General features: G+C 50.8%; 3 protein-coding genes and 1 pseudogene across 5 annotated transcripts; 1 reads left to right on the top strand and 3 right to left on the bottom strand.

The window, feature by feature from the left end:
* Window positions 1-24,480: 24,480 nt before the first annotated feature.
* Window positions 24,481-27,399, bottom strand: LOC119156878 (annotated as a pseudogene).
* Window positions 27,400-32,833: 5,434 nt separating this feature from the next.
* SST (somatostatin) lies at window positions 32,834-34,578 on the bottom strand. The gene is made up of 2 exons (XM_037407182.1): window positions 34,375-34,578; window positions 32,834-33,351 (listed from the first exon to the last, which is right to left on the bottom strand). The coding sequence occupies exons 1-2, from the start codon at window positions 34,510-34,512 to the stop codon at window positions 33,139-33,141; spliced, it is 351 nt and encodes a 116-aa protein (XP_037263079.1). The 5' UTR covers window positions 34,513-34,578; the 3' UTR covers window positions 32,834-33,138.
* An 8,560-nt stretch (window positions 34,579-43,138) lies between these two features.
* Window positions 43,139-62,230, bottom strand: BCL6 (BCL6 transcription repressor). Of its 3 annotated transcripts, none has more exons than XM_037407134.1 (10): window positions 62,117-62,230; window positions 53,264-53,302; window positions 52,085-52,252; window positions 50,770-50,991; window positions 49,648-50,631; window positions 48,842-49,023; window positions 47,594-47,761; window positions 45,955-46,085; window positions 45,413-45,550; window positions 43,139-44,462 (listed from the first exon to the last, which is right to left on the bottom strand). In XM_037407134.1, exons 3-10 carry the CDS (start codon window positions 52,243-52,245, stop codon window positions 44,319-44,321), a joined length of 2,130 nt encoding a protein of 709 aa, XP_037263031.1. In that variant the 5' UTR covers window positions 52,246-52,252; window positions 53,264-53,302; window positions 62,117-62,230; the 3' UTR covers window positions 43,139-44,318. The 3 variants fall into 3 exon arrangements, with proteins under 3 accessions (XP_037263031.1, XP_037263033.1, XP_037263032.1); XM_037407136.1 differs by lacking the exon at window positions 62,117-62,230 and adding an exon at window positions 55,340-55,454 and having other exon boundaries at window positions 44,231-44,462; XM_037407135.1 differs by lacking the exon at window positions 62,117-62,230 and adding an exon at window positions 53,425-54,703 and having other exon boundaries at window positions 44,231-44,462.
* Window positions 62,231-62,490: 260 nt separating this feature from the next.
* On the top strand, window positions 62,491-68,333 carry LOC119156833. Its single transcript, XM_037407209.1, has 2 exons — window positions 62,491-63,842; window positions 64,357-68,333. Exons 1-2 carry the CDS (start codon window positions 63,254-63,256, stop codon window positions 64,836-64,838), a joined length of 1,071 nt encoding a protein of 356 aa, XP_037263106.1. The 5' UTR covers window positions 62,491-63,253; the 3' UTR covers window positions 64,839-68,333.
* The last annotated feature ends 850 nt before the right edge of the window (window positions 68,334-69,183 follow it).

Here is a 69,183-nt window from a genome sequence, read left to right as displayed (position 1 = left end):
GCATCTGCAGATACTTCTGCTCTCTAACTGAGCAAATTCTTGCTGGGATGGAAATTTTAAAATGAGAATCAGATTGTTTCCACATCATAGGGCACAGCCAGGCTTTAAATACAACAAAATTCCTGATATCCGTTATCCTGTCACCTAAGCATTTAAATAATTAACTACAGAAACATCCCACAGGCCTGGCTAGGAAGGTAAGAGTGTTTGCATTCTAATTGATCACTAAATGCAAAGCAAACAGCTCATGGATCTGTCAATAATTGCTTTAGAAGAGGCAGCCGTGGTCACTAAAATGAACTTAATCTACTCAAAGACTCAGCAGCACTTACCAGGTGTAAGCACCAGCTCTGGCTGTTCACCGTAATGACTTTATTATTCCAATGTCATTAGTCCTGTTCCTCTCTAAGTTTTGCTAATGGGCACGCACATAACCAGCCTTTGCTACTGAATCATTCTCCCACTCCTTTATTTATTCCTTTCACTCTGTGGGGGCTGCAATTGCTTTCTATATCTATGCATATACACATATGGATCTTTTCCTTTTTTTAATTAGAATGGAAAGGACAATTTTCCTGCTGAAGGTGGCAATTAGAGGGGACCATGGTTCATTTCCGAGGGGCTCCCACCTCCAGATCCCCAGCACATGCTGTGCATCCCAGGCTTTCTTACGTAAAGACACAAGGAAATGAGCCTGGCTGCTGTTTAACTGTTGGCGTACTATCCCAGCTCTTCTGTAGGAGCTGGGATGCTGAAGCAAAGCCAGGGCACCCTCTGAGTGTGTCACTTCCTGAATCCATCATGCCATGGCTCCTGGTGTCTCCCTGCACCTCTCTCCAGGAGCTTGGCGGAACCAGCCCCAAGCATACATGTTCTCTCTGCCCAGCCTCTCTTCACTGTCCCCTTCCTTCCCTGCTGCCCCCAAAGTCCCCACACCATCTTGGCTTCATAATGCTGTCCTGCCTGTATAGAAAACCGTGGGTTTGCTCAGGGGAGGCACCTGCCTCCACTCTGCTTCCCACGGGTCCCCCCAACAGAGCCTGCCGCTGCGTCGGGGGGCTTGGTGGAGCCTCCGTTAATGAGGACCAGTGCAGGGGACTCTGAAGCTCCTTTAGTAAAAATCTCCCTGGGACTGACCCAAATCCATCTCAGAACTCCAGGGACGCTTGTTTTTCAGGATTTTCCATGAAATGACGTGTCAGCAGCTGTATTCCCACCGGTCCTAGGCGGGAGATAGCTGTGGGGGGCAGTGACTGCAGGGAGAGAGATAATTTTTCAGTTGCTGTATGGTCCTTGAGTAAAAGGAGGATGGAGGTGAGTAAAAGGAGGCTCTGGAGGACAGGGAGCTTTACAGACTCACTGAGCTCTGCTGTGCACCAGTAATGCCCCTCACTGTACACCCTGCAACTGCATTTGGAGCAGCACTGATGAAGCCTTATTTAACAGGCCATCACCATCACTAAGAGTACGAAGCCCAGCTCTGCCTCTCTTCAGAGGCCATTTTCATCCTGTTCTTCCCTTTCCTGGGGAGAGCCAGGCGGCTGATCCATGATCGCAATCTTCCTGTTAGCTGATACACCACCAACCTGTCCCTGTCTGCAGTGACAGCCCTTAGAAAAGCTCCTTTGGAGAAGTTAGGCTAGGGAAGCAGCAATCACTCCCCATCACAATGTATATTTGCACTGGAAAGCTTCCCCAGCCTGGGCTTTCTGCAGATTGCCACCCTTCAGAAGGATAAATGCAAATATGTGCTGCTGCACGTCCCAGGCAGTGGGTTTCAAGAGGAGAAGCTCTGCCTCCTGCCCACAAACACCCCAGAGGAGGCACAAACCAAAGGTGCAGGGGATGGTGGTGTCACCCCAGGACAGGGCAGAGCCGTGGGACATCACTGCACACCGGTTTGCACACCTGTGCTCTGGAGCAGCAGGCAGCCCTGGCGATGCCCAGGGTTGGGCTTCAGTGCTCTCCTCTGCCTTGGGCTTTCTGTGGGACCCAGAGGCAGGACACTATGGCTTGAGGAATGCTGAATTCCCAACAGGTTTAGCCAGAAATGGCCTTAGAGGCTCAGAGACTTGGTCTTCCTCAGTTTCTTAGCAGGGTAGCATGGATGGGACAGCATTCCCTCTCTCTCTCTGGGTGTATCCCAGAGTGAGGAGTACAGGGACCCCCCCTGCTGCTTCCAGTCCAGGATTCTCTGCACCCCATGGCCAGGTGGATGTGTCCTTTTTGTCTGCTCTTTCAGCCCCTGGGACAGGGGCTCTTTCAAACAGCCACCACTGCATTTGTGCAGCGCATAAGACTCCCCAGGCCATGCAAGGCAGAGAAGGGAAGGCTGTTTCCTGATCCCTTTAAAAAGCATTAGTGTTTTTTCATTCAGCAATGGGCCAAAACTGCCTATTTTCAACTCAAACCCCTTGTTTAGTCCAAACTTTAGCAGGACAGAGGCCCAAACTCTCCCTTTTCAAAGCCAGTCAGCTAAAAGATGGGAGGAAAGTTTCCCTGCAGGCATCTCAGCATTGCTTGGAGGTGGTGGCGAGGTTTCTTTGAAGCATTAGAAGTCATCCAGCTCTGAGTGCAGGGCACCCATGGCAGCCAGCTCTGACTCTGCCATCCCCAGCCCTCCCAAGGATGAAGCAGTGATGGGGGCTGCTGCTTTTAACCTGGAGCACAGAGCTTCTTGCTAGGAGTGTGAAAAAGTGCCTCGTAGGTGGGTTATTTGCCTTGGCATTAAGCTTGAATAAACAGGCAGAGGACACTAGTTGAGGGATGGAGGGCACTGAGCACAGAAACACCCTAATGAATGTAGCATCCTTGAGTATGCGAAGGAAGGGAAGGCAGACAGAGCTGTCTGTGTGGGAGGTCTCAGCACTGACAATACACTAATCAGTACAGCTTCTGCCGCAGCCCTGCTATTGCTCATGCATTAGTTGAGCTGTTATTATAAAGCTTTCCCTTAACCCACCCCCTAGGTGGTTCTGGCTCACAACAAAAAGTGACCTTTAGTCTTCTCTGGAGCATCCAGCTTGTGAGATGGCTTGTGACCAATGAGGGGCTGGGGAGCCCCATACTGCTCCCACATCCACCAGCTGCTTCCTACACCCCGCTCTCCAAACTGCAGCCTGCCTGAGCCAGTCTCCTTTTCCCGAGTCATGTGGTGCAAATATTTATTCAGCCACCCTGCTCAGTGGATCTTCCTTCATGAGAGAGAGAATTAAAAAGATCAGATGCTCTTTCCTTATTTTGCAGGGTGGAAGGATGATGCTCAGATGGTGTTTGTGCCGCTGTCACAAGCTCCACCGTTGTCTGTGGTCACCAATGTCCCAGCCCCACTGTCTGTTGTGCCCATGGTCCCGTGGTCCCCTGTGCTGTGTGCACTGGTTGCAGCCTTTTTTCCCACTTGGTTGCATTAATCAGTGAGGTAGGAACCAGCATGGGCTATTTGGCTGTGTCTTCCCTGAAGTAACACAGAATAAATAACTCCCTTGGGCAGTCTTTGGGAGAGCTCCCTGGAAAATGGAAAAGGCTGAAAACAGCCCTTTTAACAATCGCCGCCACAGCTCTGCCACCAGCCTCTTTGACTTCGTGATTTATTTCTTTTCAGGAGTGAGCTAGACCGTGAAATCACTTTGAAGTTTTGCTCCTGAGACGAAACATCAGGAAAGTATTAATACAATCTTTTTTTTTTTTTTTTTTTTTTTTTTTTGTGTGTGTGATAGAAGAAAAAAAGAAAACCAAGGCAGAAATAAGAAGAGCTCCTGCAGAGTTGTTTACTCTAGATTAAACTGTCCCAGACTCTCCGGATCTTAACAGCTTTAGCTGAGGAACAGCCTGAAAGTGATTAATTTATAAGGTGACAAATATCACTTGCAGGCAAGAGGCAATTTGACTGTGTGGCTGAGAGCAAAGAGACTGTAAACAGGTTGTTTCACCATGCGAACAATATCTTTACTTTCAAGTTGGGGGTAAAATTCAGAGCTCGGGATACCTTGGGTTTTGATACCAGACCCAGAGCCTTTTGGCCACCGGTCTCACCAGTGGTCTTTTACCAGCTGATGGCCCTTCATAGCTGTGCCTGGCCTGAAGGTCACGTAACCCTTTACCAAGAGCTGCTGCAATGAGTGACTCCACCAAAACTCTGCTGGGTTGCTCTGGTGAGGCAGGAGGGGGTTTCAGAGGGAAGGGGCGGCTGTGCTGCCTGTCCTGGGGGGACGCAGCACTCTGCAAATGCCAGCAGATGGGTGAGGGCTGGGTGCAGGCAGAGTTACCTGTCTTGCGAGTTATCCCCAGAAAGCCAGATCATCTCTCAGGGCTAATGACATTAATTGTGCCTGGATGAAAGCAGACACACGCCGCTTAATTTATTCTTCCTGTATTGCGGTTGATTGCTTGTTATTCTATTACCCCCCCACTGGATAGATCTTGTACTCAATTATTACACTGATGACCCGCCCTTGCTGCTAATGTGACACTCTTGTTTCCTCTTCACTACAACAACCTCTGAAATAACATAATGCATCAGTTCTGTGCAGCAGCACACGGGGCTGGGTTGTGCGGCTCCCATGAGTGGGTGCCAGGCAATTCTGGCAGCGTGAGACACGATCCTTCTGTGCTATCGGTTTAATGAAACATTTTGCAAGTTGGAGTTGTCTCTGCTGCTGTCCCCAGGCCCTGTGTTTTGACCAGGCACCAGAGGCTTGAGAATTATTGATCTGAGTAAGTCAGGGAGTTGTGAACAAGGTTGTTCTTTCCAACAGAAGGAGTGATGTTGCAGGAGATATATGAAGGCATTGGCTCACTCCTTGTATCTACTGCAGCCTTCCCATATGTCTTCATGATAAAATATGCTCTGGCTCAAGTAAGATAGTAATTTGAGGAAGGCTGAGTGCTGTAGGAAACACAAACAGTTGGCAAGCCCACAGCCAAGATGTGGGTCGCCTTTGTAGCCCAGCAAATCAGACGATGGGTGCAATGTAGACTAAGACTTGAGCTGTCTTCTTGCAGATCATGTTGACTTGGAAAACCACTCCTTCCCTACTGCAGCTGTGACATGATACCGTTTGTGCAGTGAGATGGGAGTATCAGTCTGCCACCCAGAGCCCCAGCTTTAACCTTCTGCATGGTTTGGTGAAGCTCAGCAGGGAAGTGGGTCACAACTATGCAGGCTGAAAGAGACCCTAGAGGAGGCACATCTGCAGAGCAAAGGGTGCTCATCCTGGCGCAGCGATTTGCTCTCAGAAAACATCTGTCTTGAGCTGTATACCGAGCATCTTGGGTCTGGGATGGTATCCTCCCTTCTTGTGCTCTCTGTGGAGGATTGTCTCCAGTGTCTGCAGTGCCTGGAAGCTCCCTTGCACCCTCTGTGTTGGTATGCCCATGCTGCATAAGGAACATGCTGGAAATTGCTTGCTTCCCCCATAACTGTGCCTGGGACTGTTTCGAACAGACAGGTATGGAAGAGTGAGAGGCAAGGCCTCTGCAGAAGGGTGCAGGGTCACTCTGACCATGCTCCAAGAGGACCCACGCTCCCACTCCCCAGTCTGAGTGAAGCCCTCTTGCTTCCTCATGCAGTGTGTGAAGGGCCTTGGTGGTTTTCCCTTCCTCACTGCCTCCTTCAGCACTGATGTGTTTCTAAACAAGAGTTTTCCCAGTTCGTTTCTACAATTTACAAAGAAAACCCCTTCCCCAAGGCAGTGATTCTCTGACTCAGTTGCTTTGCTTGTATCACTGGCTGCAAATAGGCTTTCAGAAGCCAGGCTCCAGCTTGTCTCCTAATAACATCTCAAAAAAGACTGGTTTGAAGGAGGTTCCTGAAGGATAGTGCATCTCCAGGTCTTGGCAATGTTAATTTGCTCTCTGCTAAAGACAATGCTCGGGTTGCTTTTAAGGAGCTGTGACCATCGCAGGGCTATTGGGAACGTCTGCTTCCCTGCGATGGAAAACATAAAAGCAGATTATCCTCAAAACTCAGCCTCTGAATGGGTCTAAAAGCTGTGCTGGGGCAGGTCCTTCCAAACCATGGCCAAAACCCATTAACTGAGTCTCCTTTTGCCACTGGCAGTGTTTTATCAGCTCTGTGAATTCACGGTCAAGGGCTTGATCTTGGCCTTCAGTGATGACCATCTGCCTGGCTGCTCAGCCCCTGGGGGCATCCCTGCTGCTCTTCCAAACTTTCTCCCATGGAACAGCCGATAAAACATCCCTGGCATTAACGACTGATCTCAGAGATGTTTTATTCCCCTTTCACATAATGTCCTAGTTTCTCATAAATGCAGGAAGATGCAGCCTCCAGTTCTGCGTGGTACAGAAGTGCCATTAGGGCAGTCGGCGTGAGCGCAGAGCAGCAGGCAATTTAGGATGATATTGTGCTAAAACAGTTGAGCAACCCACCGTCAATTCAAAAGCTTTCTGGCAGCTCTCTTCATTTTGGAGATTTCTATCTGAACAGACCTATAAAGGAATGGATTAGTAGAGATAAATTGGATAGCAACTTGGCCTAATGTGTCAGCAAGGCTAGATTATGGCTCTCTGATGCTATGTAATGCTGGGTAATGCTGTCGGAGGTTTCTCCCAGGTCCTGAAAGGGGCTTTTGTGGGGCTTTGCCCAGAACATGGGGACCAGAGGGGAACAGGCAATGCCCTGTGCTGAGCTTCATGGTGGTGGTTTGAGGCTGTTTTGTACCCAGGTGCTGCTCTGCCCATGTCCGGCTATGCTGGCTGCCTGGACCCCAACCTTCTCCATGGGCACTGGAAAGAGAAAGGGGATCAATCAGAGCACAAAGAGGACTTCAGGCTTGGTGTCATCTCCAACTGGCTCCCTGGAGATGTTGTTCCTCCTCCCCAGCTGCATGCAAAGCTGAGGGAGGACCCCCTGTGAATTAATCCCATTTGAAGTTCTGAGAGGCAGTGAGTCCTCCAGTGTGGGTGAACCCGCCTCGGTGCTTCTACAATTCCCTGTGATCCCTACCCTCTTCTCTGATCTTGTCCAGATGCCACCACTGCTTGTTAAATACAGCAGATTTTGAATATTTGCATCCAGCTGCTTAGCATCATCCTGCCTGGATACGAAGAGCTTCACAGAGGAGGATAACAGTGAGCACGTTCCTTTCTGCCTGTAAATACAGATTATTTCCTTTTAAATCCTGACTATATGAACTCCGTTCTCTTTACTCCATTACCCACAGGCAAATTGTAAAATGATAGCCCTGTACTTCGACTGGGAGACTGTGCTTTGAGCAGCCGCTGCAGCTCAGAAACTCTGATTAATGCTGTGCTATGAAGGGGAGGGCTGGGGACCAGGGAGCCTCTGATTACTCAGGATAAAAAGGATGGGAAATACTCCAAGAGGAATGTACTGAAAAGGCTCCCCAGTCTATTAACCACTCAGATTGGGGTGTGTACTGAAGCTACTCGGTTTAAAATTTATTTGCCACTCTAGGGGATTTTGCTCACTTTCCTTATTTAATCCACTTACTTTCATAGGCAGACAGACAGATGGACAGGGACTGATTCCTCTCTCACTCCTCACCATGCCATCTGCTGACTTCCCTCTGCCTGACACCATCATTTAGTGGCCTCTGCCTGCATTTCTTCAAGGTGTTCAAAGTTGTTCTTTGAGAGATAAATCCTCCTGCAGCTTAAACTGCCAAATCTGAAATAGTCCTGGCTGGAGCAGGGATTAAGCAGCAAACCCTTATTTATTTTCTTCTTGGTGCTCAAAACAGAGCATTCCTGCTATTCCTATGAGGCATTGCCTGTCCTGCCCCTGCAGGCTCATGCTCTGCACAGGGGCACTTCTGGCACTGCTCTGCCCTGGAAATGGAGAGAGAATCCCCTGGCTGAGTGGGGGGATGCCCTGGGGAATGTCTGGGGACCACAGGGGACCCAGAAGATAAGACAACCTCATCAGTCCACAATATTTCTCATCATTGTACTTTGCATATACTTGCATTAAGAGCATTTGCATATCTGGATGGAAACATCCTTGGGCATAGTTATTTTATTAATATGCTGGGTTTTAACAAAATACGCAAGATCCGAACATTAAGTTGTGTTTGTTGTACCTCTGGAGATGTTTTAGAAACCACCTAACAGTAATATGGCCTCTGACCCTACTCAAAATGGGAATCCCCAGAAAAATCTGTGAAAGATGGTATCTGAAGTCCTAACTGGCAGGTAATGGAGTCTTCAGCACTAATAACTTCATGCCCTTTTGTTGACTGGCAGCTTCAAAATTGAATGTCTCTGGTTGTTGCTCTTGGGAGCAGAGCTTCCTGTAGCTGTTCCTCAGCAAACAGTGATTAAACTGCAGCTTTATGCTGCCAGAAAAAAAAAAAAAACAGAAGGAAAAAAAGTAGCTTTGTAAACAAGCTCTCAGGAGAAGTCCTCCAGCTTGCCCTGCTCACCTTGTGCATTCAAAAAATGAACACCAGCCTCCTTCTTCCAAATTATGAGGTTCACTTAAAAATTGCCACACCGAACTGTTTTTGGGTTTTTTTATTTCAAATATAGCAGGGAAACTCATTTGTTGTTTTGATTTTGCCACTGTTCAGGTTCTTATTTTTCCAGCTTGACTGTGAGCCACATTCACAGAGGAGAGCAGAGACGGGGTACCTGGAGCCCTGGCTGCACAGGACAAAGGCATGGCGATCACTCATCATCCAGGCAAAGCTCTCTGCTGGCTCATTCCTGCACCCTGAATGGGAGCTGCTGTAGGCAGACCTAACAGGGTGCTAAGGTATAGCAGGGCCATGCAGTATCATTGTTACTGCCTGAGTGCAGCCAGTGCTCCACTCCCAGCGCATCATTTCCCTGTATTTGCCTGCTGAGCAACTCTTCTGCAAGAACGTTTGGAAATGAGACACCCATGCATGCCATAAATGAGCAATCGCATTTTTTAGTTTGATATGCTATCCTCTGACTTTTTTCTTCTCTTTTCTCCATTTTCACTTACAGGTACTCAGGACCGGACATAAGTGCTATGGATGTGACACGAGCCACTTACAGCTGCCCCATCTCCATGCTGGGGCTCTGGAGAAGACACTGGCTGCAATGTCAAAGCCGATACTGGTAACGATAAACACTGAAAGTAAACCTGGAAGGATCAGTCATTTTCCTTATGCGCTTCAAATAAAACCCATTCCTGTTGAACAGGGGCTCATTATTGCAGCATCATGAGAAGAGGGATGTTGCCATATAGCTAATGTGATGATTTCAGGTACAGTTGCTGATGCCTGATTAAACATCTCCGGGATCAGGCAGCCTGCTTGGATTGAACAGGCCGTTATTCTATCCCATGAACAGCAAACTCACAGAAGCATTTTATAATTAAAACCTGGATAAATGTAATCACTAAATTTTGATGAGAAGAGCTTCTGGCTTTGTGCACATCTGAGTGTGTTGGGTGAAATGCAGAGGGCAGATTCTGCAGCATCCTCTGTTTTGGCACATGAAAGCACACTGTAGTTGTGCTGCACTGGGGGAATTGGTGATATAAAATGAAAGGTAATTCCAGAGACTTGGAATAGACTAGATCTATTGATATTGCTCGAACTGATGATAATGCCTGCCATGCCCTGGGTTCAAAGAAGCCGGCACGGGAGGTAGGTGGTGGGCCTCTGAGTCCTAAGCACTGCTGTGGATTTGGGGATGCACATGAGCACTGTGGGCAGCCGGCTCCGGTGTCCGCACTGATGTAGGACATAGAGGGTTAGAGGGGCTACAGGGAATACTGCAGTGATGCAAGGGACGGGAGAGCTGCCTTATGAGAAGAGAATAAAAAAGCTGGGACTCATAGCAGGGAGGCATAGCATAGCATAGAAGGCTTGAGAAGGCTGAAATCATGAAGGCTTTAAGTAAGGTGGCTGCAGACTTGTTCACCACATCCCATAGCACACTGACCAAAACTAGCAGGATACCAATTTAAACCAGATGCAAGATGGCAGGTTTAAACAGAGGTAGGACATTTCTAAAACACACTGCCTGGAGACTGTGGAGACTGGCAATGTTAGCAGGGTCGGTGGTCCTGTTCATGCAAGAGCCAGTGTTATTGTGGCTGTCCTTCAACCGATGGCACAGGGCAGGAACAGCACGGAGCACAGTGCTATCCCGCTGCTCGGTACTCGGCAAACTCTCCTTGTTTCTCAGTGTAAGCTGTTCAAGTAAAGGCTGTAAAATTCCTGGGGCTGCTTTGCAAGTGGGATGTTTGTCATGATCAGCGTGGGGTGTCACTTAAAACCTGATTCATCCGGATCCCCCTGGAATGACATGTTTAATATGAATTATTTTTTATCCTCCAGCAATTTTCTGACTGCTCATCTCTATAGATCTGCAAGATATAGAAAATGACATATATCTCCTTTCATGCAGCCAATGTGGAAATTAAACAACTTGCTTCCTCAAGGGGCATATTTTCCCCTGAGCAGGAGCCCAGGTAGCAGAGCTGACAGACTGGCTCATTGCTTCTGGTGGCAGAGACACAGCCCTGGCCAAAGCCCCCTGAGCACACACACTGCCCAGCAGCTCAGGTAGCATCCCTCCCATTCAGTGCAGCTGGCTTCCACCTCTGTTTCCCTCAGACAAAGTCAGTCAGGGATGCTCCAGTGCAGTTCCTGCATCATGAGATTCCTGAACCTTTCTGTAAAGGCGAAGCCCCCAAAATTGCACAGATGAGGCATAAGAAAAGGGATTCATTGGCTCATGCCATCCACACCTCCCTGCCACCACCAGCATGGGTCATTTCACAGAGCTATTTCTCCTGAAAGTGTTTTCTATAATTTCTCTGGGTTTTCTCCTCCAGCCCGCACCCTGGCTCACTAGTCCTGCTCAGGTTTCTCTCGCTGAGCTGGAGATACTGCCCTAACCCCTGAGCATCAGGGGGGCTTCTGTGCCCCAAGGTCCCAGCAAAGCAGGCAGCCCTAAGGCTGGGGACTCCCTGGCCCATTTGCAGGCTGTAGTAGCCATGCACAGAAACAGCCCTGAGCAGGACCAGGCTTTACATGGTTCTGAGTCTGGACGAGGACCACTGCCTGCTCCACAGGGCTCAGCTCCTGCATGGGCAGCTCAGGTCACACCAAACACGCGTGACAGCAGTGTATAATGAGTGTGTGTGACTCTCTGCATGTGTCCACCCCGTTTGCTTGCCTCTGCAAGTACATATGTTTGCAAGCACACGTGTGAGCCTGTGTGTCCAGACTCCTAACCCCATTTCTCTGGGAAGGAGCCACTCAAGAGCTCTTTCCAAGTAACGTTTCCAATAAATAAACCTGCGTAAATGGTGCGTAAAGCTTTTATGAATCAAACCCTTAATCAGAACTTTGGGTTTCCGAGCACATCCTTCAGGCCTAGCAGCCCTTTAATGCATTCATCACATTAAGAGTTAATTTACAACACGCGGTTTGAGACAAGCTCTCGGCCCTTCGGTAAGGATCCGCCTGAAGTGTGAGCCATGCGTTAACAACCCAAATGTATTCCACTCTCAGGAAAAAAAAATTACCCCTGATATTTTTGCCCTTCAAGGGAGACTGTGGGCTGTGGAACAACATAGCAATGGTGTGACGGGACCACTGCCGCGTTCATGAATTTTAGATGCCTGCGAGAAATTATCTATTTTGCCGGACCCTTGCTGGGCTCAATCAGTTCCTCTGTGGCTGGTGACAATTAAAAGCCAGTATGATGCAAAGAGGATATTTTAGACACTGCTTGACACCAAGACTCCCATCCCACTAGCTTTGGTTTCTTCTCTACCTTCCAGGAGATGTGCCTTCTCTCTCTTTCCCCAAAAAGGGTCAGTATGTTTGATGTGCTCCCGGTTTCCAGGAACTGGGCTTTCATGTCCAAGGGTTTTGTGTTTCTATACAGAAGTTATAATTGTATTGGAAGGAGAGGAGTTCATTGCCTAAAGCCATCTGCCCATGCAGGACATTGGGAAGTCTTGAGACGGGACTGTGGAGCACTGTGGTCCATACAGAGTGGGTATCAGAAGGGCAGATCTTCCTCAGCTTCTCACTTTTCTTCCTCTCTCTGTTTTCTAAGCAGATGACAATATTCAGACCATTTTTCTCTTTTGAGACAGTACTATTCTGGAGCCAAGCCACAAATCTGCTAGTGAAATAAAAAGGCCATGCAAAGCACTTTGTTAAGCAGCATCTTTCCTGGGGAGATCTTGCAGAGCTTTGCAAAGCTTTGCAGATCCAGAAGGTTACAATAGTAACACGTAATGTATTGTTCTCCCCATGTCCTCTTTTGTCTTCTCATAGTAACAGATCAAAAACTGAGGTGCAGGGGACATGAAGGGAGATTACAAAGCCACACTGCCAGCTCTGCAATACTCTTCCCTCCTCCCCCACCCCACTGTCCCCCTTCGCTGCACCTGTAGCGCTGCATGGCACAGCTCCTCGTCTCAGCTGGTCACAGCCCAGCTGCAGGCGTGGGCTGCACTTTGTATTGGATAGAGTCATACCAGGAGAAGGGAGATGATAATCACCTGTAACCCTAAAAGAGGTGGCCAGAAAAGCTTTACAGTTTTTTATGAAAAAAAGAGGCTATTTTAATTTAAATGAAAATCTTTTTCAAAACACAACAATTTCAGCATAATATTGTCTAGGAAAAAAAGGCTCAAATTATCCTGTATTCATATGCTGGCATTGGATGACTTCCGTTTTTCATCTGTTTTAATTCAAAAACAAACCCAGAGTTTGTAAGAGAGAGAGATATATCTATCTCATATAGCATTAAAGGTCAAAGCAAAACAAAGCTTGAATTCACTGAAACTGAACATTTCAATTAAAACAGTTTTTACAAGTTAATAACATTGTACAAGTTTAAAACTTTGGTGTTTTCTACTAGAGAACTGGAGAAAAAGAGAAGGATTTGTCAAATTTTAATGAAAAAACCAAGGGGTTCCCACCCCACTCTGCTACTGAGAAACTGACATGAGGAACGCAGGAAACTTGGGTTCACATCCCTCATCTGCTTGATTTGGACTAGAGACTTGGATGTGACTTTTCTACAAAAAAAGCCTTACTTATCTCTCATGGGCTTCTGTCATTGCCTGCCGCTCAAATTGTTCCACTTTTCCACAAGGTAAATAGAATAGACCTGTTAGGCTTTGCCTGGATTAGGGCAGCATCTCTCCATCAGTTTGTTTGCCTTGGCCTGACTCACTTTAAATACTCTGTGATGAAGATAGCATTGCTTTTTCTAGGTGAAGTTTGCTTGATCTTCCTGAAAAACAAACCCATTCCTTGATAAGTGGTTTCCTTCTCAGCCTCTGATCATTCCTCCTGTTGTGCCTGCCTTGGTGCCCCTTGCTTAGCAGAAAGTCTCTGCTTCCCAGCATTGCAAAGCCTGGCTCACAACTGCAGGCATCTGCTCTTTTCTCTTTTGTACCAAGATCTCAGTTACCTTAATGCCAGCTACTGAGGTTTTCCTGTGTTTATAGAAGATGGTGAAAGCTGTATGGTGTTGTTGAGAAAGCTTCAATTTCTCAGCCCAGGCAAATGCCCCCTTGACTTTTGCAATGGAGCAGAGACAAGTTCTCTGCTGCACAATAAGCAGACAAATAATTCCCATGCAGTTTATTGCAGATCTCTTGATCCAGTCTTTGAGTTTGGGAGCCCTGTATCATGTAAATACATATGAAAGCCTATTAGCTCCTTTGATCATATTAACTTGCTGCTGTGCACAATTAGTTTGAAATCTTTGAAAAGCTCTGTATCAGTGTAAGAAGAGGTGCAGGGGAGGGATTCAGCATGTCAGAAGAAAACTGTTGTTGAGAAGATGAAAATTTTGTACAGTTAGGTGATTCAAACATAGTTCTTTCTAGTCTAACATGAAAACCAAGTCCAGATTTATCATGAAGAGCTCTAGGATGCACTGATCCCTCTGCTAGGCTTGTGTTGGGGCAGACACCATCCCTGGCTGTAGGCGGACACAGCATATGAAATAGTGGGGTGACAAATGGTGACAGCACAGAAGAAAAGATGATATCAGAGCCTTGATATTAAAGAATTTATGATCTAAATAGACACAGTGTTTTGGGGAAACAAGCATAATGTTGTTCCTATTTCAAAGATCTTATCTGTGGCTGGTATATATATATATATATATATATATATATATATATGTAAAAAAAAAAAAAATCCAGATTAAATGCTGAGTTTCCAGTCCAATATATTCTCTTACCCGTGGGGTGATCAGTCCCTCTCTGGAGGGACCCAGTTTTCTGTTCTTTGAAAATGTGTTGATCAGCTCATGAGACAGAAGATTTTGCATCCTGCAGTTTCACCTTGACTGTTGACCGTATCAGTTTCATTCTCTTGAATACTCTTGTCCAGAAGGGATGTCCATCCTGTTTTCTCCAAAAATTGCCTGACATCATCATCCATTGAGTAAGCTGTTCAGGAAACTCGCTATCCTTGTGAGATCAGTCTGGCCTCTGCTGGAACCCATCCATCTCCTCTCTCCTACATGGGCTGTTCACCTGACAATTTGTCATTTTTAGCCTCTCCAATTAGCTGAAAGGATGAAGACAATGACAGCTTTGTTTCTCCTATACAAGGCATGGGAATTACTGCTTCTATTCATAGATTTCTGCCCCTGCCTTGGTCTTACAGCTCAAGGTGGCTGGACCTGCAGCCTCCCAAATGAGATACAACCTCCCTAAAAGCCACTTCTCCACCTGTGCGATAGCAGCAGTGTCTCTTATCTGCAAAGATCACATAAGCAGTAAAACACTCCATCCGAGCCAGGCACAGCCAGGTTTCCAGTGTAATTAAATATAAGGATCAGTTATAGGGGGAAGGGAAGAAATCTAACCCTGTTCAATGAAGGTATTCCAGAGGGAGCTGGTTAAAGTAATCCATGAGGCTAATTAGCCACATTATTTTCTTGTTATTTCTGGGTCCCCTGCATGGTGTCAGATGCTTGATAGTGGCTATTCTCCAATCACCAGCAAAGGGAAACAAAGAGCATCCTCTAAACACTATGCTGGAAGAAAGTTCGCTATATCACGTCTTCATCTGTGCAAGACCCAGTGAGATCAGCATCTCTACCCAGCTCCTTGGTCTGTCAGTGCTACCAAAACACAGCGGTTCTCCTTGTTGCATGTGTCTGGCAGTGCTGGTATGCTCTGGTCTTCCTGGAAAAAGCCCACCCCACACTGCTTGAAAAATCTGCTAAGCTCCTTGCTTTGCAACTCACACTGCTGACATACTCTTTGCTGGAGTCACTCTACACAATTAGAGTTAAGTGCTTTGTTTTTCAAAAGGGAGACGGAGGCAGAGACGAAAGAGCTACACATGCCACATGTTTTATATTTGCACACATGCTGATTTAGCCTCTTGCAAAGGTTTAAGTGGAGCAGCAAAGAGGCTCTTCTGGCCACTGAAGGACCTTGTTGGTGAAGGGACCTGGGTCCTCCCGTTGCCTCACTGTGCCCTCTACGCATTTTGTGCGGCAGGAGTGCACCAAGTTGGTTAGAGGAGAATGTGAGTCCTCTTGCAAACCTAACTAGATTTTGGGAAATGTTCACCTGAATATGGCATCCTGGTTTGTGTCAGACAGCAAACCGTTGGCTTAAAATACCCCAGCCAAATGTTTTGGTGCGCAGAGCTAAACCTTCAGAAGAGGGAGGAACTGGGCATACAAAAGATGGTCATCAGTTACTTGGCATCTGCTCTTTCAGAGGATGTGAGACCTCACCTTAGGCAGAAAACATGCGTATTACAGAATAAGCTCAATTTCAGACCTGTTATTGCCCTCCTAGACACAAATACAGTGTCACACCAGGCAGCGAGCAGCAGCGGGGAGACGGGGATTGCTCCTGTTCATAAAGGTACAGGAGGTGCTTCCCCAGTCGCACCCCCTTTCAACAAAATCATTGCAACTTTGGGTAGGCTGTAGGATAGCTGTATTCCTTGGGCAGTTTGAAGTGGGATGATACCAGGAATAATGATAACATCTAAGCATTGTCATGCTTGTCTTCTGATTGAGCTGGGTGACCCATATGCTTTTTGGCACTGTGGGGGAGTGTTTGCTAAATGAGATGACAGCTAGGCATTTCCAGGCTTGTGATAATTTGGGGAATTGTAAAGAAATAAATTGTTTACCAGTTGGATAGAGAAAAGAGAGGAAAATAGCAGGGAATGCAAATACTTGAGATATCTTTTCTCTGCTCCCCTCTTAGTAATGGTTCTCTGAGCAGTGATAATTCAGGAGCAGCCTTTTACCTCCACAGCCAGCTGAGATGATTTTCCAATTAGCCAAACTTTTAGGTTACCTCCCCTGAGCTCTGTGGAGAACTTGCTGATGCATTATGCAGCCCTGCTTGCCATTTCTACTCTTTCAGCTCACCTACCTACCTACCTACCTGTTCCTCCTTGCAAAAACCATGAAAGCCAGGCACAGGTTCGTACCTGTACATGTCCTTGTATCCAGGAAAATGCCAGAGAGCAGCTTTGCAACAGTTGTGGCAATGAAGAACAAACAAAGGGAGCTCTGCTTTTCTCCTCATCCCTCAGTGGGTTTTGGTTCAAGCCCTGCAGGTCACTTTGATGAAGAGACAGTGCTGCTCTGCAGACCCCAGAGAGTAAGTGGTTTCTCCAATGGACTATTTGCTGTGGTGGCATTTAGCCACATTTCTCACACTGGCAGAACGTTCAGCCTGACCTGATCAGGAACCTGTTTTGAAGAGTATCACTGCATACATACTGTAAATCACATTGTCCCCAGCAATGGGACTTGCATGGACAGGGATGGGTGTATGCTGTGGGAAGGCAGAGTTTGGGAGAAGCATTGGAAAGCCAGGCTGCAGGTACGCTGTAAGTCCCATTACTAAAGACTTTGCCTGAGTTTCTCGGCTGTAATGGCATGCTTCCCAGTCATGATGACTTCTTTCCATGGGTTCCCAGAGCTGTGAGCCATGCCAGGTACCTCAAATGCTCTCAGATCTGCATATTGAAGTTTCTCAGAGACGAATTACCATGTGTAATTGCCATGATGGATAACACGACAAGGTATTGAACGGGGCCCTGGAGTTATTCGGGACCTACATTTGCCCATTTTGTTCAGATGGAAAATTAAATGATTCTTAAAATAATAAATGTGCACCCTGGAGAGAAGTACTCAGCTGCTCCCTCAAGAGGTGCTGTGCTGTTCTTGTGTTGAGCAAGGAATAATGAAGGTAATTGAAAAGTTATTACTTTGGGGGCAAATTTATCTTGGCTTGTATAGCCTTGCAAATACACTTGGCTGGTGAAGCAATCCATGCCCTGCAACAGGGAGAACAGCCGTGTTTCAGGAAACCAGGCCATCAGTTCTGGGGTCAGATTCTGCGCTGCCTTGTTCTTTGTGTGCTCACAAAGGTCTTGAACGAATCCCATGCTAACTGGCTGCATGGTGCTGCCTGATGTGACCCAGGTGGGAGTGTGCAAGTTAATGTGTGTCACCCGGGCTGGGCAGGCTGAGACCTCCACCAGCCAGGCTGTGGTGCAGAACTCCCTAAGCTGCAGGATGCTGGGCAGGGAAACTCTGTGCTTGGATATAAACGGCAGCGTAAGTGCTATATGGGAGAGGTTGGCCCTAGCCCGCCCATCGGCATTACTGAGTCACATCACAGCAGACCGCCAGGATTTGGCCATGATTCCTCTTGCTGGTATCAGCCATTTGGTCTCTTCCATATAATCTTATCTTCTCCATAGCCACATGACGGAGGGGGAAGTGGGATGGGAGAACCAGTGGGTGCAGGGAGGATTGGCTGGACCATCCAGCTTGAAGGACAGTTGGCTGGAGAAAGCCTGTGAGAAGCCACTGGGGTGGCGGGAGTGGATGTATGAGGTGAGGGGGAAGGGTTGGGTTTGTTTGAGCCTGAAGATGAGAAAGACAAGGAGGATCTCACTGCTGGCTTCATCTACTGGTGGGGGAACTGAGAGGCTGGAGCCAGACTGTCCTTAGAGATGCACAGCAAAAGGACAAGAGGCCACGGGCACAGGCTGCAGCAGGGGCAATGCCAACAAGGTGTAGTAAGAATCACCTTTGTAACAAATGGTATGGTCCCAAGTCAGGGCAGTGGTGTGGGAATCTCTGTCCTTGGAGATACTAAAAAACCTCAGCAAGACAAGGCCTGGAACAACATGACCTAACTTTGAAGTTGCCCCCTTTGTGCTGGGGGAAGGACCAGAGACCTCCAGAGGTCCCATCCTGCCTCAGTTGTGCTGCTGCTTTGGTGCTGCTTTGAAAAAGAAGAGGAATTAAACCCTGTTAGTTCTGCAAAGGCAAGGGAGCTGTGGGAGCTGCACTGCCTCACCAGAGAGCTGCAGGTCAGATGAAGGAACAGCTGAGGGGGTTTTTGTATGTTTTAGACCAGGCAATGACAGTGTCCCCTGCAGCTCAGGGACGGGTGGCACGCTGCTACGAGGCAGTGCATTAATTCCTTGAGGTGTTTCCAGAGATGGTGTAGAGGAATGAAGGCAGGTTAACGAACATCGATAATATACAGCTGTGGGCTGGCTTCAGGGGCGGTGGGTTGGCTGATGTGGATAAGGTGCAGCTGTGGCTGGTTCCTGTTAAGTAGTTAAATAGCTCTAAGGGGAAGGGAAGAGAGGTACTGGATGAGGGAGGGCATAGGCTGAGGCAAGACCCAGAAGAAGCAGAGGGAGGAGAGAGAGAGTGCCCTGCATGTAAGAGAGGCCCTGGGGGAAGCAGGGGTCCTGGATGAAGAGGGGCTGGCTGGAGAAGGAAGAATCCAGACACAGTAGATGCAAGAAGCAGGGTGGACTGCTCTGAAGAGGATGAGGAACCATCATGGACAGTAGAATCTGACCAATGGTAAAAGCCTTGTTGCAGCCGTGCTAGTTTTGCTAGTGCTGTGACAGTGCAGGAGCATCCAGTGTGTGAGTGGTCCCCCCTGCCCCACACACGCTGAAGAGAGAAAAGCAAGAGGAAAACAAAAGGGAGAATTTGCTCCTCACTGCTTGCCTGGGACCTGGCCTGCCTGCCGTAAATTTCAAAGCAACACTTCAAAAAAGGGGTTCTGTTTCTTTTTTCTTCTGTTTGTTTTTATAAAACAAACTTAAATGAAATGAAAGTTTTCACATGTTTTTTTTTTCTTTTTAAAAGCTCTCAAATAATTAGAGTACTCAAAGTAAACAGGCTTTTCATGCTTTATTACCTGATGTGTATTATGGCTCCATTAATGCACTGTGGCACTTCTGCCATTTTCCATATTTCAAAATGTTTTAAAGACGGGGCTCAAATCATCAACATTAATTGCCAGCAAAACAGAAATGAACCTTCTAAAAGGGAAATAATTTTACAGCTCTAATTTGATTAAGTAGTAAAGCTCATTGTTTCCATCTTAGGTGGACAGTAAAAACACAAGTAAAGTTAATATTTATTAATCTTAATGTGCAGGCCAGGTAATTACGTTGCCCATTGCGGCAGTGCGGACTGTGTGACTCTCACTTGCTCTCTCACTGTATGTTTGCACACCCTTCTGGTAAACAGAAAAGAAAGGAGGGTTTGGTGCTAATTAGATTAAATTCCCTTTCCGAAGGGCTCCTGATTTTAGTCATGTGCTCTGGACTATGGATGTAGGTGGATAACTGCGTGTGGTGACAGTGGCCAAAACCCATTTTTTTGGGTGGTGAGCAGCTCCGTAAAGAGCCGTGACTTACGCACGCAGAAGTACGTGTGCAGGCACGCACACACACAGTCACACATATGCTCTTGCTGCATGGTGTTAATTTCCTACACAGAAATCTTTCTACTTCCAAAACTACTTTTCTTGCAGATTTTTTTTTCATCTTCTCTCTTTTCTTGCAGCCTAGAAGCAAATCCAGCTGAGATGTGGAGCATCCCAACGCTGTGAGCAGGACCCACACTGCTCTGTCACCAGCCTGAGCTGCAGAACTTGTGTCAGGGGCACCGCTGGAAGCAGAGTCTTGAGTTTAGAAACTTTTGGGGCAGTTTCTACCCAGCTGTGACTCTCCCTGTGTGGACTGTGACAAAGGGGCAGAGCAAAGGCAGGGGCAGGGCAGAGCTGAGCATGCTGGCTGGCAGGGAGGAGAGGGCTTCTGCAGCCAGTGAGGAATTGCCTCTCCTTGGCTGCTGGTTCAAACGCACCTCAGGAGAGCCATGTCTAGAAGGTTTTGCCTTCAACAGTTTTGCTTGCCATGTGTCTGTAAATCTGCTCGCTTCCGTCATTGCACTGAACACTTGTCAGCGTCTTGGCTGGTAGACGCTGGGCTCTTGTGTAGGAAAGATGCTTTTACAGGGCAGGTGTAGATACATATGTGGAAGAAAGATGACAGTTGCCCAGAGTGGATCAGACCCATCGCTTTGCTAAGTCAGACCCATGCCAGGTGCAGAGAGCTTTTGTGTCTCTGATTTGCCTGTGCCTGCGTCAAGCCCCCTCTAACCACGGGGGCTTCACATGGCAAGCTGAGCGCTGCCTTCAGCTACACCATGCCTGTTGGAGTGCCAAGCCTGGCTGGGACCTGCCCAGCCAAGGCAACATTGGCCCCACGGCTCTGCAGACGGCACTAGCTGGTGGTACTAAACCTGTAATATCTGGATCAACACTGACCTGAATTAACATGAGCTACTTCTAAGGCCATTTGTGCTGGGCAGGAGCAGATGTAGAAATTTTCTAGCCTCGTCTCAATCAACCCAGTGAAGAAGAAAAGAGCCCCAGTGCATCACAAGTCTACCATTTGATTTCCCCACCAAGACTGCTCAGCATCTTGCAGGATTGGCCCTCCTGCATCCTGCCTTTTAATTGCTGACTGATTGTAATATAGGATTTTATTTTCCCTATAATGACTCTTGGGGCCCCCAGATGTTCTCCTCAAGTGTGGTTGCGTCAGCACTAGAGAGTGAATGACTGATACCAGCAATTTTTACAGCTTGAAAGAGGAGAAATATGTGAAGGGGATTTAATTTAGCTCCAATATTGTGTCTTCATCTTCAAGACTCTACAAGAAAATGACACCAAAAGGTTATTTTACAATGAGAGGAGGGAGAATTAGCCTGAGAGAGGAAGAGATCACCAAGCTGGCTTTCTAATATCAGTTCATTACAGATAACACGTTTGCACAGCCACTTTGCTGCTGCTGTTAATTTAAACCTGGATGATTAAAAGCTGTAATTGCACCATTTTAAATAAATGTCCGCTATCTAGATTATTATATTTTTAATTAGTGTGGCTCTGTCAAATGTTTTTATCCCTCTGATTGATCTGTTTATACTGTATTTATTTATAATTCATTGATCTCCCTGACCCTGCTATCTCCTGAGCATGCAGTTTGGTCATGATTCCGGCAAATGGAAGAGGACTGAACCAGAAAAGAGCAAAAGGTACCACCAGGTCAGCTCTCCCTTATGAGCTCTCCGCTGCTCGCCGCCTTCGCCTTGTGACCCAAGTGCTCTTTTGGTCTTTGCTTTTTCCCTCCTGTGAGGGAGAAAGAACAGCTTGGAGGACTGGCTGTCTGGGAGGCAGGATGGGGGAAAACTGAATTGCCATCCAGCAAACCTCAGGATGTGTTGCTGGTAGGAGCATCCCTGGACCCCAAAGTCTTATCATGTGTGTTAGGACCCATTTCTTAACCCTTGCTTCACAGGCAGGAACCTGCTCCTCTGTCTCTGGGGGACTCTCTAAAATTACAAAATGTCCCTGACGGAAGGCATGATTTCCTGGCAGGCTGGGTTACATGTGCTGGAAATGGGTCTTCCAGGACGCAGGCCTCCACCATCCAGATCTGAGTGCAAAGCATATTTCTAAGCCTTGCTCTCTTTCTTAATACTACCCAAATGTAGCTGGTATTGGGAAAAATCCAGAACAAGCACCTAGATCCTTACTGGAGTATGATGCCCCATTGCATGCTGTTCTCTGCCAGGAGCAAGGAGATGCAAGCAAGAATAACTTGCAAATCATGATCTTCCTGTTCAGGGCACTCCTTATTGCTGCTCAGGGGCTGTGCTGAGTGGCACCTGTGAGAACACACTGAGAATATTCAAGAGGCCACTTGCTCCTGTAGGACTCCAGGACATCTCTGCTGATGCACTTACCTCCTATCACATGTAATATCTACAGGACAGGGACTATCACTTGCTCTGACTTTGTGCTGCACCCATTACAGGAGGTTTCTGCCTGCTGGCAAGGGCCCCGAGGCACTCTAAAAATGTGATGCATCATGATGAATAGTCTGCCTGCCTGGCAAATACCACAAGGCTTCCAAACACATAACTTTCCCCCATTTTCTATAGTCTCTGGAATCCTTAAGGAATGTATTAGGCCTTCAGCATTATAGGAGAGGCGTCTGCCTGTGTCCTCTGACTACAACATAATGTGTGGCCTCACCATATCAGTGCTGTCTGATGGTCGGTGGCTTTTCCTCTAGCAGTGTGTCAGATGCAGCACTGCAGCTGCTGCATGGGTCAGGAGAACAGACTGGTGATAGCACCTTGCCAGAGAGGCTTTTGCAAGGGGAACACTATTATTGGGCAAGTTTGAGTGTGAACTGAGTGACAGGGCAATAAATGGACAGCCCTCCTAGGTAGCTGTGCTGGAATGATGTTTGTGCATCTGTACAGAACATTTCCAGGACTCGGTGGAGAGGAAGCTATAAAAGCAGCTGCTCATGGGGCACTGGCTACCAGAAAAAAGGGAGCACAGCCCTGAAGGAAACCTCCTGGAACAGCGTGTCCGGTCACCTGATCTCAGAGCTCAACATGGATATGAATTTACTTTTGGAAGACCACACAAATGACACCCAATTGCATTGCATGTAAGCTACACAGCTCCACTCCAGCCTCAAAGCTTGTGTCTAGCAAAAAAAAAGGGAGGGTGTCCCAAGGACAGAGCAGGAAGGAGTTGAAGAAAAGAAACTGCAGAGGTGTCAGCCATGTTCTCATTGTGAATCCTCCAGCTACCCAGTCAGAAAAAAGGGCAGAAACTAGATATGGATGTACCAGAGCATAATTTCATGGGTACTGGGGCAGCCTCTGGGCAGGTGCAACACTGGAAGAAAGGGGTAGGTGAGGGGGTAGCTGTGGCTTTGTAAGCAGCATTAGAGAGAATTATAGTGTGCAGCAAACTAATAATTTTGGCCACTCAGAAAGGGTAATTACACTTTGAGATCTCTGGGGTGTATTTTTCTTGTTGTCCAGTAATCAGACTGTGTATTCCTTTTTTCTTATTTTAATTAAAAATACTGCTTTTCCATGTTCACCAGGCAGCTAGTCACCCTGCCTGAGTATGAATGCTTAATAGCATTTTGTAATTGGCTGAATTGTCTATTATCAAGTAAGCCTTGCAATTTTGTGATCATCCTTGAAGTGCTTACTGTCGTACCTGACACAAAGCTGAGGACTCCTACCTTCAGGAACTTGCAGACAAGAGGAGTGTTAAAGACAAATCAAGGTGGTTTTACATGAGAATAACAGCACGCTCCTATTTAAAACATGGGAGGGATGGGCTGGGATGAGGCACTGGCATTCTGCAGTTGTCCATAGCAACTCTGCTTTCCTGAACTCTTCCAGTTTGACAAGTGGAAATGGATTTGAAAGCCTATGTCTTACTGATTTTACCTAACAGAAAACAGAAACTTCAGCCTTTGCCCTTGGTAGGCTCATTGGGCAGCTGATGGTCATTGTGCGGACAGGCAGAGATGCTGTTTGGAAGCCCAGATCTCTTCAGGCAGCTCCCAGCTGGGAACCTGGGCACTGGTGGTCTGATACCTTACTGACCATGAATGTTTTGACTGCTAGAAAATCCCACGTCAGAAGGACCCCTGTGGAGGTTGTCCAGGCAGGGTCAGCACCCTGGCTGGTTCTCTGCCCTGTGCACTGCCTGGATTTGTGTGCTCTGGGTTCAGTTTTCTCTTAAGGCATTGGTCTCACCCACTTACATTTTTTTAAAGACTAAAAAGGTGTACTGTGACATGGAAGCACGAAGACTGTGAGCTCTGGAAAAAAGCAAACCCTATAGCTGTTCCCTGAAATGCAGAGGGAACCTGGAAGACCCTCTTCCCTTTGCCTGGATTGCCCATCTCCTGGTCTTAAGACTTGTCTCCTCTTTGGAAAGAGCAACAATTTGCTCTTTTATTTACCTGCACCCCTGGGGAAGGGATCAGCCTCTGCAAGCGCACTCAAGGAGCCAGCCTGAGCTGGAGTGACATCTCCCTAGGTAAGCACATGCTTTTAACACGCTCCCCAGCTGAGTACCTGTGCCCCAGCACTACCTGCCCCACTCTCTTCTGAACGACAGCAACAGAGACACCAACCAGAAACCAGGACTGGCGCCGGGGGGCTGCAGCCCTGGGGTGCCAGCCCACAGATAACTCACCTGGTATTCATGCTGGAGATTTTTCTTTATTGATCCGTGGTTCGTGCCATCTGCCCATTGATGTGTGTGTGGAGGAGGGCTGGCTGGTTCTGAGGTCCCAGTGCTATTTCTGCTGGTGGTTCTTCATGTCCCTTGGGACATCACTGTTGTGCAGCCATGGAAAGAAGGGAGAAGCATGACATTGGCATCTTTCGAGGGGAGCTGGCTGGCGGGGAGCCTGCTGTGCATTGCTTTTCTTTCAAGGCTGTGTTGCTGCTGCAGGTGAATGGCAGGTTTTCCAGCTGGCAGGATGGCATCACCTTCTTTCCCTTTATGGTCCCTCTTGGGATTCCTGTTGATCTAAGGGGAGATGCTTCCATTTCAGGGTACATCCCCAAGGGAGGAGGAAAACGCTCTCTGGTGTCCTGTTCTGCCTGGATGATGGCCAGGCTTTGCTTCACACAGCTCTGAAAGTAGAGTGAGAGGTTTTCTAGGAAAGATTCCAACTTCCCCTTGGGCTGTTTTTTCTTGCATTCATATAACTCCTCTAAACCCTCCCTCAAACTCTCCTTGGAGCAAATTTTCTAGAAGATGCTCTCTAAAACCTGCTTTGTCCTTTGCAACCCTGCAAGTTGCCTAGGGGACCTCCTCCCCTGCTCCTACTTCGGTTTTGTTTGCCACGTGCTTGGCAGTAGGACTAACTGTCTTTTGGAGGTAAGCTTCCACCTCAGAGCCAGCTGTGTCCTCAATCAGGGTGAAGCGGTCCAGGATCCTCACTCCTTTCAGCCTGCAAAACTTTTACAGCAGAGTTTTCAGGGTCCACAGTGGAGTTTGTTTGTGTGCTGCCTCAGTTTTTCCTTTGCGAGAGCCTTCATGAGTACGCGGGCATCCAGAGGATTTCATCCAGGTTGATGGTGCTGATGGTGCCTGGGAGAAGCCTGGTGGTCCTCCTCTACAGGCAGTTGGCCAACAGGTCAGAAAATTTATCTGGGCTGCCCTCAGCAGTCAGGCTGCCTTGGAGCAGCTTCAGCAAGGCACAAAAAAAATCTGTGTCTGGTCAGATTTTTCCATCACCCTCTTCACCAAGACATTAATGGTCTGCATTCAGGATGTCTGGCTTTAAGGTAAAGAGATTGTTCGTTACATCCTTAAGCACTTCCACTGAGGCCTGCTGACCCAGTTCCTTCTCCTGGAAGACATAGTTACATCACAGAACAATTTGTTCCTTCCCCTATTTCTTATCTGCTTCCTGTTGCTGGTTGATAAATTTGAGTCATTGAAAGCTGGCTATAAGGAACTCATTAATGTGACCAGACATGGCTTCTACTTTGTTCTTCTGTCTCAGGATGTCCTCAGTTTCTGTCATTGCCTGGATGCTGGTGTCAGTATCACCACAGCTAATGTGACAAGTAATGGAATTAATGGTGGAGGTGGTGTTATGACATGTGTCATCAGTGTCGGAGATAGGCAGGGTTTAGAATTCAGGGATCTTTTCTAACTGAATTATATCCCTCAGTCCAAAGTGATAGTATTTTCCGGAGACCAGGCTGTTCATTTTCTCACCTGCACGTGGGGGCAGCCTCTGGGGAGCCACATCCACCATGCTGAAGTTTCCTCCCGGAGAGCAGGTGGGCCCTAGCTTTGAGGGAGCATCTCCTGCACGCTGACAGGTGACTTCAGATCTTGTGTTTGAATCATGCTGAGGTTTCTTACTGAAACGCTTTCCTAAAGAAACTCTTGACCTGCCAGATTCCTGTTTTGTGATTTGTTTTGGGAGCAGTGAAGTTCCACTGCAGAACTTTGCTGCCTTTCTCATCCCTCATTCTCTGCTCTTTCCCCTTGGGGACAATGATGAAGATAGGTCCCAGTTTGCTGGCCCCATCCTCCAGAATGGAATTCATTTGTGCTTTTCCCTTGGCTGCACCTATGTCTTTCAGGACTGCTTCTCCTGACTTGAGTTCTCTGGGACGCTGCTTCTCATCTTCACTGGTTTTGGGTGCTGGCTCTTTAGCTGATGCTTGTGAAGACAAGGCTGTTGCTGCAAGTGGTGTGGTTAGAACAGAGGGGAAAGCAGCCATGGTGGTGACTCTAGGGTGTCTGGAAAGAGGTTTAGCAGCAGCAGTGGACTGGGCGGACAGATTGTCGTTGGCATTCTTTAGTATTGCAAGTACATGGTCCTTTGCAGCTGCCTTCAGCTCACTGGTGGCTTCTGTCATCCTCTCAAAGCCAAGGTGCATTATGAAGAAAGGCAGGGCTGCCTGCGAGGCTGGCTGCACGTCCCTGTTGCTGTCCTGTAGGGAAGAGCAGAGGCGAGGCACACACTGAAGCAGGTCTGAGGGAGCTGACTTGAGGGCTGGCAGCTGTTCAGCCAGCCACTGCATCAGTTCTTGCTTCTGTAATGGTATTTCTTCACCTAGATCTTCTGAAATGTCCTGCCTAGCCAGCTACTCCAATATGCTGATCTGTGCAGCCCAGGCGTTCACGGCAGCCGGGGCTGCAGCTCTCATGCTACTCTTGCTTTCCCTAAACAGAGCAATGAGGGGAAAGCCCAAGTCCTTCATGTGTTGTTTGGTGTTTGAACCCATGGCTGTGGACAGCTGCTGGAGGATCCTCAGGGTCATCTCTAACAGGGTGGGGTTTGGGTTGTGGAGACAAACCCTCAGGGCTCTTGGGAGCTCTCCTATGTTTGGCTGGATGAATCTGGCTTCCTGAAGGATGCCTGCAACCTCTTTCAGGTCCTCCTTCTGGATGGTCCAGTTCTTCTCCTGCAGCTTTGGTACCAGCTCTGGTGTGATCCTGTCACCAGTGTCTATGGCTTCAGTCCTTCTGTGATCCCCTGGGTCCTCCTGGCACCTGTCATCTAGGCATGGCTTGGGGTTGGCGTGACTGGGAATTGGTGGGACCTGTCCATGCAGCTTCTCCAGTTCAGCATCTATCTGGGGAAGAAGGGGCAGCTCTTCACTCTCAATCAGTGCTCTCAGTCAGCCATGGAAGTTGCAGTCTCCTGCAGCCTGGAGCTCTCACTTCTGGGAAACAATGACTGCCACACATTGTGACAAAGTGCTGCCACCACGGGCCATCTGATCCCCTGTCTTTAACTGGACATAGCCCTTCCTCCCTCTGCCCCTGCCATTGCTGCTTAGACTGTGAAGTTTCAGAAGAGCTGAGCGAATAAGGAATTGTTTGGATGCTGAAAAACAACAAAGAATGCCAGGGGAAAGAAGATGTGCATGGAAGCAGTTTCTTACAGGTTTGCCATTAGAACAAACGTCACTGCATTTAACCTTAGACCAGTTCACTTAGTTTCACATTATTTAACTTTCTTCTAATCCATTAAAAATTGGCATCTCTGACATGAAAAATGCCCTTTAGAAATGGAAAGCAGGCACTTAGGTTGGGGGGCGGGGAATCTTGGTCAGTGCAGCAGCACTGCCTGCAGCCTCTCACACACAACCCTGGCTCCCCAAGAGTGCCGCTCCATGGGGAGCCCCCCTCTCTGCAGGACTCCTGTCTCCAGCCCATCTGCTTGTGGTGAGGTCGTAGCCAGAGCCCAGGCAGCCCCTTGCACAGGGGACACCCACCCTAAGCACCTGCTCACAGATCCAGCCATCAAGAGGGCAATCTGCGCTCTTTGGCTCTCTCTGCTGGCTGCAGCGCACCCCGTCCCTGGGCTCGTGCTCAGCGATGTCCCCCCACGTTGCACCCTTTGGGGAACAGGCTGGGGCACAGGGAAAGAAATACTGTATTTGAGCCTCTGGGAAGAATCACAAACCCTGACAGGCACAAGAAGTGAAACAGGGAAGAGAAGAGGTGGCAGCGAAGATTTACATAAAAGCCTTGCAAATGTGACAGCCAATTTCCAGGGGGTTCCTTTTTCTTCCTTAAACCTCAGTCCCGAGCAAGAGGAGAGATTTTCCTTGCAGGCAGAACACAGATCTGTGTAAGGGAGCAAACGCTCTGCCTCGGGGCATAGCAGCACCAGGCTTGTTGCCAGCCGGTGGGATTCAGTGCCTTCTGCTCTGTGCCCAGGGTGATCTAACAAGGGGTGAGGGACGAGCAAGGGAGGGCTCGGAGCGTCTCTCAGGTCCCCTCCTGGGAATGCTTTGCCAGGGCTGGAGGCCAGGAGCGCTTCCTTCCTCCGCACCACGGAGCACAGCAGGCTGCTGGCTGCAAGAGCCAGCTGCATGGGAGGGGGAGGCAAGCAGCAGAGAGCATCGGGAGGGATGCTCTGGCGTTGTGTGGAGGACCAAATCCCTCTCTCTCTGGTCCAACAGCCAACCCAGGTGATGAACACTGTCTGGGTTTGAGTGCATCATTTTATGCTTTCTCAGGGAACCTCTCCGTAGGAAATACTGGGGACCTTCATTAAACTGATGTTGTTAATTGAATGACCAGGTGGGTTTCGATGTCAGATGATGTTGGAAATACTAGTTCATGGCACAAACTGACATTTGTACTATACGTATGAGAAAAAAACTGAACGTGGTGATTTTTTGTGACCTTGTTAATTTTATATTTTTTTGTGTGTGTTCTACAAGTCGTTTATGGGGTAAATCTCCAAAGGCTGGGATCCAAAACAGTCTTCTGAGGTACTCACAGCATCTGGCCAAACAGCTATTCTCCGAAGTGCAATTAGGTGTTGACAAAAACTAACAAATAATTGCCTAATAGAACAAAGACAAAGGAGAAGAAAATGCTCAGTGTAAGTGAGTTTTATTGCATTATTCTGGTAAGAGGCTGTCAAAGAGTCAGGAGGTATTCAGAGAGCAGAGTACAGTCTGTTCCTTTATCATAATAACTTTTATTACCTAGGTATAGCTTTTCTCACCCTGGTCAATAAACAAGCTGCTGCTTTGCTTTCAGAGAATTAGGACTCAGTTGCAGTAGCAAGTGCTTCTTTCCAGACGCCTGGTGCAGACCCATAAGGGGGCTGGGGTTGCTCTGATGCTCCCCAGAGATGCTTGGAGCTGTCAGCGTGAAAGGGATGAAGTTCCTGTGGTGAGAGCAGAGGTCTGAGAATCTGAGATGCTCCCGGTGGCTGTGGATCAGTGTGATGGTGTAATGCTTTTTAAGAGCCACAGAGGCAGAGTAAAGGCAAAGGCAGCACAGAGCATCTTACAGGCTGTTCTGGGTGAAGAGTAGTTGTGCCCATGGGTCCAGGCTCTTGATCTTTTCTGCAGAGCCGAAAGGAGTTCGCGGGTGCAAGAATAGACTCAGGCTATGAAATCTGGATCCCGCAGGTATTTCCTCTGCACCACAGGTAGGATTGCTTCAAGCTATCTGTCACCAACAAGCCTGCTGGCCCAAGGAAGACTTGCCTTTTTTTACCAATTTGGGCTGCACGTAAAAAAAATCCCGTCCTGCTTGCTAGAGTGAATGAGTCCCCCTGGAATCGTTAGTTGGAGAGTTTGCTGCTGGGGATGGCTGAAAAGCTTGCCACTGACTTCCCATCAGGAGATGTGTGTTTCCAGGCCTATACAACCTTTTCTAGTTTTCATTAAAAGCAACTCTTCAGACAGCAGTTTCAATCCCTTTTATGTGGTTCCTCACAGACATTTCTCTGGACTGCCTCAGATGAATCACCAGGTTGAAGGCACCTGCTAGAATAGGGATTGCTCTGGGTCTGCCCGTGACACTGAGTTTAAAAGGGGAGATGAATCAGCTGCGTGTGGATCATCACAGCCCCTAACCTCCCTCAGGCCCATGCCGAGGCTGCTCCTCCATGGAGACTCGGCTCTGAGCTGCAGAGAACATCACTTGCAAACCTCTCACAATAACTGCTCTCCCCTTTTGGCAGCTCTGGCCCATGGGAGCTGACCTGCGTGCACATCCCAAATTCAGCCTTGCCCAGGAAGAGTCTTCCCAGCCTGGAACACTGTTTTGTAGCTGCGTGGCCAAGGATTAAATATAGTCATTTAATCTCTTTACCCCACAATGTTCACCTGTCAAAGAGAAACAATAAATATTTCTTTGTGTTTCTAGTCTTTTTAGCTCAGCAGGGCAAGATCGCCTCTTGCATTGTGTTTGTGTGGCTCCTAGCACCTGGGATTGCTGGCGCCGCTGCAGTGCAATTACATGTGGTGATGCTGTATTTAATGCCCTGGGACCCATCTTCCCAAACTCCAGGTGCTGCTGAGTTGATGGAAGGAGCAGGTTTGTCTTTCTGCCTCTGAACCGAGGATGTTCGCACATGCCTCCACCAGTATATCTTCATTAAGCTTTGCAGAAGCTGCCGTGCCGTGTCGCCAGCTGTATTGCTGAAACAGCCTGGTGTAGCAAGTGAATCACTCTGTCTTTAATTCCTGCTTGTGCTTGAGGATCATCTACATCCTTATTTGTGATGGCTTTCACTCCTGCAATTGGCAGGATTAAATGCCTTTCAGAAGCACTGGCTGAGCATAGTGACCAAGAGGAAAAACCTCAGGTGAGTAGTGATCTATTTATATCCCATGAAAGACAGACTCTGTGCATAAGAATATTCAAGCCCCTGGCACCTCCACCCCCTTTCTGTTCTTAGTTGCTGCCTTGAGACTGTCTCTGCACTGAAGAATTAGCTGCTTTTGGAAAGCTAAGTGGAAGCTCAGTCAAGACAGGAACGAGGAGCCAGGGGTAGGGAGGTCTTTGCTTTACTGAATTGCCTAAAACCTGGCTCCCTTGATGATGCATGGCACCAAAGGAATCAGATGTGAGCTAGGACTGTTGCTCTCTCTTCAGGGAGTTTGTCTCCACACTTTCAAATGGGGTCCCATTCTCACTCTGCTTTTAGGGCTGAGAAATGATCTACCTTACCTGTGTTTCTCAAAGGTCTTTTTGTTGGAGGCTCCCCCCCCCCCAGCAGTGCCAGGCCTGCTCCTCTCCCAGGGGTGAGTTAGTCCTGCACCTTCCACAGCTGCACCAGTCACAGAAAACCAGGGAATGAAAAAGGGTGCCCTGTGTGCCAGGGCCCCCCCGTCCCCCGAAGCACCAGGAGGATCACCGTTCCCTGCCCAGTCTGCAATGCAGCCAGCTCGGGTAAGGAGGACAGAGCCCCTAACCCCACCGCACCACGTGGGGGACAGTAGGGGCCAGGGACCCCACATTTCCCCGGGTCACACCACGAAACCTATCCCTCTTACAAGGGAGAAGGAGGAGAGGCTCCCAGGGGCTGGGGACATGCAGCATCATGCCACTGCAAGGCTTCTGCAGTGGGTGCAGGATTCAGCTCCCTCGGCAGCAGCAGGCAGGGATCAGGCAGCACCCAGTCCTGCCTCTGGGATCGGAGGGGGTGATGCCAGCATCTCCCCTCCCCGTGCATGTCCCCGCTGCCCTTGCCTGTTGCCAGTTAGCTGTGGAGCAGCCCAGCCAAGCTCAGTGGTGAGGAGCGTGGCAGGGCTTGGATTTCACATGGGCACTGTCATAGCTCCCAGTGACAAGGAATTCACCTGCCCCCCATCGGAATCTAACAAACCCCTGCCCACAGGGAAAGCAGGGCAGGCACAGACCAAGAATAAAGGCAACGGCTCATGAGCCATCAAGGGTGATGTCTCACAGAGAGCTACACTCAGCGCAGACCAGAGGCAACTTAACATGCCCTCAGTTAGGGAATCCTCCTCCACTGGGGTCGTGCTCAGTCCTCCACCTATGAACATCTCTAAGATCCCCCATTTTTCACCTTTCCTCCACTTATGATGGCTACAAAATGTTGGTTAACCTTTAACCCTGAATAATGAATTTCGCATCAGTGATACCCACCCCCTATGCAGGATCCATACTCTTCGGCTCCAGCTCACCCACAACCGCATGTCACAAATCAGCACAGCCAGAAAAGGAAGAGACTCTGCAAAAGCATGAAGAATTTCCCTGCCATTGGGAGAAGCATGCCTTTTCCCCAATGCTGTCTCCTGCCCTACTGAACCTTTTAACATTGCCTTTAATGGTGATGTAGTGGGTAGAAAACCTGCTGTAACCAGTTTATTGGGTGGAGAGGGGCTGATGGCACGGGGTTAACGTCTCAGCTCTACAGGGATACAAACCTCCCCCTGCACAGCAAAACAAAGGAAAACTTCCAGAAGGAATCCCTGAAGCAGTGTTTGCCGGGGATGTTGCAAGAAGTAAAGTAAGACAGGTAAGAAAACCTTTTAGTGTTTGTGGCTGAGGAGAGAATGAGGTATGTGTAGGGTAAATTTGTACTGCGAGCCACTTTTATTATCCCCATCGCTTGGAATACACAGCTGTGATTTATAGTGATGCCTCTGGTGATGGGTGTAAATCCCCTAGACTGACTGAAGTGCCAGTGCTGTCAATTTGACTCAGCCACAATTACAGGGATTTGATATCTAAAATACCACTGCGTTTCTTGGTCCCTTAGAAAGCCCACAGCAAAAAAAAAACCACACTTGAAGAGATGGTGTGTGTGTGTGCATATGTGTGCATGCGCATGCTGTTTGCTGCTGCTGCCCTGAGATGAGTTGCATTTCAAAAAGAAGCAGCCAGAGAGGTGACTTAGGTTTTTCCATTGACCACCAAGTCTTAGCATCACTGTTTGAAACAAACTTTATTGCAACAAAGAATTAAAAATAGTACATCTGAAAGAGTCGCAGAGTGCATGTCATTAAAGAACTAGTCAGAAATCACAACTCAAGCAAATTGTGTACAATTGGAACAGAAAGTTTTATTAAAACAATTGGAAATCAAACTCAATTTTTCCTTGTTTGTTTAATTTTACCATAATCGCGGATTGTGTATTTACAGTCTTCGCCTCTTGTGGTGAAGGTTCTGCTCAGGGTGGGGGGCTAGGAAGAAGGCAGGGATGGGCAGGGAGGAGAGATGGGTTTCAAAAGCTAACAAGATGTGAAAGTTTTCCAGAAGAAGTTCTTGCAGCCCGCTTTGCGTTCCCGGGGCGCCAGAGCGGGGTTTGAGTTAGCCGAGCGCTCCAGCTCCAGTCTCACTTCATCCTGCTCAGCCCCTCGGGACAAGTCCTCAGACTCCAGGGCTTCATTTTCTGTCTGGCTTGGCTCTGAGAGCAGTTCTGCCAAAAAGTACTTGGCCAGTTCCTTGGGGGACAAGGGAGAAAAAGAGAGAGAGAGAGACCACAATTACTCCTTGGCTTTTGGGGCTCACCACTCTGTTCCTCTAAGATACCTTTGTGCCCAGATTAGCGACATGCCAGGACTCTGGAGGAGAAGGGGAGCCCTGGCTTTCCAAAGAGCCCAGCCCAAGAGCTGCTGCGCAGCAGCTGTGCCTACGGCATAAAGCGGAGCAGAAGGGCACTGACATCTACCTGGTGTGGGGAAGAGATTGCTGTTGGCCGTGGCACGGAGCGAATTCACCCTAGCCCCGCACCGCCTTCCCTTCCCACTGCTCCAGCACACCGTGCCAGGCTCAGCAAGGCTGCTGCGAGGCTGCTGCTAAAGTGACACGGGAAAGGTCTTTGGGTGAGCTCACAGGGGAGGCTGAGGTGGGTCACCCTCTCACTGGGGGTCACTTTTTCTCTTGTCCCTCCAAGACCTGGCTGTCTCCTTGCATGGATGAGGACATCCTCCTGCTGCACCTGGGCAGCTGCCTTGGTTCAGTGCCCTGGATAAGCCCCAGAGAGCTTTGGTGGGGGCTCTGCCCTCTGCAGTGGCTGCTCCTCATCCCCTGCCAGCAAGCACCCAGCTGGGCTGGGCTGAGGGGTGTCTCCCCTTGCCACCCACAGCTGCCCAGCCTGTCACTGGTTCAGCCCTGGCAGGGAACTGGGGAATCCGTCAGGGAATCGGGGTCTGAAGCAAGCAACTGAGGGTCTGAAACAGGGACGCTGGGAAGGTCCAGTGAGAAACTGGTGCTCTATACTGAGGGTACTGGGGTGTCCAGCGGGGAACTGGAGTGATCTGCAGCAGGAAAGCTGGATGTATGCAGTAGGGGAGCCAGGGGCTCTTCTTGGCGAAATGGAGGGTCTGCAAGAGGAATTCAGGGGGATCTCTGGAGGAGGAAGGGGGGGTCTGCAGCAGAGAAGTGTGGGTCTGCAGCAGGATGGCCGGGGTACCCAGTGGGCTGCCCGAGGGGTGGCCGGGGCCGCCCCGTCGCGGGGCTCTCACCTGCTTCCCGGCGGCGGCAGCCAGAGACTTCTGCAGGAACTGCCGGAGCCGCGGGTCCGAGGGGGCGGCCGAGACGGTGCCGAGGGCCAGGGCGATGGAGAGCAGGGCCAGGGCGCACTGCAGGCGGCACGACAGCATCTCGCCGGCGGGTCGGGCACGGAGAAGCGGCGGCGGGGAGGCGCTGACGGCTCCGCTGCGGCTCGGCTCCGGCGTTGGGGATCTCCTCGCCGCCCTCCGCCTTTATAAACCCTTCTCCTGACGTCAAGGCGGGGGCGCCCCCCTCGCCCAGAGCCGCCGGGGGAGGGTCCCTGCCCGGGACCGGCGTGGGGGCCGGGACCGGGGATGCTCCGCTCTGCGCGGGGCCGGCCAAGCGTCTGCGGTGCCCCCCGAGTCCCCCCCTCCGGCCGCCCCCGGCCCCCGGCGCGTTTTGCCCCCAAATCCCCGCCCCTCCGGAGCTGCCCACCCTGCTCGTCGCTCTCTTCTCCGCAGCCGCAAGCCCCTCGGCGCGGCGATGGGGGGTCCCGGCTGTGCGCCGCCCGCCCCACGGGTCTGACCCACGCCGCAGGGCTAAGCCCCCCAGCAGTCCCGGTGCCTAAGCCCCTCGCCCTAGCGCGGCTTCCCGCCCCGTCGGGTAAGAGACGGCTGCAGAGTCCGGGGAGCTGGAAAGGGCCCTGTTAAGGGCGGATTCACCCCCGGCTCCTGCAGGGAGTGGGGAGCGGGGGATGCTGAATTGCCCCCGGGGGTCCTTTCTGCGTTCCCGGCCCCTGCGGGGCTCTCCGGCACTGGTCCTTGCCCAGACCCTCCCCACGGCCCCGGTCAGCTCCACCGGCCGTCGGGCCAGCTCCACCGGCAGCCGGCAGCCTCCGGGGAGAGCGGCCCCGCTCTGCGATAGCTTGGCAGTTCGGGGACAAGGTGACAAATCGGTGGCTCGGTCAGGGCTCACAGGTCCCTGGCTGAGCCTGCAGGGACCCGTCTCCGTCCCAGGGTCACTGGACCTGCTGGTCCCACGGGGGATGCCCCTGTCCCACAGGCATGGTCAGTCTCTCCCACTCCTCCAGCCTGTCACCATGAGCTGGCTGATGCCCACGCCAGGCAAAGCTGCTGCAAGCCTCTGGCCCCTTCAGCCATCTCCCCGCTGGCAGGAGCAGGGCAGGGTGTGCAAGGGCTCTGCCGCTGCCCAGAAAAGGGGTATCAGAGTCTCTCCCCCATCTTAATTTCCAGCTGAGGAAAGTCAAAGACTTGTGGGAACAAGGACCCAAGTACTGCTCAAAGGTCTCCAGAAATCTTAAAAAGGATGTTTTATGTCAAATTAATGTGCCTTCACCCTTTTTAACCCTGATGCTTATGGCTGGGTTCTCTGAGGCTGGGCTGGGACCATGGACCAAGGTGTGGCTGCTCTGCTTTACAGTCCAGCAAGAGGAATCTTGCTGGTCACTCATTCCAGTCCAGGCAGACCTCTGGTTGAACTGGGACTGCCCTCCCTTCGTGGTGCCTCCCTTCCTTTGTGCAGACATTCACAGCCACACATAGCCTTCAACCTCTGTGTCCTCCCCAAATTATGGTGCAAAATTAATTACATCCATGAGAGAAGAAATCTTCATTTGTAGCCCAGGAGACCCTGTGGGTTGGGTTGACTTGTGCTGCTTTCACAGCCAGCTTTTCCTCAGCTGCCTGACCTGAACGAGGCCCAGCCCTGCACTCCTGGGACTCTATCTGCCTTCTAGCACTGGTGTTGCTATGGGGGAACTGGTAGAGAGGGGTCAGCCCCTGCTCTGGTTTAGACACATTCCCTTGTTTCAGGCACAGAACACAGCCTCCTGCCAAGGCCAACAGGAGTCATTTAGACCCAAAAAGAGCAGATTGGCTCCTTGACCACGACCCCTAGAGCTTCTCTCTCCACCATCTCTCTGTGCTATCGTCTGAACCAGCATCCCTCCTTCAATCAAAGAAACAAAGCTAGTCCTGGGCATGGCAAATGGCCAAGGCAGCAGATGCCAGGACATCAGACCTATCCTGGCCCTCTTGCCTGCCTTTAAGCGAGATTTCCCAGGGAGGGTTTCTCCCAGCAACAGTGATTTCCCCACTTCTCTGAGCTATGCCAGTAGCAGCGAGCTGGGCTCCCCCAGTTTACTTGCATTGGGAATAGACAGCTTTTGTAGCCCCCAGGCTCTCATCCCTGGCACAGCACAACCCAAAAGCAAGCAGCCGTCCAGCCCAGCACCCTTCTGTCACTGAGCTTGTCATCCCAAAGGGAAGGGGATGCTGGGAGCCCCCATCGCTCCTGAGCAGGGAGGAATGGCTACCAGCTCCCTGAGCTGCCACAGCTATGGATCTGTACTGATGTGCCACAGCAATCAGTTCAGCATCTATATTTCCCAGCATATAGCAATGGGCTGGAGTGCAGCCTTGGACTGCTGCATGGGATGGAAAACTGCTACATTTTGGCACTGTTAGGACCCATCTGTACACCAACACAGAGATGGGAACTGTAGGACCTGGCACAGTGCAGGAACAACCTCCTTGTTGTTGTTCCCCATCTTTCTTGTTTCCTGCCAACTTTATGTGGGGTCAGCAGGACCAAGACACATTTGATGGGATTTTGCAGAGGTGCAGAGCCTGGTCTGAGGTGGATGAGTTCTGGTTGGGCCAGTGGGGCTGTTTTTAGGAAGCCGATATGGTCATGCTGGCATAAAATGGAGGAAGATATTAGATTTGAGTCCTGAAGCGGTTTTGAGAGGCCATTCTTGATGCCTTGCTCAAATCCACACTGTTCAGCACCCCACTCTTTCCCAGCTACCTGCAGCACCTCTGTGTGCATGAGCCTAGCCCTACTAAAGACTTTCAGCCCAGAGCTGTTCCTTGCTAGCCCCTGTCTTCACCCATCCTTCATTTTTCATTTTAAGATCTATCCACCTCAGCTCTGCCCTGTCAACCCTCCCTGGCCACCTAGCCGTGCAGGACATCCTGCTGCAGAGCAAAAATCCCCAGCTGGGCTTCAGTCTAGGAGCAACATTGCTGCAGTTGAAGACAGGCTCCCTACAGTCTAGTTCCAGGCAAGCACAGACCCCCAGTCACATTGGGAATCCCTGGTTTTGATGGTCACTTTGGCTACTGTTGCCCTTTCAGCCACATGGGGACAAGGTTTGGAAGACCAGGCTGGCTCTGACTCCATCTCTCTGTGCAGCACTGGAGCCGAGTGGCTGTCACCCTCTTCCCCTCTCTACCTGGTGGAGGCTGGAGGGAGTACACTGATGTCCTTTAGCAACAGAAAAAATCTTACTGCAGGGAAATGTCTTGGATCTGTTTCACTGAATTTCAGAAGCTTACCCGATGAAAGCAAGGGTGTGCTCATCTGCTCTCTGGTCTTGTGGCTCATCAGAACATGACTTGGCTCCTGAGGCAGAGTAGCCTCAGGAAGGCTCTGACGTCCACCTTGGCTGTTTTCCTCTCTTGGGATTTGGCTGAAATTGTGAGGCTAGTGGAGGCAGAACCAGAGCCAGGGCTTTGGTGAGAACATTCCCCTAAAACCATCTCAACCTGTTTAAAGGAAAGAAACTGAGTTCCCATCAGATCTGAGCTTTGTTGATAGATGGAGTGTTGAATAGACTGAAGTTCTTTGTAATCTCAGGTAGTATTTTGCAGAATCATTCTGGTGTTCTTAATCTGAAAAGTTTCGATATTTCATTTCAAGGAAAATCTAAAGGAAAAATACCATTTAAATGAAGATAAAAACATGTTCTTTGGCTCAGAAAACCATCTTGTGCTGACCTGAAGGAACCAGCAATAAGGGAGTCCATCTACTCTGTACATCTTCGAACTGTCTCCTACTGGGGGATCCTGGGGAAGGGATAATGGCAGACCTCCAGATGTCCTTATGACTCTGGCACAGGCGTGGAAAGGCAAATAACTTGCAGATTGATTTACCAGTTCCCTCTCCCCCAGCTCCTCTATGGGATCAGTGTGCTCTGAATTTTTTTACGCTCATTCCCCAGCCAGAGAAATCCATCATCCGCTTGGCTGCGGTGAAGGCAATTCTGTTCCTTTCTTTCTGCCGCAGCGCTGCGGGGCATGTGGCTTTGCAGACGATTGAATTGCATTGAATTCCTGTGACTGCTTCCTTACCCCCACGTTTCCAGCTTGCTCCACAGATCCAGAGCAGTCCAGCAATGCCTGGGACTGTGCACAGGCTTCATGCTCAGCGCTGTACCAGCAAAGCGTGCCCTCTGCTGTCACCACGGCCGCAAGCCCGGCTCTCACTGCACCTTGCTTCCCTGGCCATCACCTACAAAATTCTCTCCATACTCTCTCTTTCATGAGCGGGACAGGTTTGCTATGTATGACTGCCTTGCCAGCAGAGAAAACCCCTTTTTCTTATATTCTAGCACTCAACCCGGTAGGTCCAAGCTGTGATCTGGGAGCCAGGGCCATGAAATCCCTCATCCTGGCTCTGGATATGCAGCTGGTGTTGCAGGGCAGTGAGGAAGCCGCCACAGCCGAGCAGCTCTTGCAGGTTGCTGAAAAGCTAATAGAGCAGGACCCTGCTTGCGGAGGGGTGGTGCTGCCCCAGGAGATACAGATGAGCGGAGGAACAGCAGTTGCTTATGCTTGAGTGATAATGAAAAACAAGAGCTCAACAAGGGAGAGAAACTCCTGCCGAAGGGTACCATGCATCCCTGGGACAGGCCATGAAGAGAGCGGTGGTGTCAGGATTGCACGTGGACTTGCCACAGACCTGAAAGGTTTCTGAATTAAACGCTGTTTCTATAGCAAAACTTGGGCACAAATCCAAAAGAATTGGACTCTCCATTAATTACAGGCCTCTGGGATTTCTGCTTCAGGTAACAAAGTCAGAGGGGAGCCAGGCTGTGGAGGTTCACAGAGGAGGGATTCTGCTACCTAATTTTTGTAATGTCTTTGTCTAAAAGCCCAAGCTATGTTCAGGAATTCTGGTGCTGCTACCTGAGATTCTTTCCTAGTTTCAGCCTCCTAGGGTGCTGCCATATCATCTGTAGGGCTGAAAGGAGATGCCTTGGAGTCAAACAGGGGACAGATCAGCACAAACCTGTGCAGGAGCAAGGGGGAACAGGATGAGCTAAGAGAGTACTGGGGTATTTGCCTCTACTGCTACAATGACTACTAGGAACCACGGATGGGGCAGTGTTAGGGACTGCACAAGCAGATGCTGGCCTGTGCTGTAAGGAGTTACTAGCATAAGGCAAAAGGTGATGGATACAGATGGGTGAGCACATGGAATTATGAAATAATGCAGGGCTCTGCTTTCCACTCTGTGTAACTCCCCTCTATAAACACCAGCTCCACAGCAAGAGCTTGGGCCTCCCTTCCTTCCAGCTGTGACACTGGCCCCCTCTCAGAGAGGCCAGGCCAGGAGGCTCCAGGTGGCCACAGGCAGTTGGGTCCCACCCCATGAACAGGCACGGTGCATCCCAGTGGCACAGGATCCCGCCCGTGGGATCACAGTGGCTCTCAGGCTGCTCCTGGCCAGCTGGGGCTGCAGCTGGTCCTTCCCCACAGCAGATCCACACCGGTGGGGACGGGCTGGGCCTGGGGACAAGCTTCAGCCAAGCACCTGCCTCTGCCTGCAAATCTTATGGAATCATGGAATCGTTTATGTTGGAAAAGACCTTTGAGATCATCGAGTCCAGCCGCTAACCCAGGACTACCCAGTTGACCTAAACCGTGTCCCTCAGCATTTCATCGACGTGTTTTTTAAACACCTCCAGGGACGGTGATTTCCACCACCTCCCTGGGCAGCCTGTTCCAATGGGACCATCATTTCAGTGCAGAATTTTTTCCTAATATCCCACCTAACCTGGATTAGCCGGCACAACTTGGGGCCGTTTCCTCTTGTCCTGCCGCTTGTTACCTGGGAGAGGAGACAGGCACCCACCCGGCTACAGCCTCCTTTCGCCCAGATGTTCTGAGCGACAGATGTTACGCGTCGGGCTGCAGCAGCTGGGCTCGGCGCGGAGCGATGTTGCTCGCGGACTCCTCGCCCAAACCCCGTCTTCGCTCGCCCCCTGCTGGAGGCCCGGCAGAAGGCAGCGGCGCCCTGAGCGCTCCGCGGCCCGCGGCGGGGGGGGCTCGGCCCGGGGGCTGCTGCCGCCGAACCCTGCCTGGGCTGCCAGGACAAGCAAGAGCCGACCGTGCGGCTGAGCCCAGCCACGCACCCATCAAACCTCCACAACTTCGGGAAGTCACAGCCTCGGTGCCTGCATTTAAGCCTTCCACATTCCAGCGTCGTTTTCACTCCGCACAGGTTTGTCCGTACCAAAACCAGGCGCAAGGAGGATCGGTGGGTGCAGCAAAAGCTGGGTCCCGGTGGGTCACAGCATCACTGTGGGTATCCCCCATCTGCCCTCGTCCCGAGCCCTGCTCAGCCCCAGGAAACCTGAATCCCAGGCCGAGAAGTAAAATGGGGAAGGAGTGGGCACTGGGGCGAGGGTTGTTTTTTAGATTGCAGAAGAAATTTGAAGGACAGGAAAACTCGACAATATCCCCCATCATTGGGCAGGGTTTATGTGGGAGAAGGGGGAGATGGGTACCAAAAGAGCTGCTCAAACAAATTCGGGAAGCTTCCTGGGAACCAGCCAGTTTATCGGTTTGGTGGTGACCTTTCTTCTGAGTCTTGGCAAGAGTCAGACCCTGTACCTGGAGCCAGGTTTTCAAAGGGCAGATATCCCGGCGGTGCTGACACAGGCAGGCCTGGCCAGGTCAGGGTTTGTGGGCTCTGCAGCCATAAAACTCGGTAGGGCAGCTCTGTGTGTGCCTGCTCCCTTGCCTCTGCAAAGCACCATCCGTGCTGAGCAAAGCTCACTGGCAAGGGCTGGCTGTGCCAGATGCACGCAGACCTCTGCCCTGCCAACAGTAAGAGAGCGACTGCTAGTGCTTCAGCTGGATTGCCTGGAAAAGTTGTGACATCATTGTTTAAAAAAAAGTATCTGTCAGGAGGAGGAAACACAGCCATGATCCAGGAAAATACACTATTTATTTTGCAAATGCAGCTGAGCAAGTCAATGGGAAATAGAGGTCGTGGCTACGCAACCTGCTTGTCTGGGGCAAGCGGGGCTGTCAGCCCAGTCCACCCACTTCCAACAGTGACAACTGCAGTAATCAGAAAAGTAGCGAGCTCAAAGACAGGCAGCTCTGGTCAGAGAGGGGAGAGACCTATGTATGTGTGTCAAATGAGGACAGTATATATGTCAAAACACCATCATGAGTACAACCAGCTTTACTAAACATTAAAAACCCACCGGGGAGAGGTGGAGAGGGGAAGCAAGTGAGGCAGCAAAGTGGAAAAGCATGTTTTTGCTATTCCCAGTGCTCAGGCAATGCCCCAGTTGTTGTCATTTTTACCCTACCCTGTGCCCAACACGAGTAAGCTGGTGAGGGCTGGTGCTGGGTTCAGCCGGGCTGAGCAGTCAGTGGGATGCACCAGCTCTGCGGGGTAAGAAATCGGCTCCTGCCCCGGGAGGATGCAGGTGAGAGGACCTCACCCCACAGCCAGCCTGCCGGCTGCCAGGCAGCCCCCCCGGCTGCCTGAATCAAAGAGGAGGAGGAAGGGGAGACTAGCTCCAGCTCAGTGCTCAGCTCCTGCTTTTTGGGGGCTGCTTCATGTGCCAGGCGATCTGGTCCGCTGGGAGACAGGCCAGAGGAGCTGGGGGCCTGCAAAGCAGTACTGCAAATTGGCTCCCCCCTTCTTGGCGTTTCCCTCCCACGCAGGGCTGCTTTGGTTGTCCCGTGTCCACCTTTGTCCCGTGGTGCATTGAAAAGTCCATCCTCCTCTTCACCTTCAGCTCCTCCTTCCTGCAGCCTCTCCTGACCCTGCAAACAGCTAGGCTCTCCCCTTGCAGCTGGTGTTTCCTAGTCCCCTCACTGTGAATCACTCCCCAAGCTCTGCACCAAAATTATCCATGAGGTAATTTAACTAAAAATGAAACATACCCTGTACAGCTCAGACCCTACCTCCGGCCATGCTGAGCAGTGCCCGAGCTCCACACTGGTGCTGGTTGTAGCCAGTCCTGCCTGGGTAATTCAGAGCAGCTTTTTGAATGAGGCTCTTAGTTTTTTTGCAACCAGTGAGCCCTCACCAGCAATGAGCTGCTGGGTTGCTTGCACAGTTCACGAGGCCTGATCACCCTATGGCTTCACCCCCCAGCTCTGCACAGCCACCCAAATGGACCAAAGCATCTCCTCTCACTGCCGCAGGAGAGCAGGGGGACTCCTCAGCTTTAGCCTGCAGCAAGCGTGCAATGGCTGGGAGGCCAGAGATGATGTTGGTCAGCGAGTTCCTGGAGGGGGTTACAGACCCTGCTCCACCAAACCATTGCACAAAGTGGTGGAACTGGCAGCTTCTTGCAGCCCGAGGCTCTGGAAAGTGAGAGGAACAGCAGGCAGCCTTCTTCCCTGAGTGATCCTGGCAATTGCATTGAGTTTCCAGGAAATATAAATAATCACCCGGCCATCTGGAACCGGCCCTGGGCTGGTCAGCAAAAGGTCCCTCCCAGGCTCTGCCCTATTTCCGCAGTGCGAGTGCATGAAGTATCAAGGAGGTGGCACGTGGGAGAGTCCCCACTGGGCTGCAGAGCAGGGAGCTTGAGGCTTGCTCCCACCTCAGACCAGGGACCATCTTCACTTGACCCTGGAAGAAGCCCCTGCCCGGGTGCTCAGCCCCTTCCTAGGGCACCAACTGGCCTTCAAGGTGCTGAAGGACAGGCAAGAACAGACCCCTCTCACTCCATCATACTTCACTTTTCTTCATTTTATTCTTTTATTTGTACAGCTATATTTTACAGAACGCATTAATGCAGTTTAGACACAGCCCAAACCCTGTCTCCCGAGATTGTTTATAACACAAGCATGTAAAATAAGACAAAAAAAACCCCCAAAACCAAAAAAATAAAAAGAAACATTCCCCGATAGAGAATTCCACCAAAACTTCTTTCGCAACATCAGGCTGTACCTTGAAGAAACTGAGCTCAATATAGTCCATACATTGAAAACTTCCATTGAAAAGAAAGGCACCGTGCGAAACCACATGTTACATATATACAGACTGAGAACTAGAACAAAAAAAATTACACTTTATTATTATTTTAAATTCCTTCTGCAGCTTTGTTGGTTTAATACACACTTTTTTGTAAATTGTAAACCTTCACTTGCAAAAAAATACAAATACACTGATGCATTTAGACAAAATATTTTCTTACTTGTACAGATGCAATACTTTAAAATATCTCCTTAAGTGCTCTATCATAATAAAGATTCTCAGAGTGGCTTCTGCCTGCAGAGTCCAACTGAGCCTTTAATGCATTTTATATATTTTTAATATAGCTTTTTTAAAGGTCTATATATATTTATTTTATATATATATTTATATATTTATATCTATATATATTTACAACTCTGCCATAGATTCCTTCACCTTTGGTTAAAAAAGTTAAAGCCCTCTCTTTAATAGCATACTTTCTTTTTAAAAGAACACACATTTTGCATACAAAAGAAAAAATCTGTTCCCATAAATCAACATTACATTCCTCATCTTCAAACGGCAAAGGCTGTGAAGGTTAGACTCCAGAGTTTATCAACACTCCACTGCACAGACATTTAAAATGACTATTTTTATTTTTTTATGTTTTATATACAGTAAGATCTGAATAATTTTATTTTTCTTTTTGTTTCACATAACTGGGAAAAATAAAACCCGTGTATTTGTAATTTTTTTTTTTAGGTTTCTAATGTTTTTCCACCTATCTGTACTATGGGTTTAGAGGCACTCCATCATGTGATGAATTTTTCTTTTTTTTTTTTTCTTTTTTCTCTTTTTTCCCCCCCTCCTTTTTCTTTTAAAGTGTTGCAAGTATCCTTTGGACAGCTTCTCCCCTCTCCCGCCCCAAGGTGACCTCCTCCTGGGAAATCCTCTGCCTTCAGCAGGCCTTGGGGAGCTCCGGAGGCACCTCGCTCGCGGAGATACGGTACTGCACCTTGGTGTTGGTGATGGCCCCGTGCTTCTGCCGGAGGTGAAGCCGCAGCTGGCTTTTGTGGCGGAAATGCAGGTTGCACTTCTCACACTGTGGGGCGAGAGGCAAAGGCAGAGGGGGTGAAACACCATGGCAGGGGGCACATCCTTCCCTTCAGGGTGGGGGTCCTGCAGCAAATACCTGTCCTCTGCCCACTACCCCAGGATGCTGCGCCCATTGTATCAGTAGATGAGGGAAAAGTGGGAACGTGGTGGGAGAAGCAGCACCTGGGGGCACCCCATCCCAGGCTTTCAGCAGCACATTCCAGTTTATGGGATGCACAAAGGCTGAGGTCCCTTAGGAGAGGACCCTGGCTCCAATGGACATAGCACCAAGCTCCTTATCTAGATGCTCAAACCAGCTAAAGGGCTATTTTGGGAGCGGCTTTTGACCCCTGCCAAGCTGGATGGCTCCAGGGGGATGTTTGGATGAGAAGCTGTGCTCCAATTCCCTCTCTAGCAGACAGGGAAAGCCAGAAAACCCTCAGCAAGGAGCTGGGAGCCCCCAGGGCTGCAAGCAAGGCAGGGTAGGCTTCTTGCTGGGCACAGGTACCACTGACATGGAGAACCTCAGGCCAGGCTTTCTGCTCCTTTCTCCCATCCCTGCACACAGCGGGTGGCTGTAATTTAAGCCACAGCTATTTGGAGAAGTGTGACCTTCTTCCACATAGGGTGGAAGAAAAGAAGAGCAGCTAAGACGCACCCAGCCTGGGTTGCACGTCAGTGTTTCCAACGCAGCCGCTCATGACAAAATACATCAGCATCGGCTGATGCATGAGAGGGGGACCGGACACAAGGAGCAGGGATGTGACCTTGGTGTGGGGCATCACGAGGCTGGTGACAGGCACTGGGGTGCTGCAACCAGCCCATGAAAATGCCCCAGCGCCCTCCCAGCCGCCAGGTTTGGCAGCCTCTTCTTCCAGCCCTGGCTGAGAGCTCCCACCAAAAAAACCCCAAAAACCAACCAAACAAAAAAACCCCAAAAATCCCAGGGTCACTCACATGATACGGTTTCTCTCCTGTGTGGATTCGAAGGTGACTTTTGAGGGTCTGCAGGTGCCGGAAGCGTGTGCCACAGATCTCGCAGGGGTACGGCTTCTCACCAGTGTGAATGAGCACATGAGCACGGAGGTGGGCCACCTAGAGAGAGCAGCTCTGGGTGAGGACAGCCCCAGGGATGAGGGCATCCCACCGGGACCAAGGACATCCCAGCAGGAGTGGGGTTCTGTCCAGATGTCTTTTTTTGTCTACTGGGTTATAGCTGGGAGTCAGGCCCACATGTGTCTGAGGTCTGATACCTCCAACCCTTCACAGCAAATTGAGGAGAGGAGCTTAAACCAGCCATCAGGCTTTCTACTAAGCCAAACTGGCCCACACAGACCTTAAGGCCCCTATTTACCCACACCACCACAGCAACAGCTGCCCAAGGCAGCGAGCGTGGCCCATCAGCCTCCTCCCTGCCATGAGGCATCACCAGTCTTGAGCAGGAGGTCCGGCCATGTCCCACCTCCCCAGGCACTGCAGGTCCCAGAGGCCACATGCACCTGGACAAATCTGGCCCCGCAGGTCTCGCACTTGTAGGGTTTCTCTCCGGAGTGGATGCGCGTGTGGGTTTTCAGGTTGGCCGGCCGGTTGAACTGTGCCCCACAGATGTTGCAGCGGTACGGCTTTTCTCCTGCAGAGCCCAAAAGAAAGGGAGAAGGGTTAGGTACAGGTGTGCTCAGCCCCCATGATCCGTTACATATACATATACATATATACATATATATATATATATATATGGCACTCCCCAAAGCTAAGTCTTCAGGTGCCACACCCCATGGCATGGAGCACTAGCCCTGACTCCTGTCCCTTTTGGAGGTGGCTGCGGACATTGGTCAGGGCAGCTCAGGGTGTCCCCAAGAGCAGGGTGAGCTCAGGAGGGCCCTGGGCACTGTGGGTACCTTTGTCTTTCTTGGGTTGGGAGAGGCAGCCTTCAGGGCAAGAGAGAAATTTGGACATCTCTGCCAGTGAGGATTAACAGCAGCAGTCCTCCTGGTCCCAGGACAGCAGCTGGCACCTGCATCTCCCTAGAGCCGTCAGTGGGCCGTGCAGGGCCACACAGGTGCCTTCAGGCTCCTCACGGTCCCCAGCATGTCCTGCCTCAGCCATTTGTCACCTCTTTAGAGGAGTAAAAAGAGCTGATAGAGCGGAAAGCTCTTTTTGGAAGACACTCAGTTTTTGGAGGTCTCCTGGAAAACACCCAATAACCCAGCTCCCAGGTCAGCTACAATCACTGCTGCTGCTGGCTCCCGGTGATGTGGGGAGCTGCATAAAGGTTTCAACTAGTTTCTTCAGGCTTGTTGAAGATGGGCTCAATGGGGAGTGAGAAGCAGCCATACACCTTTCCCTTCTTGCCTTTTTCTTTTGTTTCCAGGCTTTGACCACATGCACCCTTGAACCCTGCCCTGGCACTTGTGTCATCTCGTTCACCTGTGCAGCCTTCCTGGAGCTCAGCTGAGAATGCAGGGAATTCATGTCTAATTCAGTGCAGCAGCACTGAGCTGTCAGCCCAGACTTCCCTTCCCCAGCTAGCGAACTGGCTGTTAACATGTTAAGCATCAATAAAAGCACGAAAAAAAAATCCCTAGGTTTGTCAGCAAATGGCTAAACCCTTAATATCCCCTTCCTTTCTCAGCTTTCATTGTGCTGATTCAGAGTCCATCCATTCACAGATTTTCCCATCAGCAGAGTTTCTGCCAGGCTAGATATGATCTGGATTTCTAGGATGCAGGGGAAAAAATATCCCAGACTTCTCCCTAAATGTTCTGGTTATTTTTTTAAGTTTTCTTTTTTTTTTTTTTTAAATCTATGACAAGGTAACCCGGAGGCCATGCACCTGCTCCCAGCTGTGCATTTTTCAAGATGTCTTTAGAAACAGTGATGCCCAGCACCTGACAGCAAAGGAGCTTGAGCTCCATCCCTGCTGTGAGGCCAGGCAGCATCTCTTGCCATTCCCAGGTTTGGTGCTCTGCCCAAGGGCTCCCTGGCAGTGCCAAGAAAAGCACCTTGCTCTTCCCACCAGGGACAGCTTGTGTCACAGAACAGGGGATGCTACACCTGCAACAAAGCCAGCCACAAATGCTCACATGCCCAGCAACCCACAGCCTCCCCAGTAAGCTGTCCCGGTGGCCAACACTGTACCTGTGTGGACGGTTTTGTGGCTAGCAAGGTTGCCCTTGTAGCGGAAGGAGGCCTGGCAGCGGTCACACTTGTAGGGCTTGTCACTGTGGACTTGCAGAGAGTGTCTTTTGAGAGAGGCTTCCTCAGAGAACCGGCAGTCACACTCATTGCAGAAGAAGGCTCCATTCTCTGGCAGGGCAGAGAAGAGAGCAATGAGATGGGCAGTGCATGGGCCAGCTCCCCGATAGGCCATGGGATGGGTCTGGGATGGTGGAGAGGGGCAGCCAGAGCAAGTGGTGGAACAACAAGCTGAGTGCAGGTATTCATGGTCAGAGCTCCTGACCTTCACCTTCTTGTGCACACAGCAACAACATGCATGATTTGAGAGTGCAGTCACCATGAGCCATCCCTCCTTCAGTGCAACACAAGCTGCTTCCAACAAGCCAGCATCTCGTCCGGACATCTTTCAGAGAGGTCCATAAAAGCACCCAAGTTATCAGGCATCCTCCGAAAAATGGATGCTCTGCTCTGGAGCACCTCCAGAACCTTTAGAGGTCTCAAACCTTTACATGTACAGATGTCTTCCCTGACCATGGGAAGACCATCATCATCTGAAGCGCAAGGTAGGTCCCCCCAGTAGGAGGGTGTGTAACTCTTAAACACTGTATGCAGCTTTGAGCATCACCAGTGGGGTTCCCTCTGTGGATCTCTGCCCATACCACAGGTGACAATTCTGCATTCCCTCTCCCTGAGCTACAGGCAGATGGGTGCACAGATACTTGTCTCTGGGCTTGTAGAGTTTTGCAACAAGATTGCAAGCCTCATTATCTGCATTTCTCCAGATGTGTGCACTGGGCTCCCTGATAATGAAGATGATATGACGGATGCATGAGACACACCATCTTGCCTAATCCCCATTAGGGTCATTACATCTGCCAAGCTTGTTCTCCTGTGGTTCTGGTGGGGTGGGGTGCACTTTGTTTCCTGTCTTCAGCTGCCAAGTTTGCAGCCGGTGACTACCTCCCTGCACAAGGTATCTGGATGGTGCTGAGGAAGGGGAGGAAGGAAGCAATTCCCATGTGCGTGTGTCCCTCACATGCATGCACACAGCTGGTTAGCCAGTTAAGAGGGGACTGTAAAGCACCCTGGGATCCACCAGCATCAGGGACAAGTCTGAATTCCCGCTTGGACACTGGGTGGATGGGTGCCCAGACTGCAAAGCCCTCTTGCCTGCTATTTGAAAAAGGTGACCAGGGATGCAAGACTCACCGCAGCTGGAGTCAGAGTATTCAGACTGGGTTTCCCCCATCTCCTCTCCAAAGTTTGAGCCAGGGGTATGAAGGCACATCTCAGCATGTTGTGGGGACTGGCAGCCACAGGAGCTGCACTTCGACGAATGCATGTACAGCGGGGACTGCCCTTCGCTGCTCCGGGGGGACCCATCCCGGGACCTGTGGAAGGACAGCAACGCACACAGCCGTGAGAAGGCTCTTGCTGTGCTTGAGCTACTGAGCCCTTGGTTGCACCCTTCCAGACACGAGGGACAGCCATGTTTTATGGGGACACTTTTGTGGTGAGATGCACAGCATAGCCCTGATCAACAATAGGTCCCTGAGCCTCAATCCTTCAGGTGCCCATTCACCAAACAACCTCAAAGTTCTCTAGAAACATCCAGGTCCAGAGGCCAGCGTACTGTTCTCCGGTAGTTTGGCTGTTCCAGCGCTTACAGCCAAACAAAAGCCTGAAGCACAGGGAATCTGGTGAAAACCAGGGAGGGCAAATCCAGGCTCCAGAAACCTTCCAGAGCTGCCAAAGTGAGCCAGGGATTCCTGACTCAATGTTCCCAATTCCATTGCCAGTCCAGGCTGGAACCGCTACGGTGGGGACATCTGGCACCCAGTTGATGTCACTGGCAGTGCTCCACCAAATGCACAGGCTTCCATCTGCTCACGGCTGGAATCCCCAGCCCAACGCTACAGGTATTTCACACACTTCCAAACCCTCAGCAACAATGCAGGGAGTCCCGTCTCTCGGCGGGATGGGGGCGGGGGGTAGGGGGGTGCAGATCTTCTTACCTGTTAACGATATTGTTGAGCCTGCTGGCTTGCGGGATAGTAGAGTCTTCTCCATTCACGCTTATCTTGGTGGGGGATTGCACGTTGAGATGCTCCGGCTCCATGGACTGCTGGCAAGTGGACATGGGCACGTAGGTGCGAGGAGAGAGGGTTCCCATCTCATTCTGGTCAGCACTGTCTTGCTTGGTGTTCTGATTGAGAGAGTTGAGGACGATGAACTTGTACTTCTTCCAGTTGCAGGCTTTGGGGTCTGTGGGGCTCTTGGTGAAGAGGGAGCTGGAGTTCTGACTGATGCGGGCATTCTTGCTGCTGCTGGACTCGGTTGGTGAGTTGGGCTGACAGTCTGACTTCTGGGGGCTCTGGGGGCTGATGAGTCCCTTGCGGTCCAGGGGGGTGTTGGTAGGCTCAAAGTGCTGGCTGATCTCATCCTCTGAAGAGGTCCGCTCCTCCTCTTTGGCCACTTTGTCACAAGAGAAATAGGGATTGTTCCGGATCGAAGGGACAACAGGTTTGGGGCCAGAGGCTACGCTGTAGTGCATGTCGCTCCTGGCTTCTTCAGCAGCACCTTCTTTCGGAGCGTAGATGGTAGCATGGCACATGTTGGCCGAGATGTCGGTAATGGTTCTCATGTACTCGGTGGGGATTGTCCTGGAGCTGTCGCATGGCAGGATCCGCTCCTTGGGGAAGGAACCTGCCCTTGAGAGTTCAGAGAGAGGCATCCTCATCTCCCGCAACTCATCATCCACAAGGAAGCTATTTAGAGGGAGAGGGCTGTATCCATGGTAAGAAATGGGGGATCCAGACAAACTATTGATCAAACCGGGTGCAAAGGCCCTCCCATTGCAGAGGGACCCATTTTGGAGAGGCATGCCATTCTCCGAGACATCTCTGCTCCGATAAGCCATCACCTCTGGGTGGCTCAGCATCCGTCCAGCCAAAAACTCTTCCCTTGGGGTCTTCACAGCAGACACCATCTCCGCTTCACTGGAACCAGGCAAAAAGGAGGGAGATGCAGTCATTTTCAGCCCATAAGGATACATTTGCAGATACTTCGTCAGTTCTGCCCTCTCACCCCCCAAACACACCATCCCAGGCTCTCCAAAGTTCACTCACGGTGCTTACCTAGACTTGACAAACCTTCGGCAGGTATCAACCACATGCTCCATCTGCAGGTACAGTGCTGTGGCCATCACGGCCATGATATTGTTCTCCCTCAAGTTCAGGCGGGATGTATACATGAAATCCAGGAGGATGCAAAACCCCTCAGGGTTAATTTCAGGGTCCAGGTTGATGACATTCAAGTTGCACTTGAGCTGGTCAGTGAAGATGCTGTAGAAGAGGCCACTGAAGAGAGGAGACAGGAGAGAAGACAAGTGTTATGACAATTCAGAGGGAAAAAAGGAGAATTTGTCCAAAATCCCTTAGCGCAGAGGGGTTTGTGAACGGGAAGGGAGGAGGAGGCAATTAGAAAATTCCCGGAGCTTCCCCCTTATTATCAAGCTTGGTTTTGCAGCTTAGTAAGCGTCTTCTGCACTGCACTTTTCCCAACTGGAACAGCCTGCTTTTAGATGTCACCTGCTCAACAACTCCCCATTGCCTCCATTTAGAAATTCCCCTTCTTTTTTTTGTTGTTCTTACCACCACCCACCACCCCCTTCCCACTCTGATTCATGTCTTTCAGAAGCCTCTTGGTGCGTCCACGCTTACTCTGTAACTGGGGCCGGGGGGGAGGGGGGGGGCGGCAGGGAGAAAAAATGGAAATGTTGGCAAAACATTTTTCATATAGTCAAACCTCGGCTTTTTCAAATTTGTATATCTTGTCAGCAGGAGACTCTGGAAAGCATCTGCTGTAATTCAACTGGGCAATGGTGGGATGCTAATTAGTGTTCTCTAGGAAGCAATTCCAGCAATCCTAGGAGCTGGAAAGGGATTTTAGACCCCACCGTGTTTCGGAAAAAGAGCAACAAAGGTGGGTGCAGCCAGCAGCCTGGGAGCCAGGGAGGAATAGCTCTAAAAATAGCAGTGGCCAGGGACGCCGTGGTCACAGAGGGCTCACTCACCCTGGTGAGCACCCAGCCCTCCCTCCCCTGCCCTGTCCTGCCCCTGTGCAGCATTTGTGCTCTGCCTTCAGGGTGTGCCTCATGACTGCTGTGCTCCTGTTTGTCTCTGTGGGCCGTGCGTGGGCAACGTGGGCATGCAAGGAGGAGAAAGGCATGGGCATGCAAGGAGAGAGGTGTGGGCACCGCACTGAAGGCAAAAGTTCTCAGCTCTAATCCTATTACAGTTGCAAATTTCTTGGCAGCCCCTTTCAGTTCTGCTTCTCTTTCTGTCTCCCTGTCTGTAAACCTCAGGAGCCTCCCTGGGGCTGCAGCAGCATTCTGGTGGCCAAAGGCAGAGGGAGCAGGGAAGGGAGGCAGGGACAGGACCCTGCTCTCACCTGCAGGCCATCAGGACTGTTTTGTGGGCTCTGAACTGCTCCCGGTTCACAATGATGACAACATCGGTCAGGATATCCCGGCTCCTAAGGCGGTTGAGATTGAGGAGGACATCGCTCGCATGGCGGGTGAACTGGATGCAGCTATCTGCTGGCGAGGCCATCTTGAGTCTGCTCAAAACAGAAGGAGGAGGAGAATGGGAATGGGAGCTGCTGCCCTGGGACGTGCTCAGATGGCCAGCTGCCACTGGTAGAGACAGCACCAACTCCTTGGTGCCCAGGCAAACCGCCCTGCACCACACCAAGCGCCTGCCAGGCTGCTCAGTGAGGCGTCTTGGCTGACGGTGAGACCTGGCGTGTCTCAGTCCCACGTAACAAGCTGGCGGGCAAAGGCAACCAGACCCTCCTGAAGATTAGCTAACAGGCTCCTCTTTCTCCCTGCCTCACCCACGGTGGCTCCGCCCCAGCCCACTCCTCCCACCACCGCTTGGGTTCATCTCCATGAAGCTCCACACACAGCTTCCTAAGCCTTCTGATCTTCTTCAGGAGCCATCCCCTCACCCGCCGGCTGGCTGGCTGTAAATCCAGCCACGGGAATCAGAACAAGCCTTAAGGTCCCAACTGAGGCTGAAGGATTTCAACACCTGGAAAATCCAGCCCTCAGTGGAGCACCAACCTTCACCCACCAGCAAAATACCTTCCTGCTCCCGAGCGGTGGCCACTCTGGAGAAGACCTGTCCACAGTTTCCCAATAAATCGGTGGTGGCAATGAGGAGCAGAACTCATCTAACCTGCTGGGCTGCTACCCACACCACAGCCCAGTCTCTCCCCATGCGCAAGGCTTGGGTTAGTCGAAGAACATGAAGCCTTCCCCCAACACAACACCCGCTGACCCATCTCAGAGGTGTCCTCCCAACTAGCACCCAGGAGAGCCCACATCTCCCTGTGTCTGAAGTTTAGGCTGGAATGTGCATCCTCACTGTGAAATTCCTCCACAATCCACCCCCTCCCACAACCCTGACTCCTCCTTTTTCCCCAGCAGCATATGAACGTACGGTATTTTCTACAGAGCAGCTGCTCTCCTGAAAACAAATTCCAGCTGGGTCTAATGAAATATTTCATTCAATGTGGTAAAGGGAAGGGAGGGCTAGGAGGAAAAGCACAAAATTTAAATTTACATACCCAATGCCTCAATTCACAGTCCAAAAGTTTCTTTCAAACCTACAAATAAAGCACAAGAAAACAATCGCCACATTAGCTGGTAATTATGAATTGGCTGTGGCAGGACACAAGCCTGCTGTTTCACTCAAGTATCAGCTGGATAAAAGCTAAAGATAACAAACCTTCTACTCTCCAGTAAGGTTAACATTTGTTTCTTCCGGTACAGTACGTTCTTATCACAACCACAGGCTTTGAGAATCCAATCATAGCTTCTTCCACACCCTCTAGCCCAAACCATGGGCGGATGCCAAGGAGATTTTCATTTCCATGACTCAGGAACTTAAAGGCAGGTGGGGAAGGGAAGTCAAGCGAGAATTTTCTCACCACTTCTTTTGGAGGTAACTCTTCCCCTGCCAAGACTGAATTCCCGGCTGGTGCCACATTCAAGACCAATGCCATTATTCCCAGCACCTTGTTAACAGGTATGACTGACAGAAACATCTGCTGCTACTCTGCTCAGAAACCTGGAAAGAGCCTGAATCCAGTCCTCCAAAACAGTTACTGCCCTTCTATGAATATCTGTGCGCTCCAGACACCGGTGAAAACGCCCTGGGACGGGACCGCTGAACAGACTCGGGAGGATATGGGCGTCAAGCACCAAAGTGACTTGGCTAGGATTGCATAGGAAGCCAGTGCGGAGACGGATGAAGACCCAGAACAAATGCCTTCCTCTGCCTGCTGTAAAAGCCTTCCCCTAAACCACAAGCTTTGTCTCCGTCTGCTGGCTTCACAGGCAACACTGCTGGGGCAGCATGGCAAGGAAACCCAGGAGTTAACTGCCTTCCAGAACTCACACCATTACTCCCTAATTTACCTAAAACCAACAAAGACAACTGGCCCAGAACCAACGCAGGAAGAAGGTTCCCAGGCAGCCGCCCCAGCAGGGAGAAGTACAATAAATAAGTGAACCCACAAACCCCAAGACCATCATCACATTATTATGAGGATGTCCCCTAAAAACTGGATGGAGTCAGTAAGACTGCCAGAGCTTGTAAAGCCCATTCAGCCCCCTTGAGGACAAGTGTCCCCTTCCCTCTCGGATGCTCGGATCTGGAGCCCAAGTTCCCCTCACACTCCCAGAGACACTGGGATGGGATGAAGAGTGACGTTTAAGGCAAGGTATCACACACAAAACTCAGAAGGATGTCTTACAGCCCCTCCAGCCATCAAATGCAAATCTTCAGAGCCACTCTGAGCCTGGCTAGCTTAAAACTTTACGCACATACAAAAAGTGACTCATTTCCCAAATACTGCAGACTCTGACCTTTCTGTACGCACTTTCTGCCAGCTATCATCAATCGCCCAGCACACATCCGTGCGTCCAGATGAGCAAATATATGCATTTGGGGCAGCTGGGTGGCATCCCCACCTCGGCTGTGCCAGCAGACGCGCTGCACCGGGCTCCCGGGGCCTCACCCCGGTGTCACAGACACGGGGAGGTGACCCATCCATAAACCAACAAAGTTACAAACTGTGAGATGAACTCTGCGCCCATGAGCATCACGTGAGAAGCTGCTGCTGTCGCCAAATTCCCTTACTCACAGTGAGGCTGCAGCGCTGCCTGGGGAGACATCCAGCTCCTCTCCCACAGCTGGACCCCAGCACAGCACCCACCCCACCCCCCCCCATCCCACTCCAAAATCACCCCTCCCCAGGCTGTGCTGCTGCAAAGCCCACAGCCCCAGAGCCCAGCAGGTGTATCCCCAACAGCTCCCAGCTGCAGGATGTGGGCATGCAAAAGGGAAAGGGACCTTCCTTCCCCTCACTCTGCAGAGCCAGGTTAACCCTGCCCTTCCCAGCCTCTGCACAGCACCAGCTCTGCACCCCAACATGGGAGGATGCTCTGACCAGAGAAGCAGACAACAAGGAGCAGAAACCAGCGATGGGGAGCAGAAAAGACCACCACAGCCGAGCATGGTCTTCACCATGCACACCCCCCTCCAAAGCCCATGAGGCTCCCCCAGGCTCAGCTGGGGCCAGAGCATCACCCCAAGCCCCTGTTCCCACCCACTGCGCCCCAGTTTTCCTGCCCAGTACCTCACTGGTGTGAGCTCTCCAGCAGCACTCAGGGCTGCGCACCAGGGCTTGCTGTGCCCAGAGATGAAGGTCTGGGTCAGACGCAGGGCACATTTCGGGGGTGGCCATACGGGACCGCCACTGCTGCTGCCTTCCAGGAAGGCAATGGGTCTGCCCCAGCGGTTCAGGGAATGGCCCTTCCCCGCCGGCACCTCCCCGAGAAAACCCATTCCTGGAAGGGAGCCCAGGGCTGGCTCTGCCCTCCCTGCAGCCGGCTCAGCAAGCACGGGGAGAGCGCACCTGCATGTGGGGACCCCCTCGCAGCTCCACCCCATGCAAAGGGAGGACCCCCACGGCTCCCCCACCGAAGGGCAGAGGGGAGAACCAGGGACTTGCCCACCCCCACCCTCCCAAATACATCTCTGCCACGCACAGGGAAACCCTGCCATCCATCCACTCCCCCATTTATAGGGAATCCCTTCTCATCCATCCTCCTCCCACTCTATGCACAGGGAGAACTCCTTGCTTCCCTGCCCCTCCATGCATGGGGGATACCCTGTGGTCTCTGCCCCCACCCATCCACAAATGCATAGTTTTGGGGAAGGCATCGATGACTCCCCCTCCCTGGGATCACTCCCCCTCCCTGTGCCCCCCTCTCCTACCCCTCCAGAGCCCGCAGCGCCGACTCCCTCACATCACCCTGGAGGGTTGGCTGGGTACAGTCTCCCTTCCCCACAGCCTCATCCCACACAGTGCTCTGAAACTGCCCGCCCAGGGGAAGCTCCATCCTCCCCTCCCTTTCCTCCCCACTCCCAGCACCCTGCAGGGTCCCAGCCCCACAGGAACATCCCATCTGCTGCCATGGCACACTGCCAGCTGCCTCCACCTTGCCAAGGGATGCCTGGTTTCTCCTGAACAGCGACCAGAGGGGACAACCAAGAAAATGGGGTGGTGTTGGGGTGGTGTTGGGGTGTCCCCCCCCCCCAGCACAGTCATTGGTGCTACAAGCCATGGTGAAGAGGATGCTTTTGACTGGGGGTGTGCAAGCACCCAGCTCAGCTTTCCCGATGTCATGCAATCAGGGGGCACTAAGCGTCCTTTAGCTGTCACAGCAGAGTTTTATTAATTTAGTAGCTTCTGGTTGGTGTCTAGGCCAAAACGTGGCTGGGTTAATAATAACCCCAGAAGAGACCAAGACAAGTCCTAGCGCACAGTGTCAGCACAGATCAAAAGCAGCATCGCTAGTGCAAGCCCTGTCGTATTTTCTGTCGTACCCTTCCGTGAGCGGACTGCACTCGTTCTATCGAGCGGTCTCTGCTAACTTTCAGTCTGATCCAATTTCCTGCCAGCAAACAAATGTTTCTAGGAAATGCAATACATTATCTGGACGGGTTTATTATCAGCATTTGGAACCAGGAAAACTGCATATTTTCTCAAGCGCTGCAGGGAACTTTATAGTTTGTACTTCAAAAGAGGGTTTAAAAGGATTGCCCTTGAAAGCTGGCCCGGCTCAAGTCTCCACATTATTTTGGTCTTTGCAGAAGAAAACGCAGAGGCGGGGGGGGAAGCACACTGAAACCGCCTCCAATGTTTTCCACTAAAGAGGACTCCCCTGACTGCGAGGCAGAGGCAGTGTGCGCCCTTGGGAAGAGAGGAGTCAAGCCTTCTTCAGCATTTCAAACGACCCCAAGCAATTTGGCACATTAATTTTTTAAGGGAAGGCAGGAACCGCATCCCAGCTGAAGTCAAGGGAGCTACTCCAGAGAACAAGGGACAGACACCGTACCCTGCCAACACCGAGCCCTGCACCGAGCTGCCAGCCCAACGGCAGGGGTACAGCTGGAGCTGGATGTCCCCAGCAGCTGAGCCAGGTCCCGAGTCCAGCCGGGCCAGGAGGAGGTGCCCAGTCATACCCACCCCACACCGGGGTGGCACATCACCAGCCGGCACCGACCCTCCCCTCCCTGTCTCTGTCCTCCTGGGGCTGAGGGTGGCACAGCTCCTTCTGGCAGTAAGGAACCACTTAGGCATCCCACCTGGATGGGACGAGACACACAGGCAGCTTGGGGTCCCTTGGCCAGGAGAAAGACAGCCCCTCAGCCCTACATTTAGCCAAACAGATTTAAGGAGACCCATTTCAGAGAGTACTACAGGACACGTTCTTCAGGACTCACTGTCCTGCAGTGTGCTTGTCCCAAGCTGTCCCCTCTGTAAACCGGGGTCCCACGTCCCTCGTGGGTACCTTCCATGTAGTCCCTAGGCAGCACACTGACCAGGAGAAAGAGCGGGAGTAAAACAATATAGACCAAAATTTTCTCCCCTCTCCCAATGCCCTTAGTTCTCCCTGTGTTTCAGCTGTGAAGCTCTACTGAGATTACTGGAGTTTTAAAAACAGTCCTGAAGAATACACACTTGCTCCAATTTAGGGGTGTGTGTCTTTTGGCTGCCAGCATCCTGCAGCAATGAGAGCACACAAGATCTAGCATGGATTAAAAAAAAATAATTAAAAAAAAAGAAAAAAAAAAAGCAGGGAGGACTACATTTGCAGTCTAAATTTGCAGTCTGAAGTAGTTTACTGGTCAGATGCTGACTTTTGGATACTCATCTAACCAAACTGCAAACTGTGAACTCCTGAGGTTTGCCAATGCCTGCTGTAAACATGGAAACCAAGTGTCACTTTTTGCCAAACAGAAGAATGGTTTAAAAATAGATCTAGAAAAGAATACAGGCACTCAGCATACAGGGCTCCCGTTTATAGACTCCCATGCTACTATAAAATGGAACAAGAGCTTATGAGCACGCAGGCAATTTTTAACCAAATTTAGATTTTACAAACTTCTCAGAAACCTGCAAACAACATTTCAGGCTCCAACTGAATCAGTAAAAGCTCTCTGTGCAGAGTTCGCAGCCCAAATATTACAGCACATGGACTAAAACAGGCATGAAATGGTTCTTCAACCTCAGTGCCATAAATATGTGAATACCATACGCAAGCTGCACGCTGAGAAATGCACCTACGGGTTAGAGCCTCATTTTACTCCCCTATAGACTTTGTAACAAGATTTGATTTTCTTTTTAATGGAGTATTAATATAAAATGAGAGGACACCCACCCCTGCTCCTACAACACAGGACTGTCTCACAAAGTGTTACCATCTGTATTTGTAATGTGTTTTTGAGGACAACATCACTGTTTATTAAAAAAAGAAAAACACCATTCCTACAAATTAGTATTAAGTTGTTGCCATCTGGGGCTGAAAGCTGTCCCCCGCCCCCCCCCCCCCCCCAAAAAAAAAAGAAAAAACAAAACAAAAGAAAAAAGCATAGCTTTACAATACATCCTAAATTAGGCAGAAATTCAAGGGCAGATTAACACCACAACTTGGAAAGATTTTCACATGTGATTTCATGACCAGACCCGGAGAGAACTCCATATGGAAATGTCAGTGACTTTAGTAAGTGCTCGGTTGTTTCCAATTAGACTCCTTAAGCAAGTTCAGTGGCATCCAGAGTTTCCTCTGCCACCTTCCTCCTAGCTGGCAAGCAGTTTTGGTGTTGGGTTTTGTTGGTTTTTTTTTTGTTTTTTTTTTTTCTTCCCCCCCCCCCCCTCTTTTTTGTTTTAATGAGCAGTTAATAAATACGTCCCTACTCTCCCGAGGTTCTGGGCTCCGCCAGCCCCTGCCCTGGCCGGGCGGAGGGAGCAGACGTGACACTAGATGGCACCAGTCAGCTTTGCTGCAGGAGCAAATTTTCCCCTTGGAAAATAAAACACCCCAACCAAACCTGGAAAACATATAATTTTGTCGATGTAATTCTGTTTCTTTTAAAACGCGTCTGAGCAACATTACTTTTACGAGCTTTTCCAGCCTTGTTTTGAAAAACTTAATGTTTCTGCTAGGTTTATTTTTGTCTCATCAGACAGCAGGCTGAAGTCCTCCCAGCGCTGCAAACAAGGATGTCTAAAAAGTATTATAAAGACTTTTGACGGATTTTTTTTTTTTTTGGGGGGTGTGATTTGTAAGAATCACTTCTCGTTCCGACTTCTTCCTTTGCAATAATAACTAACCAGTTAACCTCCACTTCCTCTCCCAATATTGACTCAGACAGTCAGAACTGAGGGGGATTGGAAATTGGAATTGAAATGCATCCCCAGAGATCTTTGATCTGTTTTGCCAGTCAAAATTGAACGTTTGGAGATGAAGTCTTTTCTTACTGGAACAATGTAATAATCCATTCTTCTGGAAAATTGCTAGACATCCTTTGAATATTTTAATGGCTTGGTGACTTGTTTCATGGAGCAAAAAATGTCGTCTCTAAGTTTTAAACCTGGGATCCTCTCGTTAGGAGAAAAGAACAGAACATCAGGTTCTGCCTCTCCATGTCTATATAAAGAGAGGTTTCCCCTAAAATATTTTTAAAGCAATTTTTGAACTGTAACCCAAGGGCTGCAGGAGGAAGCCTGTATTTGCTCTTAAAGCACTTATCCTTTAAACCTTTGAAAGAATACAGCAAATAATAATTTGTAGCGCATTTAAAAGCTCAGGAGAGGAATCAATAAGCATCCTCAGATCGAACAAGGGCCTGAGCCCATACCAGGCCCTGCTGACACTTCTGCTGGCACAGGTAGGAATGTGGCCCCAGACAAACGTCAGACCAATGCAGCGCTTCTTTGCTGAGCCTCACCCGCCTGGCCCCAGCCTCCCTTCGCACTGATCCTGCGCCTACTGAAGTCAGTGGAAAAAACTAACCAGGGCCGGGTTTGTTTTTATTGTTTTTGACTCATGATTTTAAGCCCGGATTTGCTTCTTCCCTGGAAATGCAACAGGGGGGTCAAAGGCAGCTTTTTAGGCACATCTGAGAGGCCGCTGCAGATTTTTCTAAACAAACGCCTTGCTTTCTCTTTCCCTCCTTCCCAAGAGGCGATTTCATAACATTTCATACAGTGACTTTGCAAACTAAAGGCGGGGGGGCAGGATGGCGAGGCGGAGGGCCGGGGGGGGGGGGGAGGGGGCAGCCGGGAGAGGTCGCTGCCGCCCGACCACTAAAGTTTTCATAACAAAGTTAGGCTTTTTCAGTTTTGTTTTGCCTTTTTTTTTTTTTTTTCAGGGGGGGTTTAAAACAAATAATATAGCTACACACACAAAACCACACACCTTAGTAAAAGGGGGAAAAAAAAAAAAAAAAAAAAGAAGCCTTGTCCCCTTTCCCTACCCGGTTTTACTTTCCCGGGGAGAGGGGTGGGCCGGGGGGCGCGGTGCGCGGGGGTTGCGCGGCCGGCCGCGCCGCTCGCTCCAGGAATAGCGTGTGGCCGGGGGCCAGCCCCGCGGCTGCCGGCGGCAGATTTACGAGCGCCTGTCGCCGCGCCAAGTCCGCCGCGGTAGTAAACACAGGGGAAGGGCTGCGCTGGGGGCACCGGGCGGCTCCCCCGCGCCGCGCCCGGCACCCCGTCCCCTGCCCGGCTGCGCCCCGCTTCCCCCGCCGGCCGCCCTCCTCCCGGCGCAGGGTCCCTGCTCCTCCCGGCGCGGGTTGCGATTATTATTATTTTGAGCCCTGCGCGTAACACTCGGAGTTGCTCCGCACACTTTCTTCCCCCTTCGCGGGCTTCGCCTGGCGTTTTATTTTCCAGCCGGCGAAAGGCGGTCGCTGCCGCCCCGGCACACCCCGTCGAGGCGAGCGCGGCTCCCCCCTGCCCCGGGCTCCGCGGGGCTCGGGGGCCGGCAGCCGGCGCCGGCCGAGCCTCCCCGCGGGCTCCCCCCTTCCCCGGGCAGAGAAATGCCGCAAGTCTTCTCCATCACCGCCCGCTCTTAGCCCGGGGCTTGACAGACCGCGGCGCAGCCCCGCCACAGGTTGCAAAACGCACCACCAGCCGTTCCGCAGTTGCATCGGAGACGGAATAACGATAATGATTTTATATTAAAATAATAATGAAAATGCGGGGGGGGGGGGTAATGATGCGGAAAGGCCGGAGCGGCGGTGCCCGGTGCCGCCGAGCCCCCGCGCTGCCGCCAGCCCTGCTCCGCGGCGGCTTTGTGCGCTGGCGGCACGACAACAGCGACATAAGACGCACACAGAAAAAAAAATAAAATAAAAGGGAGGAAAGAGAAGGGGGGAGAAAAAAAAAAAAAAAAAAGGAGGGGGGTTAATAACACACCCCGACCGAGGGATCCAGCCATTGGGAGCCGACCCCGAGTCACGCAAAACGCCACCAGCCCGGCGGCCGCGCTCGCCGCCGTCCTGCGCCCGCGGGGCGGCTGCAGGTGCAGAGCGGAGCCGCCGCCGTCCTCCCCGTCCCCACCCGGCCGTCACGCGTGCGGGAAAGCCAATAATCCCAGATAACCGATAATCCCCGGGAGAGGACGGCGAGGGGAAACACCTCCCCCCCTCGCCGCCGCCGCCTCCCCTTATACACGGTCCCAGCGTTAAGACATGCAGGCACCCCTATTTTTCTCGCCTGACAGCGGGCAAGGAAAGAGGCGGTGTGCGTGTGTGTGTCTGTAGAATTAAATAAATGAAGCGGGGGAGGGGGTGAATAGGAGAGAATAAAAAAAAATATAATAAAGGGCTGCCGGGGCACCTGCAGCGGGAAAGGGGGGGAAGGAAAGAGGGGGGGAAAAAATGGGTAGAAATATATAGAGGCGGCTCCGCGCCAGGCGTCGGAGCGGGGCAGGGAGGGAAAGAGGAGGGAAAAAAAAAATGGAGAGGAAAAAAAAAAAAAAAAAAAAAAAAAAAAGAGAGAGAGAGAGCGAGCAAGAGAGAATTAAAGGGTAAAATCGGCCGCGGCAATAGAAGCAGCAATCACCTGGTCTCCGGGCTTTCCTAGAAACTCCTTGCATCACCACTTCTAAGAACCCCAGTTCTAAGAATCAACAGAGCCCAATTCTCGGAATTTGAGCTGCAGACTCTACCATTGCGCCGAGCATGGGGAGGGCCGCGGCCCTCCCCCTGCCGCTCCGCCGCCGCCGCCGCCGCCCTCCCGGGCCGCGGGCCCCCCCCGCGCCGCCCCCTGTGGGGGCGGCGCGGGGGGGGGCGCGCTGCCCGGGAGGGCGACGGCGGCGGCGGGGGTCCCATCGAGTCGCCCTCCCTCCTTCACTCCCCCCCTCTCCCCGTTCCCAGTGGTCTCGCCCGGGCGGCGGGTCACGTGGCGGCGGGTGCTGTGTGTGACGTGGGGGCGCGGCGGGGTGGCGGCGCGCGGCCGCGGAGCAGCGCGCGCGGCGCGGAGCTGCAAGCGGCGGTGGCGGCGGCGACGGCGACGGCGACGAACGGGGGGTCCCGGGTGCAACTCCGGGCGGTGCAAACACACATCCCACCCCCCCACCCCCCACGCCCCGTGCCTCTCCGAAAGAGAGGGAAAAGGAAGAGATCTGAAAAAAAAATTATTACGCCTTTTATTTTTTTTTTTATTTTTAATTATTTTTATATTTAATTTGGGGCGGGGGGTCACTTTCGCGTCTAAAAGCAACCCTCCCCCTGAAAAAAAAACAAAAAACAAACCAACCCAGCGAGCAAAGCCAGGATCCTGCTGCATTGCACTGGATTTTTACTTTCTTTTTTTTTTTTTTTTTTTTTTTTAATTATTTTTCCCTCAATCAGCTTTTTTTATAATTTTTGCAAACAGCCACGTTCAGCTCACGGCCTCCGACGGGATTTACTCTCGGGGAAAGAAGCTTTTTCCTTAAAGACACCCCCCCCCACCCCCACCCCCCCCCATGTACTCCCTTCCCTTCTTCCTTTTTGTTTTGAATTTTTCTTTTTTTTTTTTTTATGATTTTTGTATTTCTTTGCCAGGATTCTCCAGACAAAAAAAAAGATGATTTTTTTTTTTTTTGATCCGTTTTCTCTTTTCCTTTCCAGGACTCTGGAGTGGTGGGTTAATTCTTTGTAGCTGTTGTTACTATTGTTGCAATATAACCTGTAAGTCTGTAAATACTCTGCTTGTATGGAAATGTCGGACTGTGCTGGGGATGCAAAACCGCGCTGGCTTTGCTGGAAGGGGTTTGATTTCGGCACTTTTTGCCTCTGGCTGGGCAGAGGCCTCTTTGCCGGTGGGCTGGGGCGGCGGGAGGGCAATAATGCAAAACCTTTGCAAGCCCTGGCTCGGCTGGGCTTTGCAAGGGGGTGCAGAGGGAGGGGGCCCATCACCCCGGCCTTCCCCCGGACCTCTATGGAAATGTATGACCCTGTATGTAAATCCGTCGAGATTTCTACCTCTCTGTCCCCCAGCCTTGAGTATTTATTCCGAGCGGGCCTGCTGCGCGGTTGCTCTCCGGAGGGGTGGCTCAGCACATCCAAGGCTCATTTGTCTTCCCCCGTCGGGTTTGGGGGCTGTGGGGTGCGGTGGCGGGGAGCAGGGGGAAGGCACGCTCCGCGATGCCATTCCCGGGCCGTTGCAATTAATAGAAATTTGTTTACGAGAATAACCACCGCAGGTCACGGTGCCCTCGGTCCACTAATGCAATTGCTCAGAGCTACTGATTCAGCTACCGCCGAGCCCCGCGGAGCGGCCACCTTGAACGCAAAGTCCCCAGGTGCTGCTTTTATTTTGATTTCTTAGCTGAGCTCTTGAACCGAAATGCTTTGAAGCAAGGAAGGGTGGTAGTAGTGGGGGGGATGAAAAATTAGGAAGAAAGCCCATCTGCTAATCCGACTCATCATTAAAAATAGCCCGGTGGCAAGACAGGGATGGTGCTCCAGAGACACTTAAGATGGAACAGATATGCTGGAGAGGGCTTTCCTGTAGTTAAAAAGCAATATTTAATTCCCAGCGAGCGAGCCCAGCCTGAGCTGTGCGACTCCGGTGTCGTCCCCGGGCAGGGAGAGGACCCCGGCCGTCCGCGAGCGGCCGGAGGAACAACGGGCACAATAATATAAATTCAGCTCCGGGATTTTTTTGAAGTTTGGGGTTTTTTGGGGGTTTGTTTTGGGTTTGTTTTTTTTTTTTCTTTTTTCTTTTTTTTTACAGCAATGAAATTAAAAGGAAGGAGGTTGCTGGTGGTGATGGTGGCGGGGGGAAGACCTTTTCTGTTTGTCATTTCTCTGCAGCTTGTGACGCTGTCGCTGCAGCCGGAGCGGGTGCCCAGCGGAGCCCGGTGCCCGCGGGACGGCCGGTAGCAGCGAGGGGGCTGCTGCTCGGGGTTGTGATTTGGCAGAGACCCGAGGTCGAGCACGGCTTCTGTTCAAGTAGCACTTTTATGGGGGAGATGTCTCGCTCTGCCCGGCCACCGCCAAGCCGGGCTTGCATCAGAGTTTCCATCCTCTCCCCCCTCCTTACAGGGACACAGAGAGCAGCCACCAGCAGCCCCTCTGGGCTGGGAACTGGGCGGCCTGGGTGCCTCTGTGGCGTTTTTGGCCTTTCTGCTCTGGTTCTGTACCTTCTCTTCCCTGCTCTCCATCACCCAGGGCCCGGCCACAGCTCTCTGGTGGCTCCTGCCACCCACTCCCACCTCCCACTGCTTCCTGCTGTCCCCCAAAGCAGCCCAGGTCCCCGCAGTGCCTCACAGGGGGCTTCGGGGTGCCGGGGATAGGGTTGTCTCCCTGGGACCCCTCTCCCCCCATTGGCCAGCAGGGTCAGGGCCAAGCGAGGCCTTGTCACCCTCTCCCCTCGCCTGTCCCATCTGGGTCGCAGCTCTGGGGACCAGCGTGGCAGGCGGTGGTGGTGGCTGCCAGGCGGGTAGGGTGGCGATGCCCCACGGGATGGCCTCCCTCGCCTCTGCTGGCCCGCAGCAAGCGGCTTGGCTGTGCAGGGGGAAGGTGGCCCCATGGTGGGGAGGGTGGGAAGCCACCAGCAGCCCCCGTGTTGGCTGCGGGACGCTCCCCACCGGCCTTGGGGCAGCTCCCGTGCACCCACGAGGTGCCTGTGCGGCACCAGGAGGGGCAGCAGCTCGGCCCCACCAGTGGGGAGCTGCAGTCACCCCGCTGTGGGGGGCCAGCCTCATGCATCCCCCTCTCGAAAACACCCTTCTCCCTGCAGAGACCCCCTCACCCAGGCAGGGGTTTGAACCCTGATGCGCTGCCTGGCGGTGCTGGGACAAGGACGATGCTGCTGGAGAACTCCCCTTGGAGTTGGCAGGGGTATTTCTGGACACACTCCGAGGAGTGGGAGCGGAGTCAGGAGCAGCACTGGGCATCGCTACAGGTGCCTCAAACCGCTCTGTGGGCATCCTGCTCCAGCCTCTCCATTGTCCCCCTGGCAAAGCTCCTCGGATGGAAAGCAGCCCCTCTGCCTGCATGTTGGCGTGTGGGGCACAAAACGGTGTGAAATTATTTAGCCCTCCCTGAGAGCTGCAGTTTGCTGGTGGAGGCCCTTGGAGCTGGAGGGGCACCTCTGCCGTGATGGGAGCCCCCGGGGCTGGGGTCGTCCCCCCCCAGGGGACACAGAGCGGGTTTTTAAGCAGCGTTGAGGCCAGTGCGTATTTTTCCCAGGTGAACTGCACTTCTGGAAAGAAGCGCTGCTGCTTCTACAAAATACTGCTTAAATAAACAGTGCCCCACTATAATTTTTCTTTCGAAATTAACTCCTTCAGGCCATGAGGCTTACCCATCACTGTACAAAATAGCTGCCAGGACTTTAAAAGAAAACAAAAATCGTGTCTGGGAGAGAAAAGTTTAGCCTGACAGAAGAGAGCCGGTAAATCTCTCCCCTTCCCCGTGGCAGTTGAGGATGGGTTGCGGGAGCAGCCTGACCATTTTGGAGCCGGGTGCCGCCGCACAAACGTTACTTAAAAGGAGTTTTGTGCATATTAATGTGCGTGCACTGAGGCCAGGCTGCACGCTGCGCAGGGACAGCCTATTCCCTGGCTGTATTGAACTATCTTGTTTTCTAATCTAACCTACTTTTTTTCTTTTTCTTTTTTTCTTTTTTTCTTTTTTTTTGTCAGAGGTTGGTGCTTTGCAGGAACCTGTTCTTAGTGCAATCTCAGAGCTTTTTGTGGGTGTCTGATTTCTGTAACACGTTTTGGTTTCCAGTATGAATGTAACGTACAGAGAATATCATGACACTGCTCTAGGTGTATGTGATCTTATCTACCTGACATTTAGGGGTTTTTTAACCGTCCAATTCTCCTGATTTGCATAAAAATCACATGATTTTTCTTTTTTCCTTCTTTTTTTCATGCATCATCATAACAAACTACTCAGGTTTACCAGGCTGTTTTCTGCCTGTCAGCATGAATGCAGGGCCCGTCTCTCTCCCCCTCCTTCCTCCCCAGTGAAGGCTGGGGATGTGGAAGGTGGCACTTGGAGGGGACCTGTGATCCCTGCCAGCCACTGAGATCCTTAATAAGTGAACGTGTACCGTTTAACTTCCAGGAAAACAAAGCAGCTCAGCACACATTCCATCCGGTTCTTGTTAATTTAAACAGATGAGACTCCTTTTTATTGATAAGGAAACTCCCCCGGAACAGCCCCCTGCATCCCAGAAGGCTCCCCCTGCCGTGGCCGTCCTCATTACAAAACAAGGCCGCAATTAAAATAAACTCCAAGAGCTAAACAAACTGCTGCCTCTCGCTGGTCATGTGTTAGCTTTAGCCTTTAATGCAGAACAAAATGTTTTCCTGGGTATCGGAAGAGGCATGGGCTCTGGCTGGGGAGAGAAGAGGGAGCAGCAGCCGGGCGTATGGAAATGTGGAAATGGCAGAGAGTGGAGTACTGTGATGCTCATCGGGGCTCCTTTTTCTTGCTTTCTCTTCCTTTTTTATTTTATTTTTTGTTTTGTTTTGTTTTAATTGGCGTGTTTGTGATCTGTCTCAGTCCTTACTGTGAGGGGAAGGACTGGAAGTGGAAAAACTTGAATGTCGTGGTAAAGCCTGGCTGTTCCAGCACGCCCTGGGTACACCTGACCGTCCCTCGCTGCCGCCCAGCCCAGCTCTGAGTCAGCCCACCGACCGCTTGCCCACCTGCAAGCCCCTGGCCCAGTTTGCTCCCATCACACCTCCTGCAGAGGCTTTAGACGGCCATAGGTACCACTTGGCATCTGCTGGCGTCTGGAGCCGGACTGGTATGTGGGGGGGTGGGGGTGGTGGTGCAGGCACGGGGCACCCCAGAGGACAGGACCAGAGGGATGGTGAGATGGGTGGAGGGAGCGATAGCCAAAGGCTGCGAAGGGGCATGCGGCTGGCCGGCCCGCAGTGCTTCCGTGACAAGACATGGCTCTCCCCACCACCTTGCTGCCTCTGTGCCATGTACAGACGCCCTGCTTGGGGTGACAAATTGTGCTCGGACCAGTACCCTGCAAGGAGAGCCGCTCTGATGATGGAGGGCTGTGTGCCCGTGCTGCGCTCAAATAAAACCCCAGGATAATATTCCTGCAAAATTGCCGAAATAACTGGCATATCTGCTTGGCTGTTGCTGCCAGGAGACAGTGCAGACTTGCCTGTCAAAAATTACTTTCCTCCCACATAAGCAAAGGAGTGAGATATCTGCCCGTCTGCCTGCCTAATCTCCCAAACACTGAGTATGAGTAAACATCAGTTACCAGGAGGTGTGTAAGGAGTGTCCCCGTCCCACTGAGCACCTACAGCCCCGTGCCATCTCTGCCCCATCTTCGATTTAAAAAGGAAACTTCATCCAGAGGTTTTCCAGCCACAGATAATTATCTCCCACCCCTCCCCGGTCCCAATCAATTTTTAACCAGTTACGGACCAAAGCCTGGCAATGCCTTGGTGGGTCTGTGCTCAGAGAGGACCCTCCGGGCAGGGCACGTGGTGGGCGAGCCTTTGCCCGGCCAGCATCCCCAGCAATGCCTTGCTTGTCCCCAAATCTTGTCACCCATGAAAATATGAAGTGTGTGACCTGTGGAAACTGAAAATGCCTGGCCCGTGGCTGAGTGGCACCGCTGACCTCTTTCCTTTTCAGCAGATCTGTCAGCTCTCAGCTGTCAAGATTAAGAAATCCTCACTAATCCCTACAGATACTTTCCTGATAAGGAGTTATGCTGAGGTGGTTCAAGCTGAATGCAAAAGTGGTTGCTTTGTTGGGGAAAAAAAAATAATGAAAAGAATAAAGGCAGTGCTTACTTTGGATGGTTAGTAGTATTATTTATTACTCTTATGCCTCGGACAATCTTGCAGATCCCTGATGTTAAAAAGCAGAAGACAGGCTAAGAAGAAGGATGATGCCTCCAAGTTTTGCAGGCACAAACACATTGAAATTAAAAAAGGGGTTTGCATCGATCCTGGACATTTTGAAACAGGCCTCTCAAGTTCAGGCTAAACCAGCCTGTTGTTTTTATTTTGTTTTTGTTTTTGTTTTTTAATAAATCCTCGGACATCTCGGCCAGTAGAGTGCTACATGAATTTCAATTTCTCTCTTCAAATAAAACATAGACGTAATTTTTTTATTCTTTGAAATTATCTGTACAATTTTGTTCACTGAAACCCTCTGATTTAGACTTAAAGGATTTAGTGACTGGATGGCAGGGTATCTGGAAGTAATGGTGAAAATGGTAATTATTTGTTTTACTGCCTCCTGAAATTCTTTTATTTCTCTGTGCTATCTGTAAAAGCATGCCTGGCAATAGCAAACTGTCTCTGAAAAGAATTCAATTAAATGTATTGCCAACAGAATATTTTAAAATTTTTTATACCAGTAGTTAGAGTGTTAAATAATATATTAGTAGATTTATAGACTACATTTAGGTACAACTATGAATAGCTACAGTAAAACCCCAGAATATTCATGTAAAAAGGGAGGGGGGAAAGTTTGGTTTCTGGGTTTTAAGATTTTTTTCTCCTCGTCCTTCTTATTTGAGTTTCAGTTTTAAGACTTAAAAAAAAATTAGATTTTCTCGTATTTTTCTGTTATTCTCAAATGACAAGAATAAGCCAGCTATTTTTTGAGACGAAATTCCCCGTGGGATTTCTCCTTGTTTTA

The sequence above is a fragment of the Falco rusticolus genome, chromosome 13, assembly GCF_015220075.1.
Source record: "Falco rusticolus isolate bFalRus1 chromosome 13, bFalRus1.pri, whole genome shotgun sequence".
NCBI classification, from domain to species: Eukaryota; Metazoa; Chordata; class Aves; order Falconiformes; family Falconidae; genus Falco; species Falco rusticolus.
The sequence above is the reverse complement of the archived record's forward strand: the minus strand, read 5'-3'. Positions and strand labels throughout refer to the sequence as shown.

Bases quoted from the DNA above. Each gene is read 5' to 3' on its own strand.
- SST (XM_037407182.1), bottom strand. From the start codon at position 34,512: ATGCTGTCGTGCCGCCTGCAGTGCGCCCTGGCCCTGCTCTCCATCGCC. The intron at 33,352-34,374 runs GTGAGAGCCCCG...TTGTCCCCCAAG, and splicing joins CTGCCGCCGCCGGGAAGCAG to GAACTGGCCAAGTACTTTTT.
- BCL6 (XM_037407134.1), bottom strand. From the start codon at position 52,245: ATGGCCTCGCCAGCAGATAGCTGCATCCAGTTCACCCGCCATGCGAGC. The intron at 46,086-47,593 runs GTACAGTGTTGG...TGGGCTCTGCAG, and splicing joins CCACAAAACCGTCCACACAG to GAGAAAAGCCGTACCGCTGC. The intron at 45,551-45,954 runs GTGCATGTGGCC...TGCTCTCTCTAG, and splicing joins GCGGGGCCAGATTTGTCCAG to GTGGCCCACCTCCGTGCTCA.
- LOC119156833 (XM_037407209.1), top strand. From the start codon at position 63,254: ATGGAAATGTCGGACTGTGCTGGGGATGCAAAACCGCGCTGGCTTTGC. The intron at 63,843-64,356 runs GTGCTGCTTTTA...ATTTCTCTGCAG, and splicing joins CTTGAACGCAAAGTCCCCAG to CTTGTGACGCTGTCGCTGCA.